Source organism: Pyrus communis, chromosome 11, assembly GCF_963583255.1.
Source record: "Pyrus communis chromosome 11, drPyrComm1.1, whole genome shotgun sequence".
NCBI classification, from domain to species: domain Eukaryota; kingdom Viridiplantae; phylum Streptophyta; class Magnoliopsida; order Rosales; family Rosaceae; genus Pyrus; species Pyrus communis.
In genome coordinates, this window is record NC_084813.1 from 23,017,704 (window position 1) to 23,083,723 (window position 66,020).

The 66,020-nt window shown below is 39.1% G+C and overlaps 12 protein-coding genes and 1 pseudogene across 17 annotated transcripts in view; 8 read left to right on the forward strand and 5 right to left on the reverse strand.

The window, feature by feature from the left end:
* The first annotated feature begins 337 nt into the window (after positions 1–337).
* Positions 338–1,740, forward strand: LOC137749228 (phenolic glucoside malonyltransferase 2-like; annotated as a pseudogene).
* A 1,120-nt stretch (positions 1,741–2,860) lies between these two features.
* LOC137749160 (phenolic glucoside malonyltransferase 1-like) lies at positions 2,861–4,553 on the forward strand. The gene has a single exon (XM_068489274.1). It carries the CDS (start codon positions 2,861–2,863, stop codon positions 4,421–4,423), a length of 1,563 nt encoding a protein of 520 aa, XP_068345375.1. The 3' UTR covers positions 4,424–4,553.
* A 1,272-nt stretch (positions 4,554–5,825) lies between these two features.
* On the forward strand, positions 5,826–10,159 carry LOC137707560 (nuclear transport factor 2-like). Of its 2 annotated transcripts, XM_068446456.1 has the most exons (9): positions 5,826–6,028; positions 6,941–7,127; positions 7,473–7,767; positions 7,861–8,093; positions 8,176–8,356; positions 8,522–8,643; positions 8,738–8,803; positions 9,194–9,257; positions 9,363–10,158. In XM_068446456.1, the coding sequence occupies exons 2-9, from the start codon at positions 6,942–6,944 to the stop codon at positions 9,602–9,604; spliced, it is 1,389 nt and encodes a 462-aa protein (XP_068302557.1). In that variant the 5' UTR covers positions 5,826–6,028; position 6,941; the 3' UTR covers positions 9,605–10,158. The 2 variants fall into 2 exon arrangements, with proteins under 2 accessions (XP_068302557.1, XP_068302556.1); XM_068446455.1 differs by lacking the exon at positions 5,826–6,028 and having other exon boundaries at positions 6,066–7,127; positions 9,363–10,159.
* A 170-nt stretch (positions 10,160–10,329) lies between these two features.
* Positions 10,330–13,621, reverse strand: LOC137707559 (receptor-like protein kinase FERONIA). The gene has a single exon (XM_068446453.1). It carries the CDS (start codon positions 13,322–13,324, stop codon positions 10,796–10,798), a length of 2,529 nt encoding a protein of 842 aa, XP_068302554.1. The 5' UTR covers positions 13,325–13,621; the 3' UTR covers positions 10,330–10,795.
* A 2,544-nt stretch (positions 13,622–16,165) lies between these two features.
* On the forward strand, positions 16,166–18,550 carry LOC137707561 (ninja-family protein AFP3-like). The gene is made up of 2 exons (XM_068446457.1): positions 16,166–17,305; positions 17,881–18,550. The coding sequence occupies exons 1-2, from the start codon at positions 16,645–16,647 to the stop codon at positions 18,285–18,287; spliced, it is 1,068 nt and encodes a 355-aa protein (XP_068302558.1). The 5' UTR covers positions 16,166–16,644; the 3' UTR covers positions 18,288–18,550.
* Positions 18,551–19,275: 725 nt separating this feature from the next.
* On the reverse strand, positions 19,276–21,247 carry LOC137707562 (LRR receptor-like serine/threonine-protein kinase RPK2). The gene is given in 3 exon segments (XM_068446458.1): positions 19,276–20,672; positions 20,675–20,936; positions 21,048–21,247. Coding segments are annotated over 2 exon segments (1,026 nt in total). The 5' UTR covers positions 20,880–20,936; positions 21,048–21,247; the 3' UTR covers positions 19,276–19,851.
* Positions 21,248–25,117: 3,870 nt separating this feature from the next.
* On the reverse strand, positions 25,118–29,567 carry LOC137707557 (LRR receptor-like serine/threonine-protein kinase RPK2). 4 transcript variants are annotated; one of them, XM_068446451.1, is made up of 3 exons: positions 29,228–29,567; positions 28,977–29,064; positions 25,118–28,873 (listed from the first exon to the last, which is right to left on the reverse strand). In XM_068446451.1, exon 3 carries the CDS (start codon positions 28,842–28,844, stop codon positions 25,413–25,415), a length of 3,432 nt encoding a protein of 1,143 aa, XP_068302552.1. In that variant the 5' UTR covers positions 28,845–28,873; positions 28,977–29,064; positions 29,228–29,567; the 3' UTR covers positions 25,118–25,412. The 4 variants fall into 4 exon arrangements, with proteins under 4 accessions (XP_068302552.1, XP_068302553.1, XP_068302550.1 ...); XM_068446452.1 differs by having other exon boundaries at positions 28,968–29,064; XM_068446449.1 differs by having other exon boundaries at positions 28,977–29,106.
* A 2,701-nt stretch (positions 29,568–32,268) lies between these two features.
* LOC137709239 (uncharacterized) lies at positions 32,269–33,553 on the reverse strand. The gene is made up of 2 exons (XM_068448334.1): positions 32,682–33,553; positions 32,269–32,461 (listed from the first exon to the last, which is right to left on the reverse strand). Exons 1-2 carry the CDS (start codon positions 33,551–33,553, stop codon positions 32,269–32,271), a joined length of 1,065 nt encoding a protein of 354 aa, XP_068304435.1.
* Positions 33,554–34,756: 1,203 nt separating this feature from the next.
* On the forward strand, positions 34,757–35,618 carry LOC137709240 (protein CHLORORESPIRATORY REDUCTION 7, chloroplastic-like). The gene is made up of 3 exons (XM_068448335.1): positions 34,757–34,827; positions 35,073–35,265; positions 35,370–35,618. Exons 1-3 carry the CDS (start codon positions 34,757–34,759, stop codon positions 35,616–35,618), a joined length of 513 nt encoding a protein of 170 aa, XP_068304436.1.
* A 300-nt stretch (positions 35,619–35,918) lies between these two features.
* On the reverse strand, positions 35,919–37,425 carry LOC137708757 (uncharacterized). Its single transcript, XM_068447911.1, has 4 exons — positions 37,043–37,425; positions 36,627–36,842; positions 36,356–36,471; positions 35,919–36,264 (listed from the first exon to the last, which is right to left on the reverse strand). The coding sequence occupies exons 2-4, from the start codon at positions 36,812–36,814 to the stop codon at positions 36,200–36,202; spliced, it is 369 nt and encodes a 122-aa protein (XP_068304012.1). The 5' UTR covers positions 36,815–36,842; positions 37,043–37,425; the 3' UTR covers positions 35,919–36,199.
* A 3,501-nt stretch (positions 37,426–40,926) lies between these two features.
* On the forward strand, positions 40,927–43,901 carry LOC137707717 (exocyst complex component EXO70E2-like). 2 transcript variants are annotated; one of them, XM_068446622.1, is made up of 3 exons: positions 40,927–41,196; positions 41,414–41,553; positions 41,638–43,901. In XM_068446622.1, exon 3 carries the CDS (start codon positions 41,708–41,710, stop codon positions 43,682–43,684), a length of 1,977 nt encoding a protein of 658 aa, XP_068302723.1. In that variant the 5' UTR covers positions 40,927–41,196; positions 41,414–41,553; positions 41,638–41,707; the 3' UTR covers positions 43,685–43,901. The 2 variants fall into 2 exon arrangements, with proteins under 2 accessions (XP_068302723.1, XP_068302722.1); XM_068446621.1 differs by having other exon boundaries at positions 41,414–43,901.
* A 4,205-nt stretch (positions 43,902–48,106) lies between these two features.
* On the forward strand, positions 48,107–52,153 carry LOC137708512 (alpha/beta hydrolase domain-containing protein VTE7-like). The gene is made up of 10 exons (XM_068447607.1): positions 48,107–49,012; positions 49,903–49,997; positions 50,077–50,174; positions 50,320–50,369; positions 50,580–50,675; positions 50,774–50,863; positions 50,950–51,042; positions 51,187–51,282; positions 51,386–51,451; positions 51,773–52,153. The coding sequence occupies exons 1-10, from the start codon at positions 48,797–48,799 to the stop codon at positions 51,899–51,901; spliced, it is 1,029 nt and encodes a 342-aa protein (XP_068303708.1). The 5' UTR covers positions 48,107–48,796; the 3' UTR covers positions 51,902–52,153.
* A 5,872-nt stretch (positions 52,154–58,025) lies between these two features.
* LOC137749186 (alpha/beta hydrolase domain-containing protein VTE7-like) overlaps positions 58,026–66,020 on the forward strand; it is an 8,619-nt gene continuing 624 nt past the window's right edge. The window contains exons 1-8 of the mRNA XM_068489303.1: positions 58,026–58,250; positions 64,688–64,782; positions 64,867–64,964; positions 65,097–65,146; positions 65,357–65,452; positions 65,553–65,642; positions 65,729–65,821; positions 65,952–66,020. The exon at positions 65,952–66,020 is cut by the window's right edge and continues 27 nt beyond it. Of these exons, the coding sequence (XP_068345404.1) occupies positions 58,026–58,250; positions 64,688–64,782; positions 64,867–64,964; positions 65,097–65,146; positions 65,357–65,452; positions 65,553–65,642; positions 65,729–65,821; positions 65,952–66,020 (816 nt within the window). The remainder of the gene's footprint in view (positions 58,251–64,687; positions 64,783–64,866; positions 64,965–65,096; positions 65,147–65,356; positions 65,453–65,552; positions 65,643–65,728; positions 65,822–65,951) is intronic.

Genomic DNA, 66,020 nt, shown 5'->3' on the forward strand with positions numbered 1-66,020 from the left:
CATTTTAACGAAAAAATACATTTTTACACTAAAAAGTCAATCCTGGTACTATTCACTTTACCTTTTATTTTGTCTTTATATTAAAACTCAAAGTTTTCAAGTCTTTTTCATTAGCTTTCCTTATGTAATATGAAAATTGTTATTAGTACTTCAAAATTTTCATTTTACGCTCCTGACAAGTGTATTTTTCTTTCTAATTATAGAAAATTTAGAGTACTAAATAAGATTATATGTATGCTAATAATAATTTCCTATAATATTTGTATAAGTTATTTGTTTCCATCTCCAACTAAGCATTAAAACATTGCCATTAAACTTGTTTCCGTCTCTCCCTCCAATGGCAGGGGCAGACCCAAACCTGTTGAAGGTAACTGAGGTTTTCAGTTTGCAGGGTAGCTCCAGAACAACAAGGCACACAAGAGTACTTCCTTCTTGATCTTACTTTCTCTGACTTATTCTGGCTAAGGTTTCCACCTTTTCAACGCATATTCTTCTATGAAATCCCTCCTTCCACCGACTTCGATCACATACTTCCCAAGCTCAAAGCATCCCTCTCTACCACCCTCCAACACTTTCTACCTCTAGCAGGAAACCTCACTTGGCCTCAAAATTCCCACAAACCTATTCTCAGCTACGTCCGAGGCGACACCGTTTCACTCACAATAGCCGAGTCTAATCATGCTGATCAGTTCCACCATCTTTCGAGTAATGATTTTGTTGAAGCCAAACAATACCAGATGCTTGTGCCCCGTTTGCCGATATCCGACAAAAAAGCTACGGCCATGGCATTGCAAATCACTCTATTTGCTAACCACGGCTTTTCTATGGGAACATCCATGCACCATGCGGTCCTCGACGGCAACACTTCAACCCTATTTGTAAAATCATGGGCTTACCTCTGTAGACATGGAGGATTAATCTCAACGTCTAATTCGTTACCGGATCAGCTAAAACCATTTTACGGCAGAATGGTCGTCGAGGATCAAGCCCGGCTTGGGTCGATTTACTCGAACCAATTTCTCAACATGGACCGACCCAACAATAGAAGCTTGATGACTAAAGTGCGTACAGATCCAGTTTCATCTGACCTAATTCGAGGCACGTTCCAAGTTACGCGCACAGATCTTGAAGCCCTAAGGCAAACGGTGACGGCCAAGAAGGAACAACAAGAACAATATCAATCGGTTCACTTGTCAAAGTTTTCTCTCACATGTGCCTACGCATGGGTTTGCTTAGTCAAGGTTGAGGAGATGAAAGCTGGCGTATCACTCTTCATCTTTAGCGTTGATTGTAGGTCCCGCCTTGACCCACCTCTACCAGCCAACTATTTTGGCAACTGCTTAACTGGCCGTAAAGCAGTTGCAGAGACAAATGGGCTACTGGGAGAAGATGGGTTGATTGTGGCAGTGAGTGCAATTAGTGAAGCGATAAAAAGTTTGGATGAGGGGGTCTTGAAGGGGGCAGAGAATCGGGTTTCAGGTTTGTACAGTGGCGTGCGTAGCAAAGATCGTACAAAATTTTCCGTTGCTGGCTCACATCGGTTTAAGATTTACGGCACTGATTTTGGATGGGGAAGGCCGAGGAAGACTGACGTCGTTTCGATAGACAGGACCGGAGCGATCTCTCTTGCAGATAGCAAGAATTGTGGCGGAGGTGTTGAGATAGGGTTGGTTTTGAAAAAACATCACATGGATGTTTTTGCTTCTCTGTTCGCCAAAGGTCTTGAGTCCTTATGATATTTAAAATATTTGTACAGTGATAGGGTACATCTGTCTAGGGTTCGTGTGGCGGTGGGTTTTCGACTTATTGTTTATCTCATATATGATAAGTGTAACATTATTCTTTATTTCATAGTCAATCCGTGAAAGGTTTTCACAAACTGAATCTGATAGAACCCTTGCTCTGCGTCTTACTCAATGTACCAGTAAAACAGTGTATTCATTACAATATTACTTTCTTAACAACAAACTTCCTTTCTTACAGCTTACCTAATACAGTAACCAAGCTCACTTGACCACTAAGAAACCGACTGACAACCTTATCTCTAACCATATCTAACCAGCCAACCTTATCACATCCCCAACAGGATCTTTTTGGTGAAGATTCTAGATATTCGTAAATCATGTATGTTTATCGTACATCATACGGTCAGTTTTTGTCTGTTATTATTTGTATTTAATTTTAAATAAAAATATTTAAAATAATTTATGACCGCACGATATACGCTGAACGAATATAATTCACGGATCCCCAAGATCCTCACAAAGAGGATCCGGATTCTCACATCCTAGTCCTCACAAACAAAACAACCAATTGATAGTGCTCAGTTAGTATCCCAGTCAGCATCCTATCAGGATAATCTGTGTATGGATTTATTTCGTTACAACAATTTTATAGTTTCTTTCCTTTTTGTTTTATTTCTCCTTTGCTTTTCTGCTTTGTTCTGTTTTAAATTTCTAAGTTTAAGATATAAATAGTTTTATATAATTTTATATTGCAACTTGTTAGATGCCCAACTTTATAAATGAAACATATGATGTAAAAGTCTGACTTTTGATTGAATTCTGGCTACATTACTATTCTTTTTCCTGATCGAATTCTGCTACATTACTATTCTTTTTCCTGGTCGAATTCTGGCTACATTGCTATTCTTTTTCCTGAATGGGTGCCCACATTTATAACTTTTTTTTCTTGAATCGGTGGCTAAATTGTTGATCTACTAACTACTAGATTACACTTGCCCCGTAATTCGATTATATATAGGGTTAGCAAGTCCTAATCTGAATTCTGATCATCATCTGATAACCATTTTTCATTAAAAGGTTCTTAAATTGATTTCAAATTCCAATTCAACAGTCCAATGACAGACCCAAATAACTCTCTGAAAGTTGTTGAAGTTTGTAGGGTAGCTCCACAACCAAAACCTGGCACATCAGACTCAGCAATCTCATCTGGAGGAGAGAATCTTACCTACAACAAAGATGGTCCCGTTTCAACGGTATTCCAAGTTAATCACGCACTGATGCCTTACGAGTTGTCTCTTCCGCTAACCTTCTTCGACCTCCTATGGATAAGGTTTCCGCCCTTCCATCGCCTTTTGTTCTATGAAATATTGCCATGCTCTTCACCTGCAGATGCTTTACTCTTTTTTCATTCAACAATTATTCCAAAACTCAAAACGTCGCTCTCTATCACCCTCCATCATTTTCTACCTCTAACCGGAAACATCACGTGGTCTGAAAACTCCCCCAAACCCACCCTCGATTACCTCCAAGGTGACACCCTTTCGCTCACGGTAGCCGAATCTGATGCCGATTTCCACCACCTCTCAAGCAATGACTTTAAAATCGAATCCAAAGAATACTATCCTCTTGTACCTCAACTGGCAGTATCTCATGTAAAAGCCGCCGTGATGGCGTTGCAAATCACCATCTTTCCCAACAGCGGCGGTTTTTCCATTGGCATATCGATGCACCATGCAGCTATTGACGGCAAGACTCTCTTCTTGTTTCTGAAATCATGGGCTCACATATGCAAACATGTTCATCAATCTGATGATATTTTGTTACCCAATCAATTCAAACCATATTATAATAGAAGCGTAATCCAACACCCGATCGGTCTTCAACTCGAGACAATCTACTTGAACCAGTTTCTAAACATGGACGGAAGACAAAACAATCGAAGCCTGATGGTTGCAGCCCACTATAAATCTCTAGCGGTACCGAATTCCTTTCGAGGCATCTTCGAATTCACAAGCGCGAACATACAAGCTTTACGGAAAAGGGTCACGACCAGAATGAAAGAGATCACCACCAAACAACAACAAGAACGTGATCCATCGGTTCATATATCAACTTTTTCGCTAACGTGCGCGTACACATGGGTTTGCTTAGTAAAAGCACAACAAGGGGAGGAAGAAGAAATAAAAGGGGACAAGATACCTTTGTTTATTAGCGTGGACTGCCGGTCACGCTTAGCCCCTCCTTTACCTGCAAACTTTTTCGGAAACATAGTCACGGCCTATCTAACAGTTGCAGAAAGAAAAGGACTTTTGGGAGATGACGGGTTGGTTATGGCGACAATTGCGATCAGTGAAGCCATTAAAGGTTTGGACAACGGGGTTTTGAATGGCGTGGAAGATTTGGTTTCACGATTGTACCTCTCTGATGAACAGAAGAGTACTGCTGATCCTCGCACAGTATTTACGACCGCTGGATCGCATCGGTTTGACGTGTATGGCACTGATTTTGGATGGGGAAGGCCGAGGAGTACCGAAGTGGTTCGTAAAAATAGTACCGGAGCGATCACTTTTTCAGATGGCAAGAACGGTGGTGGCGCTGTTGACATTGGGGTGGTTTTGGAAAAACATCATATGGAGGCATTTGCTTCTCTTTTTGCCAAAGGTCTTGAAACCCTTTGAAGTTTGAACCCTCATTTCATGTGTACTGGTCAACTGAAAAATTGTATGCTTCCTTTTCATGGTTAATATTGTGATGATGTTGTTCTTTGTAGCACGAACCTCTGTTTTTTGCTTTATGATTGTTTCGTATTTGGACGAATTGGTATAAATTTACTTAAATATGCCTAGTCTGCTTTGTTAATATTATGAGACTCTTTTACCTTCATATTTTCACAGATCAGCACCAACCGTGCAATGTAAAAGTCTGACTTTTGATCAAATTCTGGCTATGTTGCTTTTCTTTTTCTTTAATTTGTTGCCCACATATATGTTTTTTTTTTCTTGAATCGGTGGCTGAGTTATTAATCTACTAACTACTAGATCACAGTTGTCCAAGAAATTCCATTATATAAGGATTTAGCAAGTCCTCTGAATTCTGATCATCATCAGATAAACATTTCATTAATAAAGTTCTTAATATGATTTCAAATTCCACTTCAACAGTCCTATGATGTTTTTTGAAAAAATGGCACCGGAGCGATCACTTTTTCAGATGGCAAGAACGGTGGTGGCGCTGTTGACATTGGGTTGGTTTTGGAAAAACATCATATGGAGGCTTTTGCTTCTCTATTTGCCAAAGGTCTTGAAACCCTTTGAAGTTTGAAGCCTCATTTCATATGTACTAGTCAACCGAGAGATGGTGTTTGTTCTTTGGAGCAGGAGGAACCTCTGTTTTTCTTTTACGATTTGCGATAAATTTACTTAAATATATCTAGTTTGCCTTTGCTTAGTTTTCATTTAGTTGCTGGGTTCAACGCATTGCTTAACTAGCAACTAGCATTTTTCAGAATCTTACATACGTGTAGTAAATTAAGTTAACAAATCATCCAATTCTAAAACCAAAATTTAAAAACTTTCAAAATCCAAATTCCTACTAATAATAATTTTTTATTACAAATCATATTTTACAATAATTAAGAATTAGTATAAAAAAATGCCCTTTTACACCAATTGAGAATTAGTAAAAAAAAATATGCCCTAACCGCCTGACCTTGACTCTATTAATAGAAGATTTAGTAAACAAAAAAAATTAAGAATTATTATTGGCATTTTTTTTATAATATTATTATCAGAACTTAAAATTTAGCATCTCAAAAATAAAAAAGAAAAATTTAGTCATTTTGCATCTTTTCACTCTTTATCTTTTTTTCGTTTAATAATTTGGTGCACGAATTTGATACATTGAGCTTCACCCTTAAGACTCTTTTATTTTAAATGATACGTAGGATCGAAGAAATTTCTAATTGGACGACCAAAACCCTAATTTCTAAAAAGTAAAAATTAAAATGTTCGAAAAGTGTAAAAGGGTTCTACTTGAACCAATCTGGGCACTCCAAACCCAAAGTGTGAATTTGCGTCAGGGTTGGGTTGTTGGCTTCTACCAAAGACTCTTCCTTTTTATCGTGCGCTAACTGTTCGTCTGTCCCTCTCTCTCTCTCTCTCTCTCTCTCGCTCGCTCTCAGTCTGTCTCACTCGCTCACTCTTGTTTGGCGGAAGGTACCCTACCATCTCCACCGTCCCCAAATCTCTGTCTCTCCCAAACCAATATAACATTCCCACAAAAGGGTAACTTCTATTTGCTTTCATTTCTCTGATTATTCCATCTAACTTTACTTACTGTATGATTTTCTAGGTTGTATTTTGGATTTCATGAACTTCTGTTTTTTTCTGTTATTTGAATCGAATTTTTGCTCGGATTTTTACTAGTTTATGTGATCGAGCATTGCCCTAATTGGAGGATTAGTCGAGTTAATTTTGTGATTTTATGCTCGGTGGGTGTGAATGTTGGGCGGGTTATTGATTGATTTGCCAATTTCTCTGATTTTGTGAGATGGGTCTTGTTTATTTTGGGGTATGAGGTTGGTTTTAGGGTTTAGTTCTTGAGCCTTGCTGGGTTTGGATCCAGGTAATGTGGGTCTGCTGCTTCTGAGGATTTAGGTTTTATCAGTTTGTTCCCCCAAATGTTGGAATTTGCCTAAATTTTCAGTGCTCACTGAGCAGATATGCGGTTCTCGTTTTTATGGAAAATGGTTGTAATTTATGGTGATTCTAGAGCCTTTCTCAGAATGTGGTGATTTTGGCTCTCTCTGCGATTGGCTCTTCGGTTTTTTTTATAAGAAAGTTGTATTTTATATCGCTAGCTCCTTCGTGTTTTGTGTCCGTACAATGGAATAAAAAATGGTCCCTAAGTTCTTAGTTCCTACTATCTATTGGCAGTGATTACTTTACTTTTGGCATTTTCTTTTCTTTCTTTCTTTCTTTCTTCGAAAGAAGGATTAGTCTTAAGCACAGGTTCTTTAGTACCTTTGATACATTATAGGTGCCTATTTCTATGTTTAATTTATGGAATTTTCTGAAGGTTTCTTCATATCTCTTACTCACTACCCCTTGTGGTTTTGAATTAGTTATCGTAATGATTGGCTTAATGAGATATGAACAATTGTTTAGTGGTATTTTATTTCTGGATTTTTTGCGCAGAATGGCCTTGCAGAATGAAATTTCTCGACCCACTCCTAGTGCCCAACTTGTTGGAAATGCTTTCATTGAGCAGTATTACCATATTCTTCATAATAACCCGGGCCTGGTCCATCGGTTTTATCAGGAGTCAAGCGTACTAAGCCGGCCTGATTCCAATGGTGTGATGACATCAGTGACCACTATGCAAGTAAGTACCAATGGTCTATTACTTGGTTCTACCTTTTGTAAGGAACATTTGTTGAAAAATGTGCTAAAACCATCAAAGAGTACATTAATAAGCAAATGCATGTTGGCGCTTGATATAGGCAGTTCTTTTATGTTTGTTGATTTGGATACCGTATGGTCCGCCGAACTATTGAAGCACATTGATTGTTTACCTGATCATTTGCGCGTGGTCCCTTTAAGTTTGATCTGTTGCTTTTTTGGCCTTTTTTAAATACTCATTTGAATGGTCAATCCTGTATGACTCTGCCATGCTCTCAAATTCTCAAGGTCATCAGTCTTATTTTCTGTCAATGTTTTCTTCGAGCAGGGAATCAATGAGAAGATCCTTTCCTTAAATTACAACGAATATAAGGCTGAGATAAAGACTGCTGATGCTCAGAAGTCTTATGAAGACGGGGTGACTGTGTTAGTTACTGGGTGTTTAACAGGCAAGGATAACTTGAAAAGGAAATTCGCCCAATCATTTTTTCTTGCCCCTCAAGACAATGGGTTCTTTGTATTGAATGATGTCTTTAGATTTGTGGAAGATGGAGATCTTTTTGAAAACCATTCAGTTAATGAAGTTAATGATGCCACAACAATCCTCTCAAGCCAGGATCCAGGTAATCATATCTTACACTTTCTCTTCTTTTTTGTTACTCTAGTTTTGGTATTGCAGCAGGAGCTTGTTTACACCTCCTATTATTTGTTTGCAGAGCCAACTCATGTTCCTGATCCTCCTGCACCTGATCTGGAAACTACTCAAGTTGAAGAGAATCCAATTATTGTTGAGAAAACTTATGACACATCAGACCATGAGGGACAATATGCTACAGAATCTGACGTGGAACCCCCGTCTTATTCAAATGGGAACGATGTCACTGTGACAGTTGAGCTGGCTTCTACGACAGCCCAAGAGGATAGTTCGAAGAAGTCGTATGCATCAATTGTGAGTTAAGGGGAACAAATTTTTCCGTTTTAGGCAGAATTTTTCTTAAATAGTTACAAAAGTTAATCAAATTTTATTGTAGGTTAAAGTTCCTAAAGGGAGTCCAGGACCAAGTAAGGTTTATGTGCCTACTAATACTGTCGGAGTGACTTCTAAGAAAGCGGAAACTAATTTGCCTGGGCCAACTGCACCTGCTTCTGTGCCTGAAGCGTCAGCCCCAACTAGCACTAGCGCCTTAGAGAGTAGTGATACTAATGAGGAAGGTATGCTTGGTTTTTCTGACTTTTCCCCCTTTTTTCTCCTCTTTATATTTGCAAGTTTCCCTTTGAAAATCTTCATAAAACTAAAATATATTTTGTAAATTTGCATCTATCTAAATTTAATAGTTTTATCTTGTTTCTGTAATGAAACAATTGCATTTGTTATAGTTGAGGGCTATTCTATTTACATAAGGAATTTGCCCTTAAACGTGACGACTGATCAGCTTCAGGAAGAATTCAAGAAATTTGGACCAATAAAGCAAGGAGGCGTCCAAGTCCGAAATAAGAAAGTTAGTGTTTTTGCATCCCAAAAGTATCTCCCCCTCGGCTCTGGATTTTCTGATATATTTCTCACCCCTTGCATGTTATTTTGTGTGTGTGCAGCTCCAGGGCTACTGTTTTGGATTTGTTGAGTTCGAGTCTTCAAGTTCCATGAATAGTGCCATTCAGGTAGGTCATTTTTTATTAATTTGCGTTCTTTGAAATATGATTTTCTACAGAATCTGGATGCAGTATTATTAATTTCTATGATTCTAACTTTTGATTGCTCTCCCTCGTGAAAATCAAGTCAGACAGATTTGAACAGTATGAATAGGATATTCTTATTGGCCTTGTATTTTGGTACTCTGTTCAATCAAGTTTAGATGTTCTTTCACCGTAGCTGATGGGTAATACAATCTTTGCAGCGTGTTAGTTTAAGCTCTAAGTGCATGTAGTTTGAGTTGTCATAGTTTGATGTTTCCAGGAGTGCCTGTAGAACTTCATTCTTGTTTCGTTTATATTATTTCTGATGTTTGATTGGGTTTCTCGTGTATCTAATAAGAGAACCTAATGTTTTAGGCTTCACCAATCACTATTGGTGGCCGTCAAGCTGTCATCGAGATAAAGAGAACTACCACTCGAGGTAAGTGGACATACAATCTATGCTGTTATCCTTCACTAATTCAATAGAATGTGTCATCTGAAGATATTTGAAAAGCTCATGCAAGAAGAATGCTTGTGTTTCCAGTTGGTAGCAGTGAAAGAGGTAGATTTCCTCCTGCTGGAAGGGGTGGGTTCCGAAATGACAGCTTTAGAGGCCGTGGGAACTATGGCGGTGGCCGGAGCTTCGGCAGAAACGAATATATGAGAAGGGGCGAATTCTCAGGCCGAGGCAGGGGTGGCCCAGCCGGGCGCAGTGGATATGGTTATCAGGCACGAGGGAGGGGAGGACGCTCAAGTGAACCAAACCAGAATGCTGTTTCTGCATAAAAGCTAATACGTGCATCGTGATTTTTTTTTCGCGAATATTTTAACAAAATTGGTTTCGCGATTGGCGCAGTCAGAAGTGTTGATGGTAAGTAGTTTAATCATAATCTAATGAGAGAAAAGCTAAGACTCTGACATTGTGGTAAATGAGATTAAGAGGCATTTTGCTGTAGGTTTAGGATTATTTTTACCAGAAACTCGAGGTCATCCTCTAGTTTTACCACAAGCTTTTGAGATTATTGTGATGGGGTTTGCTTAGTTTTAGTGCTGCTTTTTTATTTATTTATTTTTCCAGTTTAGTTGTAGTGTAGTGGCTGTAACCAGAAGAAGAGTTAAATAGATGGGAATTTTTTTGGGTATGCTTTGAATTGTTCATGGATTCACCATTGATTGTTGGGTTTCAAGTTTTGGGTATTCTTCTTGTTGGAGAAATTGTTTACTGTGACGGCCAGACTGCGGTGTTATTAATTCACGTGCTATAATATAAGCGGATTAGCAGTATCCTGTGACAATGTGACCTAACATCTTGTTTAATAAACCTTGTCCCCAATGATTTTGATGTTTAATGGTTGCCCCAAGTTGCATTGGGTCTTAAATCAATGGGCAAGTGGAGAAACTTTTTGCACAACGTTCAATTTGTTACGTAGTGTCATTAATTTACGTGTTCTAACATAAGTGAATTTGTATTACCACACGAGTCTGTTCTTAAATTTGGATCGTAAAGTGATAGTATCTTAATTTGACATGCTATAACATGAGTATTTGACAACAATCTGGTAAATAAGCAAGATACGAGAAACGATAATCACACAATTTTACTTGTACTTACTACTCGATACTTCTAGTCGTTGAATTGAATACTTAGATAAAAAGAGAATGAGTGTTTTTATCCATCCTAACGGTTTTGTCAATGCTCACCATACACAAATTCATGTTTTTTTTCCCCTTCCAGATCTTGAGTGCATATTCACTGTTATCTGCAATGTTGTTACAAAGTCTGAAAGTCCAGATGAAGCATTTTGTTACAGTTTGTTAGTAGAAAGTGCTATTAGCTGTTCCAGAAGCAGAACAACGCAATGTGAGGCACTGCAAGTAATTCAGCATTCATTTGGGTACAAACACAATTGATAAGAAATAGTTACTGGCTTGCTAACACAACATATAATTGTAGCTAGATTACTCTAATGTTGCTCATCATCTCCCGTTCGGATTGTTGATTTCCGAGAAGATCGTCTCGGATATGCACTGAACGGATTCATTCGTAGCGCAACCTGGCACACTAGCCAAGGCATCCTCGTCGTTCTTTTCACCGCACTTCTGATGCAGTTGCAATGCAAACTCAAGCCCCCTCACAACATCGTTCATTGTCGGCCGCTCGATCCCATTATCATTGATGCAACTCATAGCAATTTCCACAAACTTGTTCAAACACTCGGTTTCAATCTTACCCTTCATGTTCGGATCAATAATTTGATCAAGTTCCCTGTCGCGATGGCAGCTCTTGGCCCATTCAGCCAAGTTCATTTGCCTTGTCTCCACTGCATGCACCACAGCTGGTCTTGAGCACAGTACTTCACACAACACTACACCGAATGAGTACACATCGGACTTCACCGTCAATTGTTGACGTCGGTAGTATTCCGGGTCTAGATAACCGAAACTGCCTTTCACGGCAGTGCTAATGTGGGTCTTGGACATGGTGGTCGTGCCCATTTTAGACAATCCAAAATCTGAAACCTTGGCCACCCATTTCTCATCCAATAAAATGTTTGTGCTCTTCACGTCACGGTGGATGATAGTGCCCTGCGCATCGCTGTGAAGGTAGCGCAACCCTCGTGCGGCGCCAATGCAAATTTGGAGCCGTTGTCCCCAGGAGAGAGGTGGGTTGTCGTTGTGGTAGAGATGGTCAGCGAGTGTCCCATGTGACATGTAATCGTACACCAAAATCATCTCATTTTTATCAGTACAATACCCAATGAGAGACACCAAATGGCGGTGTCTGAGTTGTGAGAGCAGTTCGATTTCCGTCTTGAACTCACAGGCTCCCTGCTTTGACTCGGGTTTCAGCCGTTTGATCGCAACGGGAGTGGCCCCGCCGTCGATATGCCCTTTGTACACGTGACCAAAGCCGCCAACACCAACTATGAAACCCTGGCTGAAGTTTTGGGTGGCGGCTTTGATCTCCGACAGTGAAAAGCAACGACACAAATGTGGTGGTAAAGATGACGACCCATCTGAGCCAGCGTCCTTGACTTTCTGCCACCGCCTAAAAACCAAGAACCCAAGAACAGAGAGTCCAAGTATGCTGGAAGCTACACCACTGACCGTGGCAAGCAAAGGAGTTCTTGACCTGGTGCTTGGTTTTGATGTCCCCTTTGTTGGGGCTATAGAAGGTGGGTCGGGGCTTTGTCTGGCTAGATTCTGATTTGTACTGAGTTTGAACATTTCTAGTCCGTTCAAGATTGCGTCGTTGTAATTAGTCAACCAATCCTCCTTGCTTGCTTCCAGTGCAAGAAAGAGATTGACTTTCTTGGGGATTGCAGGGTTCCCCAACATGAACACAACGTAGTCTCTGTACACTGGTCTTCCATTTCCACCGCTCCACATGATTATGTCTGCCGTTTGCTCAACGGATTGATTAGAGATGTAGATATGAAATAGCCTGTCTTGGGGCATCGTAACATCACCTTCAAACTCACAAAAATGAAGCCTAACCAAGTAAGCAAACATTGGATCCACAGGGAATTCCCATGTGAGATTGTAGCTCTTGTTTATGGTCTTGTTCATGCCCATTGAGCGGCCGGTTTGGTAAACTTCTTTCGGAGCAGAGTACTCTGGTATTCCAGAAAAGTTAAGCTGAACGCTACTGTTCTGTGGTAAAACACTAAGCTTCCTACTTAAATCGTCTAAGTAGTTGTACTCGTCTCCCAAACCATCCCAATTGCGGTACATACCAGTGTCCTGATCGGAATAGATCTGCCTTTTGTCACCGATATTGATTCGGTACACCATCTCCAGAGCAGTGTTGTTCTCGATGCGAATCGTGTTTTTGCTGCCTACATAAGCAACCCCAACTGGGCTCTGGGGTGAAGTGTAGTAAAGATATGGGGGCATGGAGATAATTTCAATCCCATTGATAAACGCGTAGGCATCTGGGCTTGCTTTGCTTGGAGTGAACGTGACATTCAAATTCTGTCCTGACTCAGCATGGAGGCAGAACTCTCTGTATATAGTATCCGAGCCAGAAGCATCAGCCGTGGCTGAAGCGTTGAAGTCGCGGAGAAGCGTAAAGCCTCCGGCTTTGACTGAGAAGAGAGCTTGGGATCGGTTGAAGTGGGGGGCGTATGAAGCTGGGTAGAAATACAAGCGGATGAACTTTGGGCCAGAAGAGAGTGGAAATGTGTAGGTAAATTCAAAGCGGGAAACCCTAGCTGTGCCGTAAGGCACTTGGCCGGAAGAAGAGGGAAAAGGTGCTTCTTTGAATATGGATTTGTTACCAGCTGCTCCGAATGAAAAAAAAGATGTGTCAATATCTCCTTCCCAATATCGGGAATCTTGGCCGAATTTGGTACCGGAATAGCCACATTGAAGGGTGATTTGTTCAGACGGATTGTAGATTGGCGGCGGGTCCCCAGCCATGCACATGGTTATCATGAGGAAAAAAAGGGGAAGGAGAAGAGGAGTGAGAGTTTTATTTGGGTGTTTGCTGATGGGGTTGTTCATGATGGTAAGAAAAACATAGAAAGGGTGAGGTGTTGCCTGTTTAACTCATTTTCTCACTGGAATTTGGAGTCTCTTGATGACTGCTATTAGCATTCTATGTCTGTGAATGATCACTTTAAATATCTTGCTTAGCTACAAGTCTACACAAAGTCTTTGTGCAGTGAAGAATGACTCGCTCGAAGTTTATCTTCTTGGCATAGTACGTGGTTCTCATCAATTCAATTAGAGGATGTGGTTGGAGAAATAAAACCACCCTTCTGGAGATAAATCTCTTATTATTTACTTGTGTGTTTATTGTCACATCATCATAAAATTCTTCAGATCAGCGTTGGCCTTTGATGTAGAAAAGAGCGACTTTTACGCTAACCAAAATTGTCATTAGCATCAGCTTTATGAGCAGCTCCTCCTCTGTAAGTAAAATCGGAGCTAGAATGATGTGTTGTGGTGTATGGCACTTGGCGGACGGAGGACGACAACATTGAAGGTGGTGCTTTGGATATGGGTGTGATGCCAACTGCTTGGTGTGCTTCTAAAGGAGAAAATGTTTGAGCAAGTATCTCCATTCCAATTTCGTTTATCATAGTGATCAAATAGGCTGCCGGAATAGCCACATTGTATGGTGATATCTTTCACCGGAATGTAGATCGTTGGCGAATCTCCTAAAAAAATTTGATCAGTTCTACCATAAAACCAATTGACAATATGGAAAATAGCGCAACTTATTTACAAGTCCATACATGGTGGACGTACAATAGGGGTGACAATGGTGTGCAAACACAAGCAAGGAAAGGTAAACAAGAAGAGTCAGCCAGGGTTTGGTCAAAGTCTTTGCATGGGAAAGACTTGCGCTGAAGCATCACTTGGGCAATTTCCATTCCTTTTCCTCTATCACATTGGATGGATGTATCTTCCTGTCATGATGCGTATACTTTTACTTAAAACTTGTGTTCTTGACTATGGGATAACAGACCCGACTTAAATATTTTGTTTGACTCCCAATAAACGACACAAGTAGCTTTGGCCGGGAGTAGTGAGGTTGAATATTCTGCAATTCAAATCGGGGCGAGACATCTGTGATGTGTGGAGCATGGAACTTTGCGGATAGAAGACGATGCCGAATGTGCTTCTTTGAATATGGATGTGATACTTGCTGCTAGAAATAGGAAGAGAGAGAATCTTACTCCTAACCGAGTACTTCAACCCTAGGAGCATAAGAATAGGAGTGATGGTCTATCAACCCAAAAACGACCTTTAAGTTTTTAGCAAGTCGTTGATGTCGAACCTCTACTACACGCTGAATTAAGCATGATCATTAAATCTGCACTCGAGATATTAGTGCTTCGCTCATTCTTTCTGCACACTTGAAAATTAAGCATCCTTAATGTGTAATAATTAGTTTGACACGACGCGTGCGTAGGACACGCGTAATGGACAAGTTCTCTTTGGACACCTTGTCTGCACCTGCAACTTGGCTTCACTGTCTCCATCCATTTCCCTCCGGACACGTTGCACTCTGACTGCATGTCAACACATGGGACTTCTCTAATTGCATAACATCCCCTACTGGAAAAAAAAAATAAGTGTGCAAGTTGGCCCTCTTGGAGGGGTCCACACCTGACTAGGTCACAGCCCTTTTTGCATGTCACTCTCACCTCCTCACCTCCTCCGTGGATTCTCCTGTCTTACTCCCCCTTAATATTACGTTTTCTTTATTAATTATTTATGTGTAATGTTAAAGAGATTAAATTTTTTTAAATTAAATTTGTAAATAAAATGATGTGGTTATGCATGATTAGATTATTAATTAAGTATCAATTAACATACCTATTTCACATTGGTGACATATTATTTATAAATTTAATTTAAAATTTTGACTCTAGCATTATTTATTACTTAATTAAGAAGTCATAGTTTAGAATTTTTTTCATTTGGTTGATACTTTCGGAAAATATCCCAAAAATAAATGAAAGATAGGAAAATGGCCTGTGAACTCTAAACTTCACCTTATATCAAAGAAACTTTTAAGTTTTATGCTAAAATCGAAAGATATTGTCGATATTTTTGATACATTTGTAAAATATTGAATAACCTCTTATATTTCATACAAAGCCAATGCTTTGACAATTCTTACAATTTTATTCTAAATCTCCATATTCTATTAAAAACAACCAATATTGATCTGATATCAATATTCAATATTTGATATTCGATAAATATGTGAATATTATGTCAATATTTTTACGAATTTACATATCCATATTTTTACCGATACTAATATTTCAAACAGGAATTGAAGCAAGGTAATACTAATCCAACAAATTATCAAAGAAATACGTTTTGTTGAACTCTAACTAGCATAAAGCGAGTAGCAATGATGACCCCACTCGCGGCGACAATATTCCTTCAAGGAAACGAAATGGCCCCGACCCGACTCCCCAGGCGCCATCCACGTGTTCCTCCCGCAGAGCGTACGTTTTCCCAGCTCTGGATTCCAGCTCGTTTATGCATAGATATAACGCATCGGATCGGGGAATTGCGGCTATCTACGAAGCCGGGATATTTCCGCGCTACGTGGCGCCCTCCTACGCCTCCGCGTCTCCGTAACGACACGTGTCATATCCCACCCTACTCTAGTAAAACCCAGTAGGCGACGCGAGTTCGGTGCGACACTCAGATCTGCGTTTCTGCAAGCCACGTGGTTGTCGGGGCTTTTCATGTCCGCCACGTGTCTCCAGTCCGCGACTCTCAGGGGCTTTTTCGGTATTCCGCATTTCTGTCTCCTCCTGAAAAAAGAGATTTATTTGTACTTTTTAATTTTTTCTGCGTTTAGTCTGTTTGTTTTCAATGAGCTTGAGAAACTGCGTCTGGCGCCGATGTTCTTCTGCCTCATGGTCGTCGTCCTCTGGTGCAACTGAGATGGGATTTCTCACCGTTTCCATGGAAAATTCGCGCCGCGAAAGTGCGGGAAAAAAATGTGGGAGTTTTGTTGCAGTGTTCGGTGGAAACATGGCTGGAATCATCGTTCAATGTAAACCATATGATGGATTAAAATTTACCCAATTTCTCAGATTTTGAATTTTTCTGCTGAATTTCTACTTCCCGATTCTGAAAAGTGCAAAAATTTCATCCGGGTAGCTCTGAATTGGACCAATTCGATTTGGGTTTCCGGCGGTTCTGCAATTTCTCATATTTTCAAAATTTTCTGGTGAAATTATACTTCTGGGTTTTGAAATCGTGCAAAAAAATTGATCTGGGTAGCTCTGATTGAATTCGATTAATTTGATTTGGGTTCCGGCGAGTTTCTGCAATTTTTATTTTCAATGGCGCAAACAGAGGAAGGCGGGAACAGAGCAACCCAGCAGGTGTTCCCAATGCAAGTGAGTACTTTTCCGAGAGATTTGTACGGAAAAATGGTTGCCAGGAACGATTTTCCGGGGAAATTAGGGGAGCCGACCGGCGAGGATTCCGAGGAGATTGAGCTGAGCCTCGGGCTGTCTCTGAACGGTCGGTTCGGGGTGGACCCCGCCAGAGCCAAAACGGTGGCTCTGAAACGCTCGTCGTCAATATCTGATTTCGGTTTCACCCCGGCAAGAGAAGAAGAAACGAAGTGTCGTCTATCCGCGCCGTTGCGCGCCGTGCCTCTGATGAGGACTTGTTCGCTTCCGACGGAGACAGAGGACGAGTGGAGGAAGCGGAAGGAGCTGCAGAGCTTGAGGAGAATGGAGGCAAAGAGGAAGAGGTCGGAGAAGCAGCTGAGGAACTTGAAGGTGCCGAGAGATCGGAGCCGAGAGAACGGCGGCGATGAGGAGAAGACGGGGGAGGTGGCGAATGGGGTTCATAGGAGAGAGCAGTTTGTGAAGGTTGTGGATGAGTTTAGAGCTATGGGGATGCCCAATTGTCCGCCACCACCGGCGACATCACAAGGAAGTGGCTCAACTGGGGTTTCGGAATCTGAGAGCCAAGCTGCTACTACATCTCAAGGTATTCTCATTTCAAAACTTCTTTTTCCTAGTAAAGCGATATTCTATTCTAAACTAATTTAAACTGCTCTAGCCAACTTAGCTACCCCAAGTCTGCATCGCTTCAATTTAATTACAATTGGTTTCAATCTTTTACGTGTTTTTCGTTGTAATTAGTTTGCTATGTGTCTGTGTGAATATTTTGTATCATCCAAAAGTCGGGAAATTGGAACCTTTTTACGTCGTTATATTAGATTAAATTTCAATGGTCTGGTTTCCGAACTTGGTGGATTAGGAGGAAGGGATCCAGAGAGGATCCCTTTCCCAGACTAAAGGCCTTTAGTAAGAACTTTGTCTCTTAAAGTGTCCACGAGGAATGATATGCCATTGATTTTGTGATATGAAGAAGAAGAACATTGGTAGACAAATGATCTTGTATTTATATCATATCAATATAATAGATTCGGTTGATGTTTGTCAACCAATTTCCTCTTCTTGCCGATACCTAGGAGCGCTTGAAAATTTATTTTTAGACTGGTTTGTCACAGCTCTTGTTCCCTTTTTTTTCACATTTTACATCTCGATATGCATATACAGGAGTGCACACCGAAGCAAGAAGCCATGTCGATTCTCAATCTTCGCCAAAGACGGAGGATGAACTGTTAGCCACCCCGAGAATGATATCCGCTCAAAGATCTGGCCAGTTCAATGGCGTCCAAATGGAAATCAACTGTAATAAACCCCCAGTTCCAGAAAATGGTGCCAATGAAATTGTGAGGAATGTGTTGGAGAACATGCCGTGTGTGTCTACGACAGGAGATGGCCCTGACCGGAAAAGAATAGAAGGGTTTCTTTACAGATACAAGAAGGGTGAGGAGGTGAGGATATTGTGCGTTTGCCATGGCAGTTTTCTCTCGCCTGCGGAGTTTGTGAAGCATGCCGGCGGTGGTGACGTGGCGCACCCGTTGAAGCATATAGTGGTCAACCCTAGTCCGTTTTTGTAGTTTCTAGCGCCCTTGTGGCCATGTCAAAACCTAGACGTGAGCACGAGGGAGAAAGTAGGGAAAGGTGCATCAATGTTGCTTTTACTCTTTGTTTGGTTTGTTTAAATTTGGTCTTTCAGTGGGTTTGTGGGCACTTGTATTGAACTCGGTACATGAAGCTTCTTGTTGGAAGGCTTTAACATTAAAACAAAGGGCTCCCAAGAGGCATTTTACCATGTCTAACGGTATATATTTTTATTTATAAGTGGAACGTTTTAAGTTCAATTCTCATAAATATTGAGTTCAAACTTTAATTATGTCCGGCTTTTTATGAGCTTGACCTTAATTCATTCTCGGTGCCCAAAAATTTCGACGAGCAGGATTGAAAAAGGATGTGCGAAAGTTACTTCCAAAATAGAGGGGTCCAAGGACGACTAGGAGTAACTTCTGCAAAGAATGTGTATCTTTGTTGTTTTTTGTGGGAATGATTTGACAAGGTGTTAGAACATAAATTATTATTAGGAGAGATTTTTTTTAAGTACCGGGTATTTAACCAACACTCAAGAAATCATAATATAAGTAGATAAATTATATATTTTCTGTCACATTATTTATTTTATGACACTTGAAGTACTCGCTTAAATAACAGATACTTAAAAAAATTTCTCCTCCAATAGAACGAGGTGATAAAAAAGCAAGGGATCTGGTTGTGTATGCAGTAAATAAAAGTACCCTTTTTTTTTTAAACAAACAATATTATCTATACTGAAATTGGGAAGCAGGTTAAACCTTATAATGAGATAGCAATAATATGATTCAAATTCGTATTTGGCTAGAACCGAACTTAAGACCTCTCACTTACAAGTAAAAAAAAATATGTTACCAATCATTACAGCTTCCTACCAACCAGGACCCTCCCATTTGTAGAAGTGACAAACAACGACGGCAAAAAGACCGAGAATTATTGCAATTCAAAGTGGCAGAATAATCAAGTACAGTAATACGCCTATAAAACAAGCAACAGAAGATCAGCACAGAAATTACTTTACTTTTTTTACGTTCTTTTGCTTTGACGCTATAAATATTACAGGACCACGGGTGCAGTGCAGAAGCAAATGCTCTTAATCTGAGGACATACAGATTACTAATATTAACCGATCCAAGCCTCGTTGGTCAGCTAACAAGACAGAGGGCTGAAGCTGCTTGCACCATGACTCAATTCGCCACTGTAGGCCTTGTCGAGAAAACTGCATCATGAGGACCTGCTTACCATAACACAGCTATAATGAATTCCTTAACACGGCCATGTCGAAGAAGCATATAGCCCATGGTACAATGTCGAACCTCCTTTGGTCCCTTGGGCCTAAGTAGCAATGTTGAATCTCTTTTAATGCCATGGCGAACGAAGCTGCCTCTCGTCTGTCTGGCTGGAAAACAAAGGCTGAAATGGTAGGATAAGAAATATCCAAAGCAATGTGCAGGGACATATAACAAATGGAGCTCCTCTTTCTACAGACTACTAATGTTAACCACTACAAACCTTGTAAAGCAGCTAGCAACATGGAGGCTGAAGTTGCTTAAGCCGTCATACAACTTGCCTCATTGTAGGCCTGGTTGAGAGAGAGTCAACCGTGCACACTACTGCCAAGTGCAGAACTTCTACTAAGTCATCATGGGGACCTGCATCCCATAACCCAGCGGTGAAGAATTCCTTTGCCCGGCCTTGCCGAAGAAGCATACATGACCACTGAACGATGTTGAATCCATTTCCATAAGAAGAGAAGGAGGGATCCAGTGCCTTCTTGTCAGAGAGTAACTCCAGTAGCACAATGCCATAACTATAAACATCAGCCTTATCTGAAACACGGCAAGTCATTGCATATTCCGGGGCAACATATCCAAACGTTCCAGCAACGCCGGTAGTAGCATGAGTCTCTGAAGTTCCCAGAAGTCTGGCCAAACCAAAGCCTGAGAGATACGCATTAAAATCATCATCCAACAAAATATTGCTCGGCTTGACGTCCCGATGAAGAACACGTGGTACGCACTGATCATGTAGGTAGGCAAGTGCACGGGCTATGTCCAAAGCAATCTTGTGAAGTACCCTCCAATCCACAGTCCTTGTAGACCTTTCCTGAATAAACTTTTCCAAATTACCACCCGCCAAATAGTTGTATATTAGAAACATCTCTGTATCACTGGCATGATAACCAAGCAAAGTGACAAGATTTGGATGGCGAAGCCTTCCAAGGATTTTAATTTCTGCATGAAACTGTTGAACTCCTTGGAACCTTCCATCTGATAGCCGTTTAATTGCCACCACGATTCCAGGTGATATCTCTGCCTTGTAAGTAGCTCCAAAACCTCCATTCCCAATGCAGTTGCTAGCATTGAAACCTCCAGCACAACATTCTCAAAGGTCAATGGAACCCCAATGTTTGTGAAAACTGTAACTTCCTTCCCGGTAGGCCCTTGAGTTCGATTCCATTTCCGTGTATATAAGAACAGAACAACAAGAGCAAGCAGCACTGAAACTATGGCCACTGCAGATGTAATGGATGCTATCTCAATTGGACTGAAACCATTCCCACTCTCCTGAGTTGGACCTCCCATTGGTGAAGCAGCAAAAGGTTGTGAATCGCCAACTCTTCCTTGAGAATCCGAAGCTGGCTGTGTCAGAGAAAACATGGTATGTCATCAGGTTATTATTCGCAGGCAGTGAACCTGATATGTTATTGAAAGACACATTCAAAGATGACAGTATGAAAGATGGAATCTGACCAGAAATATTATTCTTGTCGAGCAGAAGAACAGCAGATTCACAAGATCTTTCGGTATCTCACCAGCGAGACAGTTTGAAGAAAGTTCAAGCACTTCTAAAGAGGCAAGCAGCCCCAAACTAGACGGAATGACACCTATAAGGAGATTGCCAGATGAGCATAGATACGTCAGATCACTTATTTGGCCGAGACTGGCTGGGATTTTTTCACCCTGAAACATGTTCAAATCACAAAATCACATACAATTTCAGCATAAAGCTTGATATTAAGGAAATGACTTAGCACTATAACGATTCGAAAGCATTGAAATTTAACTCACAATTCTTACAATTTCAGCTATATTATGACTATAATTCGTCAGTAGCTCGAACCCTTGTTGCTCTTACACGAATGCTTCTTTCGGAGGCCATGGTGGCTGCAACAAATTAATAGGGCAATTGTCATTTCCCGCTACCAACTTTATGGACACAAAGATAACTGCTTTAACTAATGCTCTACTGAAAAGTCAAAAACCCAAAAACTATGAACTAAATCCCAATCGAAAAATTGGGTAAATTTAACATCACACTGTATGTACCTTCGCAGCAGAGGGAATAAAATCTTTTTGACTTTCCTTGAAATCTGCTTTTTCTTGCCCTGGAATTCAATCGAATCAGTGGAAGCTACCGGCGCGGTGTCGCTACTCGGATTTTGCTCAGAGACTGCGGATTCCTCTTGAAAATTGGGGAACTCATATCGATCCTGCCGCAGAGAAAAGGGTCCTTGGAACCCAAGAGATCAAAACCCGAAAAACCCTTTCCTTTCCTTGGACTAGCACAGAAAGAGTAAAAAGGGGTTTATGGCAATCCCAACCCTAATTTTGTTGGTCCCTGTTGAGAGAGGTTGAGAGAGGAGAGGAGGGGAGAGAGAAGAATAAGTCATTCAGCTGTGTTTCATTTGGGAAGAAACCGCCTTCTTCCCTTTTCTTTTTCTATTACATGTTTCTTCCTCCTCTACTTTGTTTTTTCCTTTTTTTTTTTTTTTTTTTCGAAGTGTTATTGACATTCAAAAAATTTCATTATACACTCCTTATAAGTGTATTTTTCTTTCCAAATATAGAAAGTTAGGAGTGTGGAATGAGAATTTTGAAATACTAATAACAATTTCCTTTTTTTTTTTAATAAATATTTTTGGGCATGTTTGACATTCTATTTGAATTCAACACTTTAAATTCAAAAACACTTTTTAAGTTTTTAGTCTTAGGGCTCATTTGAATGTGCATTAAAATAACTGAAGCCTCTTTTGGTGAAAATGTTTTTAAAACCAATCTTTAGTAAAAATGCAAGTAAATTCTGGAGAATCACTTAAAGTGTTTTCTGGAATCGTTTTCAGTACATCTAGACGAGCCCTTAGTACGACTGTATTTAAAAATTAAACTCAAACTATCTTAAAATATAGTCAATTCTCTAAAGGGAAAATAGATACTCTCCGGATCTCTTCCATCAAAACCCGCGGATCAAGTGATCCGGCTCTTGAAATTTGATTCAACGACGCTTGAAATCCGGACCCCTGAAAATTATAATAATTTTTGGCCATTGAATCAAATTTCAAGAGCTCGAATCACTTGATCTGCAAGCTTTAGAAAAAAAGTGATCCGGAGAGGATCTCTTTCCCTCTAAAAGTACCAAAACTGAGTTCTTAAACTTAAACTCCGCTCTCTTTTTTATTATCTCTCCTCGTTCTCTTTTTTTTTTTTTTTTTTTTTCTTCTTTCTCTCTCCTCCACTCCGCTTAGCTCTCTTCCTTTTCTTTCTTTTTTTTTCTTCTCTCTCTCCTCCTCTTCCTTCTCTTTATCTCCTTTGATCTTATCTCGTTTCTCTCTCATCTAATCCTCTATTTCTTTATTTTCTCCTCTTTCCTCTTTCTCCTTTCCTGCAACTCTCTCTCTCTTTGGATTTCTGTGTCCAGTTTTAGTTTTAAGATATAAAACCAATTTTAAATCTCATACCAAACAAGTTTTTGAGTCTTAAAAAATTTATTTTCAAGAGTTGTTAAGAGATATTCTTGAGAAGTGTTTTTGAGAAATGATGAATTTTTCTTTTTATAGGATATCAAATAGGTTTACATTTTCATGGTTTTGTTGTATTTTGTGGTTGTTGAATTTTTTTCACTTACCACATAAGTATTGATTGATTAGTTTGAAATACCGTTGCCAAACACATTTTAGTTGTAGTAAGATGATTCTCCTTGAGAAGGCTATTTGTGGTTAAGTGAGTGAGAAAGAGGAAGGAATAAGGTATGATTTGGCATTGAGGTGCTTAAAAGAAAAAAAAAGCTTGCTTATTTTCAAAGTTTTTATATTGAAGGTGTTTGGTAAACTCAAAAAAAAGGGATTATTTTGGAAGCTGGTGTGAGAATAAGCTGACATCATCAGAAAAGCTGAAGCAGCTAAATGCTGCTTTGGAAAATTAGCTTTTTTTCAAAGCATGTGGAGCTACAGTGCTCCCTTAATGAAACTTTCTAAAGTTCAATTACACCCTCAAACTAGAAACGGTACTCCTTTGCCGATCTCCACAAAACCCAGAAACCCACTAGAAACGGCTTTGCCGATCTGCACAAGAAATGGAAACACAGAAACCCACCAAATTACCACAGCCAAAACCGATAATCGCAAAAAAAAAAAGAAGCATAAAACTCATTTTTCCTCTGCTACTTCAAGAATCTGCAAACAAAAAGAACAACAACAATTCAATTACTCATTCTTCAAAGTTTACAACTTTGAATTTGTTTCAAATCAGAAAAAAAAAAAAAAAACGAGGAGGAGGTGGAAGGACTGGAGACAGCTGGAAGAAGAGGATTGAGTCGCTGCCTTCATTATCCATCTTCAATTTCTCCTTCTTCAAAGTTTACAACTTGGAGACAGCGAGAAGCAAAGCGAGGCTGGACTTGAGTCGTTGCCTTCATTATCCATCGTCCGCAGAGGATTGGAGTGGCAAAGCGAAGCGGTCTTGCTCCTATGGTAGTTGCTATGTCAGCTAGATGAAGGAGGAAAATAAAAAAGATGAAGAAGAAGCAAAGAAAAAAAAAATAAAGACAGAAAATTGGGGAGTGGGGGAGAGTTGGGAGACTTCTACGTAGATTATTAACAAATGAAGATGGATAAAAGAAAGAGAGACTTCTAGAGAGACTATTAATAAATAGAAAACATAGGTTATTAATAAATGAAGATAAATAAAAGAAAGATAGGGCTGGTTTATTATTTTACATTTAATAATATACTCATTTTATACTTTTTTTGGTCATTTCACAGAGTCACAGATGTTTTACATAAAAGTTTACCAAACATTATCATATTGCTTTTTTTTTTTTTTCCAAAAGCACTTTTACATAAAAAAGAGTTTACCAAACACTCTGTTACTTTATTTCATAGCTGCTTATTGTTATAGCACAGTAGAAATAATTTTTTTAAAAACATAACAATGCCAAACCAGTCCTAAGAAGAAAAATGATTCCTCAAGGCTGAATACCTCTGCACAAGTGGCTGAAGAAGAAGGAACCCACGTGGAATGTACTCCCAGAAGGGAGGAGTGGGGCCCACAAAACCTTTAGATGGGATGTTGGGGATATACTCTAGTGTTGACGAGGTCCAGACAGGCAAAGGAGGGAGGGCCAATGTGTGTGTACAAGAGAAAAATCCCAAAAGAACACGAATGGCTGGGGAAGCGCATGTGTTCCGTCCACCAAATAAAGATTCTGATCCCTTATTTTGTAGTTAAGATCGATTCTGCTTAGCAAGAGGCTTGTAACGCAAGTGATTGAGAATCAATATTCCGGCATTGGTGATCAGTGTATTAAAGACGATTGCATGCTCATGTATCTTATAAATGTCGCAAGCGAATGATCATGATACTGCAAGTGTCCATGTCTTTATGTTGCTTTTGAATTTCGTTTTTGTTCACAGAACTGAAGATATTGAAGCATGTGTGATTTGTTCCTCGATCCTCGGATAGGTCAATGACTGACCATTTCTGCGCATCATAAAACAGATATGAATAACTTGACGCTAAACAGTTTCTATAATTTCCAGAAAACATATCAACTCTATGTTTTATTGCACAAATGAAGCCGAATATACACGTATAAGACGAGGAAATGGAATATCCGCATTCTTCTGCAGATTCGTTGGCCAGGCCCCTACTTGGAGAAGCGACATTGAAAAAAATTGGGGGCACAACTATCATACAATGTACAAGTTGGATCACTAAGGTTTAGAAATCAACCTAGCACCAGTGTCACCAAAGCGCAGCAAATGCGCAGGCACATATGACAAATGGAGCTCCTCTTTCTACAGACTACTAATGTTAACCACTACAAACCTTGTAAAGCAGCTAGCAAGATGGAGGCTGAAGTTGCTTAAGCCGTCGTACAACTTGCCTCATTGTAGGCCTGGTTGAGAGAGAGTCAACCGTGCACACTACTGCCAAGTGCAGAACTTCTACTAAGTCATCATGGGGACCTGCATCCCATAACCCAGCGGTGAAGAACTCCTTTGCCCGGCCTTGCCGAAGAAGCATACATGACCACTGAACGATGTTGAATCCATTTCCATAAGAAGAGAAGGAGGGATCCAGTGCCTTCTTGTCAGAGAGTAACTCCAGTAGCACAACGCCATAACTATATACATCAGCCTTATCTGAAACACGGCAAGTCATTGCATATTCCGGGGCAACATATCCAAACGTTCCAGCAACGCCGGTAGTAGCATGAGTCTCTGAAGTTCCCAGAAGTCTGGCCAAACCAAAGTCTGAGAGATACGCATTAAAATCATCATCCAACAAAATATTGCTTGGCTTGACGTCCCGATGAAGGACACGTGGTACGCACTGATCATGTAGGTAGGCAAGTGCACGGGCTATGTCCAAAGCAATCTTGTGAAGTACCCTCCAATCCACAGCCCTTGTAGACCTTTCCTGAATAAACTTTTCCAAATTACCACCCGCCAAATAGTTATATATTAGAAACATCTCTGTATCACTGGCGTGATAACCAAGCAAAGTGACAAGATTTGGATGGCGAAGCCTTCCAAGGGTTTTAATTTCTGCATGAAACTGTTGAACTCCTTGGAACCTTCCAACTGAAAGCCGTTTAATTGCCACCACGATTCCAGGTGATATCTCTGCCTTGTAGGTAGCTCCAAAACCTCCATTCCCGATGCAGTTGCTAGCATTGAAACTTCCTGTGCCTCGCACAACATTCTCAAAGGTCAACGGAACCCCAATATTTGTGAAAACTGTAACTTCCTTCCGGGTAGACACTTGTGTTCCAGACTTTGGATTCCATTTCCGTGTGTACAAGAACAGAACAACAAGAGCAAGCAGCACTGAAACTATGGCCGATGCAGATGTAATGGATGCTATCTCAATCGGACTGAAACCGTTCCCACTCTTCAGAGCTGGACCTCCCACTGGTGAAGCAGCAAGAGGTTGTGAATCGCCAACTCTTCCTTGGGAATCCAAAGCTGGCTGTGTCTGAGACAACATGGGGCAAGATTGTAGATTTGGGTTTCCAATAGCAGCATTGCATTTCATCAGGTTATTATTTGCAGGCAGTGAACCTGATATGTTATTGAAAGACACATTGAAAGATGACAGTGTGGTCATATTTGCCAATCCAGATGGAATCTGACCAGAAATATTATTCTTGTCCAGCAGAAGAACAGTCAGGTTTCGCAGATTCACAAGATCTTTTGGTATCTCGCCAGTGAGATAGTTTGAAGATAGTTCAAGCACTTCTAAAGAGGAAAGCTGCCCCAAACTAGATGGAATGACACCTGTAAGGAGATTGCCTGATAAGGATAGATACGTCAGATCAGTTATCTGGCCAAGACTGGTTGGTATTTCACCCTTCAACATGTTCCAACTCAAATTAAGGGAGACAAGAGACAAATTCCCAATGGTAGGGGGAATAGGACCAATCATCTGATTCCGAGATGCATCTAAAACTTTAAGAGATTTGCACATAGTGCCAACTTCAGCAGGAATCTGACCTTCTAACTTGTTGTGGCTAACATTAACAATCAGCCACTCCAATCCCTCACACTTGCCAAATAAGTTACCTGGAAATTCTCCAGAAAGCTTGTTTTCTCCAGCAAAGAATGCATAAAAAGTTTGCTTCCCAAGTCTTTCAGGTGCAATAGGCAGTGTCTGCAAAGTGCCAGTAAAATTATTGTGCGCAAAGTTGTGTACTACTATGAGACCGTCATCCTCTCTGTGCATTTGCAATGGATTTCCAACTTGGGATTTAGAAGCAAAAAATGCTACATAGTGTGAGGACGGATCCTCATACTTGAAAGAAAAATCTCTCAAAGGAGAACCACAAGTTTTGTTGAAATATTCAGGTATTGAACCTGACAAGATGTTTCCGCTGATATCAAACATATCCATACAAGGAACATGAAGATCCTGGAAAAGCTCCCCACTAAGCGTGTTAGAGCTCACATCAAGAAATTGAAGGTTCCTGCAGCGACTAAGTCCGCTAGGAATTTCCCCAGTCAAAAAGTTCTGAGCCAAATTGATCATCTCTAAGTATTCACAACCACCCCAATTGCTTGGGAAAGTGCCCTCAATACTTGCCCTTGGTGCCCACAAGATCCTTAGCTTCGGAAGGGTTGTAATTTCTACAGGCATTGTACCTTGAAAGTAATTGAAGTCGTCACTCATAGCATTCAACTGCTCCAGCAAAGAGTCCACTACAGTATCATTGACTCGTGGAAGTGGATTAAACATAGATGACAGCACAAGGGCAGACAACTGAGAACAATTCCCCAGCTCGCGTGGTAATGAACTACTCAGGCTATTCCTTGACACATCCAACACTTCCAGAGCTTGAAGCCGTCCGAGTTCAGCTGGAATACCCTCTTCAAACATATTTGAATACAGCAACAACGTCCTCAACTGGCTGCAATTTCCCAAACTGCTTGGAATTTTATGAACCAAGAAATTACCCGCCAAATCAAGATGCTCAAGCTTCCCACACTTGGCTCCAATCTCGCTGGGAACATCTCCACTAAGTGAATTGTATGACAAGTACACCGCCTTTAACCTACCAATGAAACCTGGAATTGTCCCGTTTACGAGATTCCCAGCTAAATTCAAGATCTCTAGGCTCATATAATTTGACCACAAGGTCGGTATCTCACCTTCAATCCTATTAAACCCCAGATTAAGAACCCTCAAATTTGGATTAAGCCGAAAGGGCAGCGACCCAGTTATCGAGTTTCCCTCGAGATCAAGAACCTCCAAATTTTCCAAGCCCAAAACTTCACTAGGAATTTCACCCTCAAAACTATTGAAGGGGAGGGACAAAACCCTAAGCTCAGTGAGCTTACCAATTACAGACGGGAGCTTCCCAGCCAATCTTCCTCTGCTACCCTCACAGCTCCTCCTGATTCCAAATCCATAAAGCGGCAACTGAGCAAAATCTGAGCACGCAATAGTTTTCGATCTACCTTCGGTTTCTCCTCCATTCCCAGTAATGTTGAGTGAAACCACCCGAGAATTTGAGTTGCAGAAGACGCCAGGCCATGAGCAATGACCAGAATTGAGCCGACCATTCCAGCCAGAAAGCAAGCCCGACGGATCCAAGACAGAGTTTTTTAGTTCAAGAAGAACTGATGCGTCAGTATCAGCGAGAACAGCACAGTTCTGAGAAGTAAAGAACACCCACAAGAGCAAAACAAGCTTCAGAACAAACACTGGAGAAGTGGGTCTGCGAAAAACATGTCCTTTGATGACCGAAGAGGAAAACAGAGAAAAACCCATCTCTCAAAAACTCTCAGTTAAGCGGTTCACTGCAAAAATTACAAAATCACACACAATTTCAGCTTGAAATTAAGGAAATGACTCAACACTATAAAGATTCGAAAGCATTGAAATTTAACTCACAGTTCTTACAATTTCAGCTAGATTATGACTATAATTCGTCAGTAGCTCGACCGCTTCTTACTCTTACACGAATGCCGTCTTTTGGAGGCCATGGCGGCTGCAACAAATTAACAGGGCAATTTTCATTTCCCACTACCAACTGTACGGACACAAAACAACTGCTTTAACTAATGCTCTACTGAAACAGTCAAACCTCCCAAAACTATGAACTAAATCCAAACCGAAAAATTTTGGTAAATTTAACATCAGACTATATGTACCTCGCAGCAGTGGGAGTAAAATTCTTTGACCTTCCTTTGAAATCTGCTTTTTTTCTTGCCCTGGAATTCAAATCGAATCAGTGCAAGCTACCGGCGCGGTGCCGCTACTCGGATTTTGCTCAGAGACTGCGTGTTCCTCTTGAAAATTGGGGAATTCATGTCGATCCTGCCGCAGAGAAAAGGGTCTCCGGAACCCAAGAGATCAAAACCCCAAAAACCCTTTCCCTCCCTTGGACTTGCATAGAAAGAGTAAAAAGGGGTTTATGGAAACCTAACCCTAATTTTGTTGGTCCCTGACGAGAGAGAGAGAGAGAGATAGCGGAGGAGGAGAGAGAGAGAAGAGAAGAGAAGTCATTCAGCTGTGTTTCTTTTGGGAAGAAAACGCGTTCTTCTTTTTTTCTTTTTTTTTTTTTCTTTTCTTTTTTTTTTATCCGTTTCACGTGCCTTCCTCCGTTTTTTAATTTTAAAAAGGTAAATTCTTTACATTTTCACGGTATTGTCGTATTTGGTGGGTGTTGGGACCATGAGGGAATGGGGTCCACCGCCGGACAATAAATGCACTCGGAATGGTGGACTTACATCGGATACGTTACTGTGACGGTTTCGTCAATAGATAACGGAACGTTAGATGTTTCGTTTACGCAAAAACATATGAATAATGCTTTCGTCAACAGATAACGGAATGCTAGATGTTTCGTTTACGCAAAAGCATATCAATAATGTTTTCGTCAACAGATAACAGAATGTTAGATGTTTCGTTCATGCAAAAGCATATGATTAGTTTAATATACTACTACAGATATTCAGTTTAACTACAAGTGCATAATTCCTTAAAAAATACTCCTACAATTAAGTATTTTGTAAGTTTCTCTATTGAGTCTGGAAATAAACTTGCATGCTAGTGAGATGCTTAACGATATCACAAGTTTTCAAGTTGTTTGACTTAACATACAAATATCTTTTGATTAGTTTGAAATACCAGAACAAACGCATTTTATTGTAGCAAGGTGACCGTCCTTGAGGAGACTATATACATGTGGTTAAGTGAGTGAGAAAGGGGAAGGAAATGAAGAAAAAAAAAAACTCATCAAGGCTGATGAATACCTCTACACACGTGGCTGCACAAGATGGAAACCACGTGGGATGTCCTTCCAGAAGGGAGGAGTGGGGCCCACAAGACCTTTTGATAGGTTGTTGGGGGTCCTCCTTACTCCAGTGCGGATGAGGTCCAGATAGGCAAAGGAGGGGGTGGGGAGCCAATGTGTATGTACTGGATTCCACTGGGATTTTAGCTCATGGAGCCACGGCCGTCCATATCTATGATTTAATGTGATTTAATTTTTGGAAAGTTACAAGCTTGGAATGCGATTGATAGAGATATGGTATGTACTTACTACTTTTACCCAAAATAAGAGAAAAATCCCAACATGAAAGGGTAGAGAAGTGCATGTGTTCCCTTCACCACAAAGGTTGTGATCCCTTATTTCGTGGTTAAGATCGATTCTGCTTAGCACGAGACTTGTGAAGCAAGCGATTCAGATTTATTATTACGGCATTGAAGATTAGTGTTGCAAGTAATCTAATGATCATAAACTTCTTTTTTGTTCAAAGAAATGTGCATATGTGATTGGCTTCTCGATTCTAAACAAGATGGATACTGCTTATTTATTACAAAATAATTTAGATACTCAAACTTGATCAGATCGTATAGAGTTGTGGATGGTGGGCATAGGATTGATGCACGTATGTTCATAGGGAAAGGATCCTCTATGGATCCCTTCCATCCGGATCCTCCGGACCTTCAAGATTGCCTGCAAGCCTTAACTTGAGCATGGTCGCGAAGTCATTGAAGCTTCTTCTCCTTCCTTGTACAGCGCCGCGAAAAAATTGATAACGACTCTGATTCCAACGTTGCCGTCGTCAACACCAACGTCGCAGACCTCGATGTGGAAGATCTCATGGTCGTTGCTACCATCGCAACTTCTTCTCATTTCAATTGTGTCAAGGTTGTTTGATCGTTTTCCTGGCTATTTGATTTTTGATTGAACAGACAGATCTAGGATATCCGGATAAAAAGGATCCAAAGAGAATCTGAAGAGGATCCTATTCCATAAACATACTCTATTGAAGAAAAACATACTCTAATGAAGAAAGCAAACTAATTATATAAATTGAAGGCTTTTCTCAGCATCCAGACATAATGCTCTTTAGCTCTTTTGTCATGTAGCTAAAGTTCCTAAACAGAAAGTTCACACCCTGACCCCATAAGAAAAAGCCAATTTAATATGTTGAATTTTGAACATGTCGATTACACAATCCTGATGTAGGAGTGACGTTCTCTAACTTGCACACTAAACACCTAGTAGTAGTTGTATGTCACACACTTATTACTAAAGCTCGTATTATAATATAATAGTACGATATATTATGAGCCTGTATGAATTGCGGAGATCATCCTTACGGGGTATATGTCAATTTTAGTTATCTAACCAAGAAACTTGGTAATACTATTGTCTCCAAAGCAAGGTTTTTGTTCAAATGTTCACTATATTTGCCTATGTGCTTCAGTGAAATGTTTTAAGGACAAAAACTTAGTTGGCCCTTGAACCAAGCTTAAAATGATCATGTTATCTCTGTTAGTTATTGCGTGCACGACAAAAATTTCAAGAATTCAATTAAAATTTCACCAGATAGGCACTAAACCGAAGGAAAGTTAGACATGCTTTTTAAGCAGAATTATATAAATAGTAGTGTCAAGTGAAGAACCTATTGCTCTGTACATGATATAGATCTATATACAACATTTTTCAATCTACCATTAAACATCATATAGTGTAGATCTCTATGTACATCAACTCTCACTTGTTCATCGCTCTTCTGGTTTCTTCATTTTCCATGGCTTCTCTTCAACCCAAACCCTAGTTGGAGTCCCAAACCTAACCTAACTGGAACACCACCACTTACAAGCCTTGAGGTTCTTTGAAACTTGGCAAGGAAGCAACTTTGAAATCCAAAGCATCTACCTATGAAGGCTTTTTAGATCAACGGCAGGGGGTGCAGCAACAGAAGCACGAAAACCAACTGGTTGTTTGAGTTGTGGCGGCGTTTAGGGGTGTTTCGGGGGCTTCGGGCTCTACTTGTTTATGCATCTCCTGCTGTACGTGTGGTTCTGACTCTAGCTTTTCTGAGTCCATCTCTGCAGGGATATTTTTTTCAACCTCATGACCTGCCAACCTGAAAAACACCAACTGCTATCAGTTCAAGCGTACTGACAATTTATTGATACATATCGACAACATTGATACAAATCTGTCATTTAATAAAGCGTGGACGTCTTGGACTGAGAATGTCTGCGGTGCAAGAACCATATGCAATAATTTTCAAGTATTCTATTCCTGCTATGAACAAATACCGGATAATCCCAACTGCAAGGAATGATTTTAACAATGCTTACACTGGGAACTGGAATGACTTGGTGCTGTTATTGCTCCCATCAGACCGGTATGAAGCAGCAGAATTCCGGATTTCCTTAGGTTTTATGGCTTCTGTCTTTGCAGATTCATCTGGTCCTTCTGTTTCTTCTAATGATTCATTTTCGACATTTCCCCTCACGCTTTCAACCTTATACATCTCCACATTTGCACTCTCATTTTCCTCGATTTTTGCCTCCACGTTCGGAGCCTTGTTTTCAACCTTCTCTTTCTCCACATTGTGAATCTTAATTTCAATAGTTTCTGCCTCAGTAACTGTGGGAAGTGGAGTTGGAATGTAGAATAATTCATCATGCCTTGTCAGTTCACCGGATTTATAAAGCTCTCCGGATTTGTAAAGCTCTCCGGATTTATTCAGAAAAGCAAATTGATCTCTCGAGAAGCTGTTGTTCCCCACATGAAGACTAAATAATGATTCATTTGAAGCAACACTCCAATCCATGCCTGCTGCCGGTTTACTGGAAAAAATATTCGATGGGATTCGACTCGGGTCATATCCTGCAGGCCTTTGCATCATCTGAAACTGAGAGGATTGCGCGGATGATCCGCTTTGCATGCTCCAAGGCAGAATCGGAGAAGAATAACCCTCTGGTAATGACAGGGCCCCCTGAGACTCGTGGCGTGGTCGTGTCGTTGTTACGCAGGGGTTCTTACCATCTTCTTTATAATTGACAGATGATTCCAGCGATGAACGTGGAGATGATGATGATGAGGACGATGGTGATGATGACGAGGATGATGGGAAGCTTGAATTTCGGCGGTGATTAACCACATCGCTTTCAAAATGCACCCTTGGATGCTTACTACCACTTGCGCCCCTATATGCATCATCCATGACTATATAATTTGCAACAGTTAATTATCTTCAGAGAATCAAATCTCCTTTGCCTGTCTCTAATTGATATTTAACTGCATGATACGAACAATATGAACAATAATTAACTACTTATACACAATGTGACAACAGAAAGGAAAGAACACGTATCAACAATAATTGATATTTAACTGCATGGTATGAACAATATCAAATATGGTTAATTACTCGACTTCATGCAAACACGTTGAGAGCTAAATGCAACGTTTCAATAACATCACAAGCATACTTTCACATATGATAGCACTTTAAACATTGTAATCATATGCAGACGCAGGCTAGGCCAGTTGGCAGGGTAGTATACATACACTTTAAACATTGTAATCATATGTAGACGCAGGCTAGGCCAGTTGGCAGGATAGTATGTATTTCTTGTTTTACCAAGTTTTAAACCCTCTCCCCGTAAATTAGAGTAGATTATATAAGAAGAAAAATCATCACAATCATACATTTTTACAATCAGAGAGGCTGAATCTTTTAAAATTTCAAGAAAAACCCTAATCTTGGTTTGAACCATGCATAAAGGTTAATCACAAATCAAACCCTAAAGAGATTCATATCTTCGATTCTGGAAACTGGGTTTTGAGCAGCAAACTTACCACTAAATGGAATCTTCGAAAACCCGTTTCGATGTCGAACCCATAAATCAAATCAAACCCAGGAACTCTTTAACATAAAAGGTGGTACAATTTGGGGCTTGGGAACAAAAGGAGTTTGGGGTGAGAGTCAGAGAGAAATAAAGGAGCTAAAAAGGGGTGGGAGACAACCTCGGAGGGTTTCTTACTTTGTTATTGTGAAACAAAAGTAACCAACTGATCAGATGGAAGGTCTTCCGTCGCCATTTTTACTAACTGATTAACTGACTGGAACTCTTGTGAACCAAAATGCTAAATTAACGAACTAACCGGATCACGCGGGAAAGAAAAGAAGAGGGTCTAGAAGTTGGCCCATTTGTGGGGTAGGCCCATTTTGAAGCCCAAATGAAAATTGTCTGAGCCTCTGAGGGATGGGAGGGGTAGAATTGGAAATACAATGGAATATGAGGGTGACAAGTTTATACTACCAGAGGCTGAGTTTTAGCATGTTACCTGCAAGATCTTGTTTTGATTCACATGCTTTTGGATTTGGAATTGTAGTACCAAGAAGCTGAAATTTGCAGGAAAAATGGTTCCAGTGGAAGGAGTTTTGAAGAAACAGTTATTCCATGGTGGATTTCTGGCTTTTAACTGTAAGTTGTACTCTCTTTTATATCTTAGACTTTTTGAAACTAGATGTATATATATCGTAGAACAATTATGTCCTACCACCGACTGAGACAATCATGGTTACGTGAACGTGATAAAAGAGACATACACATAATTGTATACAACCGGTGACTCCCAATGACCGTACAATGTTTTATGAGTAAACTGCAGGCAATGATGATGTTGCTTACTTTAGTTATACAAAACAGTGTATTCTAACAGCACTATAATTGCAGGCAAAGAAGGTACAAAGAGCCGGATTCGAGCTCCCGTAATTCAATTAATGGCGGCACGAAAAATGATGAGTCTGAGTACATGAAGTACTTCATCAACAAACATAGCGTAGTCATGTTGGCTAGAGCCTATGTGCGGCCCTCTGCAAACCTAGACGTGGTCATGTTGGCTAGAGTGGATATCTCCCTTCTCATAGTTAAGATTCAATTAAAGTAGAATACCGCTTGAATCAACGAGAACAAGTTTTTACTTCAGCATGAAATCCTAGATTTAAAATTTGTGTTGCAATTTTTGGACAGGTTTGTGCAGTGAGGCGGAGAAGGATATACCATAACAGTGAAACTTATGTGTTACTGGAGCCAGGAGAGGATGAGAAGTTTGTTTCAGAGGATGAGCTGAGAGCCAAGTTAAAAGGTTGGCTGGAGAACTGGCCTGCCAAAAACCTTCCTCTTGACCTTGCGAGATTCGAAAGTATCGACGACGCCGTTTCTTATCTAGTGAGGTCTGTTTGTGAACTTGAACTGAAATTAGTAGTTAACAAAGCATAATCACAAATTGTAACAACTACACCCTTTTGGTTAATTTTATTTTGTAGTTCTCACGTCACCTAATAAAAATTGAACACGTGTTAGGCTCGAGAGACTAAAGAGACATGTTGAGATTATCCCACATTGTAACATCCTACTAGAAGAGCATATATGAGTTCTCACTTCACCTAATAAAAACTGAACACATGTTAGGCTCGAGAGACTAAAGAGACATGTTAGGAGTATCCCACATTGAAGATAGAAGTTTGACATAAAATGTATAAACGGTCTTCTGTCTAGACACACACACATCGTCAATTGGTTTTGAGTCGGAAACTCGAATTCTAACAGAAACAAGGCATGGTTTCAACCAGAACAAGGGCAAGTACAAAATCATTGACACAAGTTTTTGGTACAATCAAACATGAGTGAGTGAGCATGAGGAATTTAGGACACGTTGAAAAATCTCATTATTCATTCACCAGAAACACAACTGTTCCAAAATGCATCAAATTCCACCAAGTCTGAAACAGTGAAAGTTGAAACAAAAAAGAAAAAAAGCTGTTGGAAAAAAGTCCCAAAAGTGCTTCTCCTCATAGCCTTCAATTATTGCACCCAAACTTTACTTCTGAAGCTGGACCACATCCCACACCTGCAACTCCTGAATCTGCAGCAGTGACCCAAAAAAACCCAATCGAATTTCCTCCATCAAGATTTTTAATAAAGTTCATGCAGTGATATAATATGTATGTATGTACCTTGAGGAGGTTTGAGTAGATTTTTGCTAGGGGGCAAGAGGGCACCACCCTTTCTGTTTCTGGCAAGAAGGCCTTTTGTTACAGGGGACAATTTCATATCTGTTGGGCTTGTATACCTACAAAATTTAAGAAAATATATAAAACATAAATCATAAATCTTGTGTACAGGATGTCTAATAAGAACAGACCCGCATCAATATCGAGATATTATCGATAACATATATATGTGTGTTGCAATCTTATATGTCACTGTGAATGGAAGATTTAATACCTTTCTGGGAATTTAAATGCCTTGGGAACTTTAAGGCGGTCCGGCGTGGTGGTTTTGCGTAAATCGTTGCCGGAGTTTAGAGAATTTTCATCCTTGTGTTGGAGTGGAGGCGGTGGCGATTTGCACTCGGAAAATGTCTTCTCTGATTGAGTTGGGCTCGTAGGAGGCATTTCTGGTAGATTCTCCATAGTGTGATGCGTGAGAGAGAAGATTGAACTGAAAATTTTAATAAATTCAGGTGGAATTTAAATACTGAGGGGAAGTGTGCAAATTTGATGTGTGAGGTTACCGTTTGGGATAAGGAATATAAAAAATTTCAACGGTCGAATTTAGGGTTTGTCCGGATTAGGTTTTGGTGGAATTTGAGATTCAAAATAAAGTTAGTAGGAAATTGGGGATAATAATTGGTTACACACCGGGAAGGACCCAATATGCTGAACCTATAAACCTATAACCAAACACCCAACTTTAAGATTGCTCCCGTAACCAAACAATCAATATCTCTCCTCTCTCGTCCTCGGCGGCTCAGCGCATGCCGCAGATACGATTGATTCAAATCCAACCCGAATTTCTCAACCAATCTCTCTCCTCCGTCGAACTAAACCCTGCCCACTCGTACCCAACCTTCTCCTTCACCATGGCAGCACTTACGCACCTGCTCGCTCGTTGGTCGCGACTTGGCGCCGCTTCCTCTCCTTGCCGCCATGATTGCACGAGAAAAAAGACGGTCGATTTGGGGCGGGTTTGATGGAAGAGAGATGAAGGAGGAGGATGCGTGGATGTGGTCGACGGAACAAGAGTGGGTCGACGGAGGTGTTGGTTACAGAAATTGTGTGCGGGAAATAATATTAAATGGACAGGTGTCGAATTTTTATTGGTGATCTGTAAACAAGGGTACTGACTACCCAAGTGTTGTCCGGAAAGTAGTACTTCGGGTGGAGGCCCAACATCTTAAAGTCCAATTGAGAATATAACTGCAAGACAAATCAGCATGCATACCATATCAGAGCACAGGAAGAAAAAAAAATTTGCATTTTGAAAGTACAAAATGTTTTTTTCGAAATCGGATAGCTACACTTACCACATATATTTGTATAATTTATATCTAATAGAGATAGGATCTACAAATACATGTGAGTCTCATATCTTATAGAGAAATGGTACAAATATATAATGTGAAGGTGGGAGGGTGGACAGAGGCTCTTGAGCTTTTCAGATCATTTATTCAAGGGAGCCCTCTTCCAAAATCCTCATGAAAATTGAGAAAAAAAAGTTGCATTGACTATAGTCTGTGAATGATGATCGTGCTCTTGAAAAGTTGCATTAACTTCGGTATAATAACTTGACCCATTCTCAACGTGGGAATTGGTTTCCAATGTGACCCCACATCAAACCCAACACTCAGCAATGGATGATTAAGTTGAGACATATCAATACCAGTGATGGTGGACCATGTTGAACTTATATTCATTAGTTGCGTTATTCTTGGATGCATTCTTCCAAATGTTCTACATTATAAGTAGCCAACCTTATAATGTAGATAGTGCTATAATTTTAAGTAGCTATAGGTTTAATTAAATAGTTGGTTTTCTACTTAAAAACTTGTTTTCTTTCCAATTAGTCGTATGCTAATTGAATTCACAACCAACATTTCGTATGATATATTAAACGGGGGTTGTTAATTAGATGTTGTAAACTACTTTGTCCTTTTAATATATACTTTCGGTTGGAGCTTCATTTGGATTTCATATACTCTCGCTTTTTCTTTTTTTTTTTCTATGTCTATTTCTTCAATTTTTTAGAATGGGGAATAGCTGGTAGCTTTATCACGACAATTTATTTTTGGGAGGTTTAACAAAACACTCTCAGTACTGTTCACTTTTAACGAAAAATCATATTTTTACTTTTATCTGGTACTGTTCACTACACCTTTATTTATCATTTTTTATTAAAATTAAAAATTTTTTTTTTTTTTTAACTTTTCGTTAGCTTTCCTTTTATTTTTAAGGGGCTGAGAAGATTCAAAAAGATATTTCAGCTTTTCCTTACATGTGATTTATTAGCGTTAAAAATTGAACTTAAAACGTATCATGTAGGATATGAGCTTAGAATTCGTCTTGATATAGTATTTTAGAAACGTGTCTTTGGTGTGAAATTACAAATTCATGAATTTGGCGGTTGACTTGGACTTTTGAGAGTTTGGTTTTGGAAGCAAAACATTGTATAGAGGACAACAATGACTTCTTCTAGAAAACAACCTTTTGAATAAAAAAAAGATAAGAATAAGTTTTGAATAAGAAAAAGATAAGAAGATATTTTGTTTGACAAAAGGAAAATTACTACGACCACACACACACACATATATATGTATATGTATAAGTATATGTATATGTGTGCATATGTGTGTGTATATGTGTGTATATATACATATATATAATATAATATATATTTTGTGCAAGTGGAGAAATTGGAGACGATGACTATGGTGAAAAGGAAAGGTAGTGAAGGTGAGACAACGGCAGATTTCTCTGTAACATGGTCAATATATTGACAGTGAGGAGGAATCGGCTCTAACATTTTTCATTTCGAAAATGACTTCCAGGACAGGAATTCAAAAGTCATTATTATTTTAATTATTAGAAAAATGTCCTGAAAAAGAAAGTTATTAGAAAAATGAAATTACCAAGACCCATCTTTAATTGAAAAACAAATACCTTTTTTTGAGAAGGAAAATCGAATACCTTACGCAATAAAATTGAGTACCACCACAGTTTTAGTAATACGGAACTAGCATATGGGAACACATATAAACTATGTGAGAAATTTTTTTTTGTTTTGTTTTTGAAATAGAATGAGAGGGGAAGGGAGTGATAGAGAATATAGGAGTGGGAAGTTTTTATTTTATTTATTTATTTATTTATTTTATAATTAGAGATATGTTAGGATTACATGTATGTGAGGTTTCGAAAAAAAAAAAAAAAGTAAAATTTGGTTGTGTGAAATTACATTTATGCCCCATATTTTTTTATTCTGTTTTAATTATAGAGTTAAACTGATAATTTCATAAAGTTTTGATTGACAATAAGTGTTTTATTAATTAGTAGAGAGATATAGTTACAAAAAGTATTACAAGATAGCTTTCTTGAAAAATTTGTGAAACATTCATGCATGAAAAGTAAGCACACACGCACATGTTTAACATGCATTGTGTTTGATTTAAACAAATTAGTATTTTAATGAATTATTGAAATGTTACTGAAAATATAAACACTTTTTTAAAAACTATGTTAATATGTCTATATACACGATTTTATTTTGTTAATGTGCATACGCGAATTTAAACTAACAAAATAAATTTCACCAAATTTCGTTCGCAAAATAATGTCATTGTTTAACTGATTTACATATGTTTACTAGAAATCTAGTTATTAGTACTTACGAGTAACATATTAACATACACATTACTATTAACGAATCAATTAGTTAACAAATTTAAAAACTAAATTTGACAACTCTGGTATTATTTTTAAAGATTACTTTGGCATGAATATATACAAGAAAACTAGTGATTTAAAAAACAATAGTAAAGTATATAGAGGTTTTTGGTTTGTGCAAATATTCTTCAAGCACAAGAAGTTGGTGTTTGTGATTTATATCAAATAAATCGAAATATGTGATTTTATTAAATAATGTCCACCTGAGAAGTGTAGGCACCACCATGTTAACTGGTAAGACTAACATTGTACTGTATTTCTAATAATACGTCACATTACTACATTTTGAATAATTCGTCACATATTCAGTTTTTAAATACGTTGTTCATATAATATTATTTTTCATTAAATATAATATTGTTCGTTAAGCATCGCATGATGTTGGCTTCTAGCGTTTCGAATTCAAAATTCACTTATCTCTTCTCTACTAATTAATGAAATATTTTTTATCAACTAAAAGAGGGTGAAAAGACAAATGAGTCTTCTATTACAAAAAAAAATGTTAGGCAATAATGTAATTTCACAGATCTAAATTTTACTATTTTTTATTAAAACCTCATTTACAGATGATGTTAAAATACTTTCAATATTTAAAAAAAAATTAATTAAAAAAAACCATAAACAAAAACTTCTCACTCCCCCACGTTCTCTCTCCCCTCTTCTTCTTATTTTCTAAAAAAATGTAATTATTATAATAATTTCGAACTGTTTCTAACATTAATAATAAACTGCAAAAAAAGATAGCATCGTAGTCTGTATACTAGTCAGAGGACGAACCGAGAATGTCAAAGCATCCAAAGCCCAGTTGGCGTTATTGAAAACAACAGACCGTAAAATTCAAAAGACAATTCGAGAAAGGTTACGCAAAAGTAGAGGCCAATAATTCATATCCGAGAATGTTGGCTTCTTTGCGTCTTCCTAGATAAACTGTCCGTACAGTTCGTCTGAATGCTTTTGCTGGCTGCTACATCGTTTTGCTTCAACCATTTTTGAAGCACAATTTTGGGGTCTTTCGTTTTTGTACGTATTGCAAATCTGCAACCTGCAAAAAGTTCGAATCCTGCAAAGAGAAAGAGGTAAGATTTCTTTTTTCTTTTTTTTTTTTTTTTTTTTTTCTACTGTTAATTGCTATTTTGGGTTCAACTTTGGCGTCGCTTTTTCTGCATCTTATTGTTTATGGTGATTGCCATTTGCCACTGATGACCAACTTTTTGAAAAGACTGATCTTTTTTGCTGATTCGACGACAAAAAGATTTCCCCTTTTTCTAATTTGACGAGTCCTTTTGATTGCAGGACTTTTCTTATCCTCAATCGCCTTTTGGGTTCCCACTTAATTTTGGAGAGTGGTGTTTGTTGGGTATTTGCCAATTTTCAACATAGACTACTTCGGTGGATGCAAAAAGCTTTGATTCTGCAGTTGTTCCACCAAAAGGGTATCTTTTACTTTTCTGTTTTTATTGGAAAAATTGGAGGGTTTTTGGTTCAATTGCTGAAGTTGTTTCTTGTACCTTGGTAAGGAGTCCTTGATCCGAAAACCGAAAAGATTTGAGTTGGATTTGTTGGTTCATTTTTGGGTGTGTTTATTGTATGTTGAGGGGGGATTGTAAATCTATGGACCCGGAAATGGACGGAGAATGCGATTTGATTGCTGCGGCGAAGAACATAGTGAGGGCATTGGGGTCGAAGAAGAACCTTACAGATGGTGAGAGGGAGATTTTGGCTAATCTTGGCACCCAATTGTCCAGCATGATGGGACTCAGTGAGAGAAATGATGAGAATGAGGATGAGAAGATCAGTGAGGTCGAAGATCGCCTTAATTCGATTCAGGAGAGGATCATGAGTTGGGAGGCTGATCAGTCTATGATATGGGATTCGAGCCCGAATGAGTCTCTGGAGTATATGAAGGCTGTGGAGGAGGCTCGGAGATTGATCGAAAGATTGGAAAGATCGTGTTTGGATAAACATGATGAAGAATGTGAGGTGTTACATAGAGCTCACGATGTTCTTCAAACGGCAATGGCTAGGCTGGAGGAAGAGTTCAAGTACATGCTTGTTCAGAACAGGCAACCCTTTGAACCTGAGCACATGTCTTTTCGTTCGAGTGAGGATGATATTGCGGATGGAAGCTCGATAATCTCTTTTGGGGATGATTCGATTGAGGACTCACTTCAAAGGGATAGTGTCAGCAGAGCGTCGGAGGAAGTCATCATTGATTTGGTTCATCCGGATATAGTTCCTGAGCTCAGAGGCATTGCAAATTTGATGTTCAATTGCAATTATGATCAGGAGTGCACGCAAGCTTATACCATCATCCGAAAGGAGGCATTGGATGAGTGCCTCTCCATTCTCGAAATCCAGAAGCTGAGCATTGAGGATGTGCTGAAGATGGAGTGGGGCTCCCTGAATTCCAAAATCAGAAGATGGGTCTGGGGTATGAAGATCTTCGTGCGAGTTTATCTAGCCAGCGAGAGATCGCTCAGCGATCAGATTTTTGGGGAGCTTGGAGCGATTTATTTGGATTGTTTTGTTGAGGCATCAAAGACTTCAATGCTGCAGCTTCTGAATTTTGGTGAAGCCATGTCTATTGGCCCCCACCAACCGGAAAAGTTGTTCCGCATTCTTGACATGTATGAGGTGCTTGCAGATGTTCTTCCCGACATAGATGCTTTATACGCAGACGAGGCTGGTTCTTCTGTAAGAATTGAGTGTCATGAGGTTCTGATGAAATTGGGTGAGTCTGTGAAGGCAACATTTAGTAAATTCGAGAGCGCCATTGCATCAAACCCCTCGACTAACCCTGTTGCTGGAGGAGGAATACATCCTCTCACCAAATATGTGATGAATTACTTGAGGATTCTCACAGACTATGGAGAGACCCTTAATTATCTCTTCGAGGACAGTGCTGATGCTGATTCCATTTCGCTGTCGCCTGACACTAGTCCTACCTCAGACGAGGAGAACAAACCCACTGATTCTCCAGGCAGAATTTTCCCAATGGTTCGCTACTTCCGATCACTTACTTCAACTCTGGAAGGCAACCTTGACGAAAAGTCCAGGTTATATAAGGATCCTTCCTTGCAACACATATTTTTGATGAACAATCTACGGTACATGGCTCAGAAGGTTAAGGGGGATGAACTGAGGCCCATATTCGGAGACGGCTGGCTTAGGAAGTGCAACGGGAAAGTTCAACAGCAAGCATTGAACTACCAGAGATCTAGTTGGAGTTCCATCCTTAATTTGCTCAAAGAGGAGGGCATTCAGAGTCCCGGTTCAAATTCTATCTCAAAAACCCTCAAGGAAAGGCTCCGCAGCTTTTATCTTGCGTTCGAAGAGATCTACAAGAGCCAAACAACATGGTTCATTCCGGATCCTCAGCTTCGAGAAGATGTGCAAATTTCAGCATCCCTGAATGTAATCCAAGCTTATAGGACATTCGTGGGAAGACATTCGAACGACATAAGTGACAAGCTCATCAAGTACAGTGCGGATGATATGCAGAATTACCTCTTGGATCTCTTCGAGGGATCCCCGAAATCATTACAAAATTCCAGCAGGAGGTGATACAGCAGAGGAAGGCTTTTCATTTCATGCTCATATATGTTTTGATTGTTACAACAGGCCAGGATTCCCCCATGAAAATTGAAAAGGGATTCTTTCCCTCGGTAGTTTTTGTGTTTGTAACGTTTGTAATGTGATGAATTCAGTTCACTTTTCTGACATCTGCATTGGATATCCTAACTGATATAAGATTGAATGAAGCAAGTTTTCGCGTGTATCATTTGTAATGTGATGAATTCGGTTTACTTTTCTGACCTCTGCATTGGATGTCCTAAATGATATAAGATTGAACGAAGCAGATTTTCGTATGCAACTTTATGTGTTTTTGCTGAATCTTTTTCTAAGTCTGTCAATATTGGGTGGTGATTCTGTCATAAAGTCCTATGCTTTAGCTGTTGAAGCGAACTCAAGACTACGATACCATGTGAGTAGATTTGGCCCCAGTAGTCCATAACAAGTCAAAGTTTCATCTCTTGTAACTGGTGATTCATCAAAAGGTCACATGACGCTTGAGACAGACAAACGGTAAATCTTTGGTTTCACAAAAAATTCTTCAGAAAGGCCAATGTATTTGAAGTTGGGGAGCTCCTTTGCATGTAACCGGAGATATACACTATTGTCTCTGTCTCACTCGCCACATGAGCAAGCGTTTCACTTACAAAAAAAATAAGGGAAGTCACGTGAGGAGCAAGAGATTCATACGTGGATATATTCCCGGCTGCATCCGCGTTTTCCTCTCGAAGTTGATGTCCAAGTCGCAGTAAGATTGTTCAGCATTTCATTTTTTCTGGTCCAGTCCAGGTTAACAGAATTTTCCAGTTCACATTTGACAAGGACTCTCAAGGACCGGACTGCTAACTTTTATTACCTGTAGGTCCCTGGAAAAGTTTGCTTTTATTAGGAAATGCCATCAATGTCCTATAATGTAATGGTAGGTCCCTAGTGGTGGTTGGAGATACAAATCTAGAGGGAGTCAGATTCTCTACACTCTCACTTCCCATGTCCTTCCGTGCTCTTTTATTTTGTGTGGTCATGATTAAGCCACGTCAATATTTTATATTATTTTTTATAGAGATAATAAGATAAAAAAGAATAATAATATAAAATGTTGACGTGATTTAACCGTAACCACACAAGGCATGCGTAGCGGATAGTGGGAGGGCAGAGAATCTGCCTCCGATGGAGAGCTGCCATGTCTGATTTTTGTGGCTGAGAAGAAGCCCTAAGGGCTGAGTCATGCCTCCCTAGAACCCCGTTCAAATTACAAATACAAGTGACATTGAACGAGTATTTTGCACCACTGCAGCATGACCTAGTAAAAATTTACTGTTTTCTGTTTTCTCACTTCTTGAACTTCATTTATTTTCCAACTACTTGATTTCTGTTTTCTTACTTCTTCAACTTCATTTATTTTCCAACTACTTGATTTAGTCGTTCCTTTATTTGTCTCTTTCCATGCATTAGTTCTTGTGTCCGCCAACAGTATTTAACACATGACTGGTCGTAGATGCCCATCATATGAGAGGGACTGGACCGTTGTATCAATGGTTATATTGATGACATGTGAGCCGGGTCGGGGCAAAGCTGAATCTCCAAATAAATTTTTACATAAACCTTCACTTTTCTCGCACAGAAAAAAACTAACAGCTAAATAACCGAAAAAAGTGAAGGTTGATGTGAAAAAAATAGAAGGTTAGTTGTGTATTGCGTCTTGATTTTGCCTGTATAAGTTTATCTTACATTGTTGATCCTAAGCCCGAATAAAAGAGGAGGAAGAGTGCGTCAGGTAGTCCACAAACGACTCCCTATAATATTGTTGTTTTTGCGTACCGCGTCTTGGAAGGGTACAGGAGGAAAAGGATAGAAAAAGGTCGTTGTAAATATTATGTTCCATTTGCAAGTATTGAGCTAGACTTGCTCCACGGATTCCATGAGCAAGAACAGACCAATAGTTGCCCCACCAGCGTCGACAGCCAATTTTCAACCATCAACACCAATGCGACTTTTATGCCAATGCAACTGGAAATATCAGTAGTAGCTCAAAATTTGCATTTCAAACTAAACTAAAACTAAACTAAACTAAACTAAACTAAAATTGACATATCAAGTCTGTACAAGATTCAACTTGTGACAAAAATATATATTTTTCATGCCCCTCCACTTATTTATGACACACCACAGTCCACCTAGACGCAGTCATCATAAATGGTTCGTGCGACAGTGCCGAAGGCGGGTTCAGGATAATCCATTCAATCTTTTTCTTTTCTTTCTCTTTTTCTGAATTTTCCTCTTCCCATGGAACTCCCCCTCTTTACTGTTAGACGAAGTCCTCACTCAGTTAGAGTCAACACCAGTTCAAGTGTTTGAGTTGTCTTCTAATTCTTATCTTCAAATAGTTCGTTAAGTTTATGACATTTTCATATATTTTGTAGCTGCTTAACTGTCTTATCTATGTATATTTGAATTTCAAATATTCCTTGTAAATGGGGTTTTCAAACCCTGAATGTAATCTCTAATGTATTATAAATACAAGCAACCCAACATTATTTGGGTATGCACATTGGTGGGAAACTTGGCGTTCTGTTGTAGCTTTTCCAGCCTTCCATAACTTTGTACATGGTACAAGAGCCTTCTAATTCCAACGACAAGATCCAAATTTTTTTCTCTGCCCATCACCTTTGACAATGACCGACAACAACGCTTCCAACACCAACAATAACCCCCCCACCCATCAGCAATCAATCCTCTTTAGTAAGAAGATGTAAAGTCCTCTGATCGACCCTTATATGATCACTGCCTATGCACAGGTCAGAACTCGAACTTCTCAACGTAGAGTATCCGTTTGAAAAATTTCTCGTCCGACACCCCTTACAATATAGCAAGATTCTATATTTAGTCGATCATCTAATCCATGTTAATGTCATGCGATTGAGTTGGTTGCCTTATACGAGTTGCTGCTCTCGCACACGTAGCATATATAGTATGAAGACTTAGCCCCTAGTGGTGGTTGGAGATATAAATGGAGGGATTTGGATCCTCACTGGAGGCCAAGATGAAGATCATCCTGATCAACATATGTGGACCATTAGATTTTTATCCAACGACTACAAACAGGAAGTTCTTTTAAACTTATAATAATTATAGCCGTAGGAGGAAAATCTAACGGCCCACGTGTGTTGGTCAAGAGGGCCCTCTTCTTGGGCTCCGGAGAGGATCCAAATCCTAAATGGAGAGCTGCCATGTCTGATTTTTGTGGCTGAGAAGAAGCCCTAAGGGCTGAGTCATGCCTCCTAAGAACCCCGTTCAAATGACAAATACAAGTGACATTGAACGAGTATTTTGCACCACTGCAGCATGACCTAGTAAAAATTTAATGTTTTCTGTTTTCTCACTTCTTCAACTTCATTTATTTTCCAACTACTTGATTTCTGTTTTCTCACTTCTTCAACCTCATTTATTTTCCAACTACTTGATTTAGTCGTTCCTTTATTTGTCTCTTTCCATGGAGAAATTCTTTGTGTCTGCCAGCTGTATTTAACACATAATCGGTAGTAGAACCTGCGTGAGACCAGTTGTGCCCATCATATGAGAGGGACTGGACCGTTGTATCAATGATTATATTGATGACCTGTGAGCCTGGTCGGGGCAAAGCTGAATCTCCAAAGAAATTTTTACAAAAACCTTCACTTTTCTCGCACAGCAAAAACTAACAGCTGAATAACCGAAAAAGTGAAGGTTTAGGTGAAAAAATACAAGGTTATTTGTGTACTGCGTCTTAACTTCACATGTATACGTTTATCTTACACTGCTGGTCCTAAACCCGGATAAAAGAGGAGGAAGAGTGTCAGGTAGTCGACAAGCGACTCCCAATAATATTGTTGTTTTTGCGTACCGCGTCTTGGAAGGGTACAGGAGGAAAAGGATAGAAAAAGGTGGTTGTAAATATTATGTTCCATTAGCAAGTATTGAGCTATAGTTGCTCCACGGATTCCATGAGCAAGAACAGACCAATAGTTGCTCAACCAGCGTCGACGGCCAATTTTCAACCATCAACACCAATTCAACACCAGTTCAAGTGTTTGAGTTGTCTTCTAATTCTTATCTTCAAACAGTTGGTTAAGTTTATGACTTTTTCATATATTTTGTAGCTGCTTAACTGTCTTATCTGTGTATATTTGAATTTCAAACATTCCTTGTAAATGGGGTTTTCAAACCCTGAATGTAATCTCTAATGTATTATAAATACAAGCAACCCAACATTATTTGGGTATGCACATTGGTGGGAAACTTGGCGTTCTGTTGTAGCTTTTCCAGCCTTCCATAACTTTGTACATGGTACAAGAGCCTTTTAATTCCAACGACAAGATCCAAATTTTTTTCTCTGCCCATCACCTTTGACAATGACCGACAACAACGCTTCCAACACCAACAATAACCCCCCCACCCATCAGCAATCAATCCTCTTTACACCAGTAAGAAGATGTAAAGTCCTCTGATCGACCCTTATATGATCACTGCCTATGCACAGGTCAGAACTCGAACTTCTCAACGTAGAGTATCCGTTTGAAAAATTTCTCGTCCGACACCCCTTACAATATAGCAAGATTCTATATTTAGTTGATCATCTAATCCATGTTAATGTCATGCGATTGAATTGGTTGCCTTATACGAGTTGCTGCTCTCGCACACGTAGCATATATAGTATGAAGACTTAGCCCATCTCAAAATTTGACATCTGGCGCCCCTTGTCTACCTAAATTCACTTTTATCATCGAGTTTGTCGGAGGTTTGCACGTAAGGTAAATTTAGACGAGTTCACCACCAAGTGCGTAAAGGATGAGACGTAACTGTTAATGTGTTTCATGTAAGTTGCTCTTCTTAAATTGATACAAGCCATTCAACGAAACTACGGCTGTAAAAGTTGACAAATTTCTGAGCACCTTACTGTGATGTCACGCCCTAAGCAATCCAAGTAGAAATCCCCTCTCCTTTCTGTTTTGTTTTGTTTTGTTTTTCCATTTAGCAGCCACACTCTCTATCTAGTTTTTCACTTCCAGAACCAGCTGCACAATCCGCACGGCGTTCTGCTGCTGCCAGATCAACGGAAGAATCAGAATGATGCCGCTAACGTGGTGTTCTGCGCCACCGTCGGAAGCGGTGGTGGGTACGTTAATGGCAAAGAAAGATGGAAGCTTTAGGAGTGTGGTGATCAATGTGAGGGGTGCAGGCACAAAGAATGGGTTCCCATCGTTTCTTCCAAAGGAGGTTGAGAAAATTAAGGACCCATATGCCAGAAAGTTGGCTCAGAGGATGGAGAGGCTCCCTGTGTCGGTAACCCACTAATCTCGTTCTCATTTTTGTTAATCTGACTAATTTCGTTTCTTTACGAAGACAATAGTTAAACTACTCTAATTTACTAATTTAGAACTGGAGGGAGTTTGATGAGCTCGTAAACTGGTCTAATCCACATACAAGTTATAACACATGTATGCTTAATACCACTAATTATGATGTTATTTTTTTTGAATTACTTGGGCTTATTCTGAAGATGATTTCCGCATTCTATTATTATTATTATTATTATTTTGTTTTGTGTACTTCTTAAGAAGTTTTACGAAGAAAATAAATGTGCAGAAATCAATCTTCTATAGATTAAAGGAATTCTCTATTCTTGCCATTTTCATCATCTTATGATTCTCTGACTCAAAAGATGGGAAGTACCTGAGCTTGCAGCCAAAACTGGGAAGTGGTTGAATAAGTGCATTTTTGTTTTTACTTGATTATTTGACATGATTCAACAAAAGAAATAAGTACTTTTTGCCTTTTGTGGGATGGTGAACAGTGAACTCACCCAACTTTTGAGTGATTGATACAAGGTCATAATAGTCATTTCATATGGTGGGAATATTCTTTGCATGAAACTATGGTTTGTGAATACAAAATAATCAAGCTAAAGGTACTAATTTTTCCAAGTTTTTGTTTAATAAAACTTTAGTTGCGATTAGTGGCGGAACTAGGATTTTCAGTATGTGATTGAGTTGAAATATTCATTGAAACTGTACGTGGCACGTGGCATGTGATGAACTGATGATTCTCAATTTTCTCGTCCATTTTGAAGTTACTCATTGACTCTGAATAATTTCTCATTTCTCTCTTTAACGTAGGGGTATTACCCCTGCTAACATAGTGTGACTAATGGGGCAAGCCGGTTGTGATTGCAGATTGGGTTGTCGGAAAGTTATATCATGAGTAGTTGTGTAAGGCCTCCAAAACAAAGTGAGATCAATCCGGTGGTTCTCCTCCATTGCTTTGACAGGTTTGTAATGCTTGCAAATTGCAGATTGACCCGTCACAAGGTGATTTCGTGCTGAACATGTTTCGTTTGTATCTTTTAGTTCTTGTTTAGAATGGAGGTGCGCGTACCCCCTGCTTGAAGAGGCCGGGTTGGAGGCTTGGGCTGTTGATGTTCTTGGGTGGGGCTTCTCTGATTTAGGTTCGTTTACCTGCCTTTTTCTCATTGTTTTTTTTTTGTTTTTTTTTTTTCCGATTGGATATGATTATATACTTACAGTCTTTTTCTTGCAACAAGTGCTTAATGTTCATCTGTTTAATCATTTTTTATCTGTTATCTGTACTAGAAAGGTGTCCACCATGCAGCGCGGCATCCAAGCGGCATCACCTCTATCAGGTATATATGCAGTGTGATTTTCTTTTCTTTATTCTTTTGTTGCTCCAATGAATATTGTTTCGGTCTATCTGCAATGGTTTTGATATTTTGTTATGTTAATTACTTTAAGTCGAAAATGATCTACATTTTTCATCATCTGTTGAGAAAATTCGAATCTAATCTTATTGTTTGAGCTTGGAGATATAACTGGATTTCACATTCGAATTATAGTTTTGGAAGTCCTACATCAGAAGACCGATGGTATTAGTTGGACCAAGCCTCGGTGGTTCTGTTGCAATTGACTTTGCATACCACTATCCAGTAGCTGTGAGTGTATCATATTGAACTCCTTGGCTCTAGATGCATTGTTTCAGAAATTTTATAGTGTGCATTTGATAAATTTAATTCTTGTTTTCTATTTTCAGGTTGAAAAGCTGGTTTTAATCAATGCAAGCGTCTACGCAGAAGGCACCGGAGACATGGCAAAGTTACCTAAAGCTGTGGCCTACGCTGGGGTTGGTGTCCCCTTATAGGGGTATTTCAACCCTATGTGAATTCTCTTAGCTTGCTTGCCTAATGTTCTGATCTTTTTATTCACCAGGTTTCTTTATTGAAGAGCACCCCTCTACGCTTCTACGCAAATATGCTGGCCTTCAACGACATTTCATTAGCTACAACCTTTGATTGGACTAATGTAACATAATCTTTTTGTTAATATACTCAAGTTCCAACTGAAATAGGCATCTAGTATATTGTCGAAATTTTTATCTTGGCATCTTTGTCTTAGATTTTTGAAGTATGTGTAATGGAAAGCTAACAGAGATCATGCCATATTTAGGTCGGACGCTTACACTGTTTGATGCCTTGGTGGAAAGATGCAACGGTTAGTTTTATGACTAGCGGGGGCTATAATGTCGTTTCCCAAATAAAACAGGTAAACTCTCGCCATCTTAATGAGTACGGTATATAAGTGGTATGCAGAATTCCGCAAGTCGGGAGGCAATAGTAAGCTTGTATTCTGAAATCTTAATTTACAGGTGAAGCAGAAAGTACTAGTGATTTGCAGCGAGCAAGACAATATTATCAGCTACAAACAAATATTGGTGAGTTTTGAGCTCCTACCTGCTACTTAACTTTTCCTATCGTACTTAAACCAAGCATGTTTCGCAATCATTTTAAGATGGAGGACTTAATTTATTCTCCTAATCTTAAAAAGCGCACGAGAGATTGCAAACCCTACTTCAAAATCGTTGCAAATACTCAATAGGCCTGTTTGAAGCATTTTGGAAAACTTGAGACGAAATGTAATGTGCGACCACTGACATTGCCGGTTGCTATAAAGTAGAAACCAGAACACATGCTAAGATGTCAACATATATATGCATTACTTAATGAGTCTTCTTCTTGTTGTAATCAAAATGCAGAGGCTGCGTTGTGAGCTTCCGTCTGCAATCATGCGGCTAATACCAGATAGCGGTCATCTCCCTCACGTTGATAATCCCGCCTCCGTTGCAAAACTAATCGCAGGGTTTGCTCGGAACGGTCGTTGCTGAAAGAATCCCACCTCTGGTCCTCTGTGGCAGAATTATAGGACTTACTCCCTGCTAAGAGGCCCGTTCTTCTTCTTAGCAATACTAAGTTTTTCTTTAAACACTTCTTTTTATAGTTGTAAGCTAATGGAAGACTTAGCACAAAACCGAGTGTAATGGCGTTATATAGTTTATACAACCGATTTCACTTAATGGGATCAAAAAATAATTACGATTAAATATTATTAATAAGAGATTGAACAGCTAGCCAAGAAATGTTATGAATATTAGAGACAAAAAAAAATTAATATTAAATAGTTCAGTATACAAGTCTTGTATTCGAATTTCCCTTAACTAATATCACTTCTATTGAAAAATACAAAAAATATTGGTTTGCATCTTTCACTCAGTAAAATATCAACAGACTTATAGATACTTGCAATCTTATTTTTCCTTCACACTTCTAACATAATATGAAAGAAAAATTACAATGTTTGTTCTGTGGTGCATATGATTGAGTGATCCAAAAAATTAATAGTTAGATCTTGCATATATGAATCTAATAGAACAATAAATTTTTGTAACAGTTAGATCTTGCATAAAACTTATACTATTGAATAATACACGCTATTGTAGCCAAACCTAGATATCATTCGGTAAACCTACTTTATATAGATCGGGAAAATCATACGGTTTTTTTAAATCATGTGCTATGGCTCAAATTCATAGTCAAATTTATTTCTACTTCCGAATAATTCAGGTTTCATTTAGAACATTAGTGTGTTTTAAGCTTTAAATGTTTGCTCGCATTATACTTTAAATTAATTTAAACAACAAGAGAAGATTCGAGCATGGTGCATATTTTAAAGAACTAAATAATTATTGGTTCAAAAATCGACTAAATATTGGAAAAATAATTTTCTCTCTTAACCAAAACGGTGCGTTGCGAACGGCTCTTGTTACTTTCAGTTACTAAACCCTAGTTTCCTTCCCTCGCTTTTGTCTTAAACCCAGCTGCTAGCCTGCTACCACCCCTCTCTCTCTCTCTCTCTCTCTCTCTCTCTCCACCTCCTCCTCTTTCTCTCTCTACAATCTCTTCCGCCAGAAGCAAAGCCATGGACGCCGACGGAAATTCCGAAGAGCCGTCGCTGTTGGTCCTCCTCCGCTTCAAAACGGACCTCGGCCAGCCCTACAAAGTTCCAGAAACCTCCATATCCATCCCCGCCAGTCTCACCCGCTTCGCCCTCTCCACCGTCGTCAACAACCTCATTACATCAGGTAGCCTCTCATGTGCTTACACGTGTTTTCCCCTCCGCCGTTGATTCTCTAAAAAAAGGATTTTACTTTTTGGTGTTCCGAAGCTTTGATTGGTGATTGTGATCAGGAAACCCTGATTGGGAATCGGAGGCTTTCGATTTCCTTATCAAGAATGAGCTGGTTCGGATGTCGCTTGAAAAGTTCCTTCTTGGCAAGAACGTTTCCGCAGTGTGTATCTCCAATTTTTCGGATTCAATTTGCAATTTGTTGTGTGAATTGTGTGCATAAGTTTTCTGATAAAATGCTGTATGTTATGCAATTGCAAGCAACGTGAAATAGAAAGCAATGCTGAGAGAATGGATAAAAGTGCACTGAGAGAATGGTAGTAATAAATGACGGGATTGGAACAGCGGAAGGCAACCTGACGAAAAGTCCAGGTTATACAAAGATCCAGGCAGAATTTTCCCAATGGTTCGCCACTTCCGATCACTTACTTCAACTCTGGAAGGCAACCTTGACGAAAAGTCAAGGTTATGTAAGGATCCTTCCTTGAAACACGTATTTTTGATGAACAATCTACGGTACATGGCTCAGAAGGTTAAGGGGGATGAACTGAGGCCCATTTTCGGAGACGGCTGGCTTAGGAAGTGCAACGGGAAAGTTCAACAGCAAGTATTAGTTGGAGTTCCATCCTTAATTTGCTCAAAGAGGTGGGCATTCAGAATCCCGGTTCAAATTCCATCTCAAAAACCCTCAAGGAAAGGCTCCGCAGCTTTCATCTTGTGTTCGAAGAGATCTACAAGAGCCAAACAACATGGTTCATTCCGGATCCTCAGCTTCGAGAAGATGCGCAAATCTCAGCATCACTGAATGTAATCCAAGCTTATAGGACATTCGTGGGAAGACATTCAAACGACATAAGTGGCAAGCTCATCAAGTACAGTGCGGACGACTTGCAGAATTACCTCTTGGATCTCTTCGAGGGATCCCCTAAATCATTACAAAATTCCAGCAGGAGGTGGCAGCATAATAAGTGGTATTGTGACTATTGTCATGTTATGATTTAAAGCAGAGGAAGGCTTTTCATTTCATGCTGATATATATTTTGATTGTTACAACAGGCCAGGATTCCCCCATGAAAATTGAAATGGGATTCTTTCCCGCGGTAGTTTTCGTGTGTATAACGTTTGTAATGTGATGAATTCGGTTTGCTTTTCTGACCCCTGCATTGGACATCCTAAGTTCTAACTGATATAAGACTGAATGAAGTAAGTTTTCGCGTGTGTATCGTTTGTAATGTGCTGAATTCGGTTTACTTTTCTGACCTCTGCATTGGATGTCCTAACTGATATAAGATTGAGCGAAGCAGATTTTCGTATGCGACTTTATGTGCTTTTGCTGAATCTGTTTCTCTTCAAGTTTGTCAAAATTGGGTGGTGATTCTGTCATAAAGTCCTCTGCTTCAGCCGTTGCTGCAAACTCAAGACTATGATACCATGTGAGTAGATTTGGCCCCAGTAGTCCATACCAAGTCAAAGTTTCATCTCTTGTAACTGGTGATTCATCATAAGGTCACGTGACGCTTGAGACAAACATACGGTAAATCACTGGTTGCACAAAAAATTCTTCAGAAAGGCTTGAAAGGCCAATGTATTTGAAGTTGGGGAGCTCCTTTGTATGCAACCAGAGATATACACAATTGTCTCTGTCTCACTCGTCACATGAGCAAGCGATTCACTCACAAACAAAATAAAGGAAGTCACATGACGAGCAAAAGATAGATACGTGGATATATTCCCGGCTGCATCCGCGTTTTCCTCTCGAAGTCCGCGTTTTCCTCTCGAAGTCGATGTCGAAGTCGCAGTAAGATTGTTCAGCAAGACTTGTCAAAATGGAGTCCCAAAGTACATTGCATTTCATTTTTTCTGGTCCAGTCCAGGCTAACAGAATTCTCCAGTTCACATTTGACAAGGACTCAAGGACCGGACTGCTAACTTTTATTACCTGTATGTCCCTGGAAAAGTACGCTTTTGTTAGGAAATGCCATCAATGTCCTGTAATGTAATTGTTGGTCCCTAGTGGTGGTTGGAGATATAAATGGAGAGCTACTATGTCTGATTTTTGTGGCTGAGAAGCAGCCCTAAGGGCTGAGTCATGCCTCCCAAGAACCCCGTTCAAATTACAAATACAAGTGACATTGAACGAGTATTTTGCACCATTGCGGCATGACCTAGTAAAATCTACCGTTTTCTGTTTTCTTCACTTCTTCAACTTCATTTATTTTCCAACTACTTGATCTAGTCCTTCCTTTATTTGTCTCTTTCCGTGGAGAAGTTCTTGTGTACACTAACACTACCTGTATCTAACACATGACCGGGTAGTAGAACCCGAGTGAGACCAGTTGTGCTCATCATGTGAGAGGGATTGGACCGTTGTATCAAATGGTTATATTGGTGACCTGTGAGCTTGGTCGGGGAAAAGCTAAATCTCAAAAGAAATTTTTACATGAACATTCACTTTTCTTGCACGGCAAAAACCAACAGCTAAATAACCGAAAAAGTGAATGTTTATGTGAAAAAATACATTCACTTTTCTCGCACGGCAAAAACCAATAGCTAAATAACCGAAAAAAGTGAATGTTTATGTGAAAAAATACAAGGTTAGTTGTGTACTGTGTCTTAACTTACCCTGTATAAATTTATCTTATACCGCTGGTCCTAAGTCCGGATAAAAGAGGAAGAAGAGTGCGTTAGGTAGTCGACAAGCGACTCCCTATAATATTGTTGTTTTTGCGCACTGCGTCTTGGAAGGGTACAGGAGGAAAACGATAGAAAAAGGTAGTCGTAAATATTTTGTTCCATTAGCAAGTGTTGAGCTAGACTTGCTCCACGGATTCCATGTGCAAGAACAGACCAATAGTTGTTCCACCAGCGTCGGCAGCCAATTTTCAACCATCAACACCAATGCGACTTTTATGCCAATGCAACTGGAAATATCAGTAGTAGCTCAAAATTTGCATTTCAAGCTAAACTAAAACTAAACTAGAATTTAGGTTAGCTCTAACTGAATGAGGGTCAAAGGGTCATGTTTAGCCTTATAACACTGTAAGAAATTATATTTTAATAAATAATGGCAAACCATATTTTATACCATCTCCAATCGAGAGGCCAAAGAAACATAGACCAAATATAACCCCCTCAATAATTTATTATTTTAATTGAATTAATATGGTTAATTAAATTAAACTACCATATTAAAATAAAATTTTCTGACATATTTTGATTGTCACTTGCCACAATAACAAAGAAAGCGTGGTATTGTTGCACCTGCCACAAAGTCAAGCTTGACATTTTGCTGCTAGAGGACTGGGCTGGAGGAGTGGCTGGAAATGGCCAGCATGTTGGCCTGACTTGGGGATTTTGGCCCGGTGGGGTCCGCAAGCTCTTTGGCCTAGCCTTCGGTTGGAGACGATTTTCGTGTCATTCCGAGCTATTTTTAGCCCTATGATCCTTTGGTCGGGTTGGTTGGAAATGGCCTAACATATCAAGTATGTACAAGATTCAACTTCGTTACAGTGACAAAAATATATTTTTTTCGTACCCCTCCACTTATTTTATGGCACACCACAATCCACCTAGACCCAATCATCATAAATGATTTGTGCGACAGCGGCGAAGACGGGTTCGGGATAATCCCTTCAATCTTCTTCTATTCTTTCTCTTTTTCTGAATTTTCCTCTTCCCATGGAACTCCCCCTCTTTACACCATTGAAGAAGATGTCAAGTCCTCTGATCAACCCTTCTATGATCACTGCCCATGCACAAGTCAGAACTTGAACTTTTCTCAACGTAAAGTATCCGTTTGAATACCAGTGACTTGGAAAAATTTCTCGTCCGACACCCCTTCCAATATAGCAAGATTCTCTATATTTAGTTTCATCTAATCCATGTTAATCTCATGCGATTGAGTTAGTTGCCTTATACGAGTTGCTGCTCTCGCACACAAGAACAAAGACAAACCCATGCTTAGGAAATACGGGGTATATACCATCCCTTTTTTGAGAGAAAAATAGCTTATATAGTATGAAGACTTAGCCCATCTCAAAATTTGATACGTGACACCCCTTGTCTACCTAAATTCACTCTTATCATCCAGTTGTCTAGGAGGTTTGCACGTAACAATTTAGACGAGTTCACCATCAAGTGTGTAAATCAAGATGAGATGTGTGATGAAATTAGAGGTCCAAGGTTACATAACCATCAAGTGCGTAAATTAGGATGAGACGTGTGATGAAATTGGATTTCCAATATAAAAGCAATTGACAATATGAGGAGTAACTGAAGATCATATGAGCCCATAGCAAGACATGTCCCTCACTGAGATGGGATAAACTTTTCCTCACATCATCAAATCTCAACACGCCCCCGCACGCGTAGCCGATTTTCAAGCCTACACGTTGACAACTAGATGACGCATAAGCATCATACGAGGAACAACCTACTCTGATACCATGACGAAATTGGAGTTCAATATAAAACTTAACAATATAAAAAATGACCCAATACTATATGAGCCCATAACAAAGCATGTCCCTCAAACTTTTACTCACATGAAATCTCAACAACTTAACTTTTAATGTGTTTCATGTAAGTTAACTACGGCCGTAAAAGTTGACAAATTTCTGAAGAAGTTGACAAATTTCTGAGCACGTTACTGTGCTGTCACGTCCTAAGCAAACCAAGTAGAAATCCCCTCTCCTTTCTGTTTTGTTTTGTTTTTCCATTTGGCAGCACACACTCTCTCTCTAGTTTTTCACTTCCAGTGGAAAGCAAAGACCAGCTGCACAAACCGCACGGCGTTCTGCTGCTGCCAGATCAACGGAATAATCAGAATGATGCCGCTAATGTGGTGCTGTGCGCCAACGTCACCACCGCCGGAAGCGGTGGTGGGTACGTTAATGGCAAAGAAAGATGGAAGCTTTAGGAGTGTGGTGATCAATGTGAGGGGTGCAGGCACAAATAATGGGTTCCCATCGTTTCTTCCAAAGGAGGTTGAGAAAATTAAGGACCCATATGCCAGAAAGTTGGCTCAGAGGATGGAGAGGCTCCCTGTGTCGGTAACCCACTAATCTCGTTCTCATTTTTGTTAATCTAACTAATTTCGTTTCCTTACGAAAATGATAGTTTAAACTATTCTACTTTACTAATTTAGAGCTAAAGGGAGTTTGATGAGCTCGTAAACTGGTCTAATTCACATATAAGTTATAACACATGTATGCTTAGTGCCACTAATTATGATGTACATTTTTTCATGAAGTACTTGGGCTTATTTTGAAGATGATTTCCGATAGACCTGGCAATTTCTTACACGACCTGTTAACATGACGTGGACACGAAAATAACAGATTTCAGATCAACACGATAACTAATCGGGTCATTATCGGATTACACGATAATAACCCGTTAATAACGGGTCCTTAATAGGTTTACACAAGAATAACATGTGGTTAACCTGTTTCGACACGATAAGAAAAAAAATTATTTTGATGATTTTAATTTTTTAAACTACTAAAAAAACTTACTATAAAATACAATAGACATAATAAATAGGTATATTGTTTATTAATTATTATTCTATATAAATTTTAAAATTTAAGTTTTATTTATTTATTTTTATAGGTATTATAGGCACAGATTGAGATTGAAAATCATAAAACACATTAAATATAAAAATATCAAGTAATTTAAAAATACCAAACACATTAAAAAAAAATTATAATTATTAATTTACATATGCGAAAAATATGAAAAAAAATATGCAAATGCTTGTAGTCGCATCCTTTAGGCTTTGAGGATGGGTATATGATCGTTTGAATTTTTAAAACCATACAAACTCTCATGAATAGTATTTTTAAGGGAGTTCAAAAAAACAAAATTCATAATCATTAATGTATAAGTTTGAAAGATGTGAAAACATAATAACGTTTATAATTGCATCCTTAACGCTGAGACGATGGTTACATGGTCGTCTAGATTTTTAAAACCTCCAAATCTCATGAACAGTGTTTTTTATTTGAGTGCAAAATTAATAATAATTATTGTAGAAGTGTGAAAAATGTAATCACTAGTAATGAAAAGCGTTACAACTTTCATGAAGGGATCAACTCTAAAATTTAGTATGTATATACAACTCTGAAATTTAGTATGTATATACTAATTTAGTATTATGTTTTACATTTTTTTTTTTGGTCAAATTATGTTTTTTATTTTCATTTTCATTTTTATTGATTTAAAATATATTTTTCTTAACGGGATAAGGATCGGGTCATATTACCTGATAATATTAACGGGTTGATTTCAGGTCGGTTCGTATTACCCATTTACTTTAACGGGTATTACACGATACGACCTGTTAAGCTATTAGGTATGACACGAACACGAGAAACACGACATGAATGACAGGTCTAATTTTTGCATGCTATTATTATTTTTCTTTTTGTGTACTTCTTAAGTAGTTTTAAGAAGAAAATGAATGTGCGGAAATCAATTTTCTACCGATTAAAGGGATTCTCTGTTCTTACCATTTTCATCATCTTCTTCGAGAACGTCCGACTCAAAAGCTGGGAATGCTTGAGCTTGCAGCAAAAACTGGGAAGTCGTTGAATAAGTGCATTTTTGTTTTTACTTGATTATTTGACATGATTCAACGAAAGGAATAAGTACTTTTTGCCTTTTGTGGGATGGTGAACAGTGAACTCCCTCAACTTTGGAATGATCGATACAAGGTCAAAAAATTCATTTCATATGGTGGGAATATTCTTTGCATAAAACTATGGTTTGTGAGTACAAAATAATCAAGCTAAATGTACTGTTATAAATAGGCAAAAGTTAAAAAGATAACATTTGCTAGGAACAGGTTCAAAGCGGATGCAAAATATCACACTTTAACTTTAGTATCTATAACACAAAGGATGACAGATAAAGAGAGGGAGGGAGAGATACTGATATTATTTCTTTGGTTCTTTCTTTCGCATTGTGCATTTTGATAACACACCGAATGCTCTATTTATAGAGCAACTCCCGTAATAACAATCATACAAATACAATGATCGTCTTCATTTAATTGAGAGCATACCTTGTGGTTTGTTAATTGTTTTAGGCAACTTAAGTTCTTCTGGAAGCTTTATGTATATGTCAGTATCTAATCCTCCATATAGATGACATCCATAAGTCGCATGTCAATTTTTTCTGAAACTACTAAACTTATTAAGTAACAAAATGTAATTGCGTCCATTACAGGAAAGTATGTCTCCTCATAATCAATTCCAGGTCTTTGTGAAAAACCTTGTGCAATGAGTCGTGCTTTATATCTTGCAATCTCGTTTTTCTGATTGCGCTTTCTTGTGAATACCCATTTGTAACCCACGAGATTTACATCAAGCGAAGTTTGGACTACTGGTCCAAAAACACTTCGCATTCCTAAGGAATTTAATTCTACCTGAATTGCATCTACTTAGGCCTATCTTGTCTCTGTTTGCATTCATCAACAGAACAGGCTCAATATCATCACTTAATATGATTTCAGTGGCTACTGTGAATGCGAACATATTGTCGATGATTATTTCATTACGATCCCACAATTCATTAGTACATGTATAATTTATAGAGATTTCCTTGCTTTCATGTACCTCTATCTCTTCAGGGACATGTGTCTCATCAAGGAAATTTTCTTTTTCTGAAAGTATAGAATCATGAATTGTGGATTTATTATTCATTTTCTCTTCCTGAATGATTTCATTCGGATTCAGCAGTGCCCTCGTCTTTCTCTTTCAAGAGGCTAAATCTTTTGAACCTGAGGGTCTACCACGCTTCAGGCATGCACCAGATGAATCATTCATTGCCACTTTATTTTGTCCAATGGGGACATCAATTCTAGCAGTGCATTTTCAGCTGGTATATGTGATTTTGTCACTTTCATAGCATCATTAAATCCATCTGACATTTGATTAGTAATACTTTGAAGATGAACGATCCTTTTCACTTCATTTTCACATTGAGTGTTACGTGGATCAAAATGAGACAAGGTGGGTACAACCCATGTCAGCTCATGCCGTTCTTTTGGAATGGTCTTTTCTCTTCCTAATGACGGAAAGACTGTCTCATCAAAGTGACAATCAGCAAAACGAGCTGTAAACATATCACTTGTTAAGGGTTCCAAATATCTAATGATAGATGGTGAATCAAAACTCATATAAATTCCTAGTCTGCGCTGAGGTCCCATTTTAGTGCATTGTGGTGGTGCAATAGGCACATAAACAACACAACCAAAAACTCGTAAATGTGAAATGTTTGGTTGATGCCCAAACACGAGTTGTACTAAGGAGTATTGGTGGTTGGCTATAGGTCTCAATCGAACCAATGATGCAGCAAGTAAGATGGCATGTCCCCATGCATAAACTTGCAATTTTGTTTTCATGAGCAGAGTACAAGCTATTAATTGAATCCGTTTGATAAATGCTTTTGCTATACCATTTTGGGTATGGATATGAGGAATATGGTGTTCAACATCAATGCCCAATGTCATGCAGTAATCATCAAAGGTTTGAAACGTAAATTCATCAGCGTTATCAAGTCGGATTAACTTAATGGTGTGATTTGGGAATTGTGCTCGCAACTTAATTATATGAGCAAGAAGTCTCGCAAAAGCTACATTTCAAGTAAACAAGAGACAAACATGTGACCATTGGGTAAATGCATCAACCAAAACCATAAAATATCGAAATGGTCCACAAGATGGTTAAATATGCCCACAAATATCCCCTTGAATTCTTTGCAAAAATAATGGGGATTCAACATCAACCTTTAGTTGTGATGGTCTAATCACCAACTTCCCTTGATAACAAGCCTTGCAAGGATTATCATTTGAGTTAGCAATGTGTCTGCTTAATAATCGATGTCCATTCGAGTTGGTAATGATCCTACGCATCATGGTGGATTTTGGATGACCTAGACGGTCATGTCAAAGCATGTATACCTTTGAATAAATGAACTTCTGGTTCATGACAATATGTGATTCAATTGTCTTTATGTATGTATAATACAATTCACTCGACAAACCACGCAACTTCTCCAATATACACTTCTGGGTATCATTGGAGGTAATGCATAGATACTCACATTTTTTTGCACTTTTCGTTTCAATGTGGTATCCATTTAAACGTATGTCTTTAAAACTCAACAAATTTTGAGCAGATCGAGTAGCATATAACGCATTCTGTATGAACAATATTGTTCCATTTGGTAACATATCTGGGTTTTTCCTGAGTCTTCAATTACATCTGATTGGTCTGATATTGTTGTTACCCTTACTTTTGTAAGCATCAAGCTTGAGAAATACTTTCAATCTCAAAGTATTGTATGCGTGGTTGCGCTGTCTACAAGACAAATATCTCTGCTATTTCTCTTGTTTTGAGAATAACCATAGTTTTTATCCATGCTTTCTGAGTAAAAGGGATCACGGTTAAAAACAATTTATTCATAATAAAAGAAAATTCAAATGCCACTTTTATTGAATTGAAATACGAGTTTTAAACTCCAAGTTTAGAATAATAAAAGTACATCAAACATAAATGATTCAATCGGACCAATACACTTCATTCCCTCTTTCCATAATGAAGTCCAAGACATCTAAGTGGATTGTGTTCAACTGCCCTGATAAGTCGAACACTGGATCAGGTATATCCATTGGTCTAGCATGGTCGAGGAAATTGGCCTCGACACTCTTCTCCTTGAGGGATGCTTGATATAGATCCATCAGATGTTTCGAGGTACGACAAGTACGAGCCCAGTGCCTATTGCCACCACACCTATGATAGGCTCCTTCAGAGTTTCTTGGAACATTGTTCATATAAGCTTTGCCTTTGTGACGATTTACATTTTTGAAGCTTGGGCCTAAATTATGCCTTGGAACCTGAATGTGAAACTGGACATCATGATTCTTACATTTCCCGTTCCACCAGCCTCGTTTGTGGCCACGTCCTCTTTTATGATTATTGCCACCAGAGGATGTGGCGTTCATCTCGATGAAAGCAGCATTCACTTCTGGGAATGGTGCAGATCCAGTAGGTTGAGACTGATTATTTTTCATTAGGAGCTCATTGTTTTGTTCAGCTACCAGGAGCATAGATATCAGCTGGTTGTATTCAGTGAAGCCTTGCTCTCTATACTGCTGCTTCATGAGCATGTTTGAGGCATGAAAGGTTCTGAAAGTCTTTTCCAGCATATCTTCCTCAGTGATGGTTTCCCCACAGAGCTTTATCTGGGAGCTAATTCTGAACATCGTAAAATTGTACTCAGCCACTGATTTGAAATCATGGATCCTTAGGTGAGTCCACTCATAACGAGCCATTGGAAGAATCACCATTTTCTGAAGATTGTATCTGTTTCTCAATGCCTTCCAGACAGCTAATGGATCTTCAACCGTTAGGTACTTGCTCTTTAGTCCTTCATCAAGATGTCGACGGATAAAAATCATGGTCATCGCCCAATCTTGAGAGGATGCATTGTTTTCCTCCCTAATGGTTTCTCTAAGATTCCCTACCTCCAAATGGATCTTAGTGTCCACTACCTAGGTACGGTAGTTCTTTCCAATAATATCCAGGGCAACAAAATTAAGTTTTACCAAGTTTGCCATTTTCTTTTATTTTCTAAAAGAAAAATAGGATGTGTAAGAACTTGCAATAATATGTATTCCTAGAGGAATATAATGTTAGAACTTTTGGTTCTTACAAATTTTTCATTTTTGATCTTCCGGCCAAAATGATAAGCGCTCGAAACTTCAGGCTCGAGATTTACATGATTATTGAGGAGGGCAATTGTACTACACCATTCTCGTTGAAGTAAGCATAGGATGAACAATTATTCCACACTACTCAAACATTAGGAAAATTTAAATATGCAGAGTAGGGTGGACGATTATACCGCACCACATAAAATTGCAATAAAATTAAATCTGCAGCTCAATATAGGCAATTGTACCACACCGTCTTTGATTGCAGTAAAATTAACATAAATAATCACTAGGTTAGTAATCAGGAACTACACCAAACAAGAAATCAAAGATATAAGTAAATGTCAAATTGAGAACGACAAGCAGGCATAATGCTAGCCGTTCTTCGCGAGGGCACATCATGCAGATGAGGCAGAGGAAGAAGAAGAATAGGAAAATCCTTGGATGAAGCATTTTTTTTTCTCTTCAATGAAGGGAAATGAGAACTAGTTAAGGTTAGATAGTTGTGCTGATAACGTGTTATAAATAGGGAAAAGTTAGAAAGATAACCTTTGCTAGGAATAGTATGTAGTTGAGTTGACATATTCATTGAAACTGTATGTGGCACATGGCACGTAGCATGTGATGAACTGATATTCTCAATTTTCTCATCCACTTTGAAGTTAATCATTGACTCTGAATAATTTCTCATATCTCTCTTTAATGTAGGGTTATTACCCCTGCTAACATAGTGTAACTAATGGGGCAAGCCGGTTGCGATTGCAGATTGCATCGTCGGAAAGTTGTATCATGAGTAGTTGTGTAAGGCCTCTAAAACAATGTGAGATCAATCCGGTGGTTCTCCTCCATTGCTTTGACAGGTTTGTAATGCTTGCAAATTGCCGATTGACCCGTTACAAGGTGATTTCGTGCTGAACATGTTTCATCATGTTTGTATCTTTTAGTTCTTGTTTAGAATGGAGGTGCGCGTACCCCTTGCTTGAAGAGGCCAATTTGGAGGCTTGGGCCGTTGATGTCCTTGGGTGGGGCTTCTCTGATTTAGGTTCGTTTACCTGCCTTTTCCTCATTGTTTTTTTTTACTGGATGGATATGATTATATACTTCCAGTCTCTTTATTGCAACAAGTGCTTAATGTTCATCGGTTTAATCATTTTTTATCTGTTATCTATACTAGAAGGGTGTCCACCATGCAGCGCAGCATCCAAGCGGCATCACCTCTATCAGGTATATATGCAATGTGATTTTCTTTTCTTTATTCTTTTGTTGCTCAAGTGAATATTGTTTCGGTCTATCTGCAATGGTTTTGATATTTTGTTATGTTAATTACTTTAAGTCGAAAATGGTATACATTTTTCATCATCTGTTGAGAAAATTCGAATCTAATCTTATTGTTTGAGTTTGGAGATATAACTGGATTTCACATTCGAATTATAGTTTTGGAAGTCCTACATTAGAAGACCGATGGTATTAGTTGGACCAAGCCTCGGTGGATCTGTTGCAATTGACTTTGCATACCACCATCCAGTAGCTGTGAGCGTCTATCATATTGAGCTCCTTAGCTCCAGATGCGTTGTTTTAGAAATTATTTAGTGTGCATTTGATAAATTTAATTCTTGTTTTCTATTTTCAGGTTGAAAAGCTGGTTTTAATCAATGCAAGCGTCTACGCAGAAGGCACCGGAGACATGGCAAAGTTACCTAAAGTTGTGGCCTACGCTGGGGTTGGTGTCCCATAACAGGGGTATTTCAACCCTATGTGAATTCTCTTAGCTTGCTTGCCTAATGTTCTGATCTTTTTATTCACCAGGTTTCTTTATTGAAGAGCACCCCTCTACGCTTCTACGCAAGTATGCTGGCCTTCAACAACATTTCATTAGCTACAACCTTTGATTGGACTAATGTAAGATAATCCTTCTGTTAATATACTCAAGTTCCAACTGAAACAGGCATCTAGTATATTGTCAAAATTTTTATCTTGGATTTTTGAAGTATGTGTAATGGAAAGCTAACAGAGATCGTGCCATATTTAGGTCGGACGTTTACACTGTTTGCTGCCTTGGTGGAAAGATGCAACAGTCAGTTTTATGACTAGCGGAGGC

Bases quoted from the DNA above. Each gene is read 5' to 3' on its own strand.
- LOC137708757 (XM_068447911.1), bottom strand. From the start codon at position 36,814: ATGGAGAATCTACCAGAAATGCCTCCTACGAGCCCAACTCAATCAGAG. The intron at 36,472-36,626 runs GTATTAAATCTT...TAAATTTTGTAG, and splicing joins GCATTTAAATTCCCAGAAAG to GTATACAAGCCCAACAGATA. The intron at 36,265-36,355 runs GTACATACATAC...TCACTGCTGCAG, and splicing joins TCTACTCAAACCTCCTCAAG to ATTCAGGAGTTGCAGGTGTG.
- LOC137749160 (XM_068489274.1), top strand. From the start codon at position 2,861: ATGACAGACCCAAATAACTCTCTGAAAGTTGTTGAAGTTTGTAGGGTA.
- LOC137708512 (XM_068447607.1), top strand. From the start codon at position 48,797: ATGATGCCGCTAACGTGGTGTTCTGCGCCACCGTCGGAAGCGGTGGTG. The intron at 50,370-50,579 runs GTATATATGCAG...TTCGAATTATAG, and splicing joins AGCGGCATCACCTCTATCAG to TTTTGGAAGTCCTACATCAG. The intron at 51,452-51,772 runs GTGAGTTTTGAG...ATCAAAATGCAG, and splicing joins TCAGCTACAAACAAATATTG to AGGCTGCGTTGTGAGCTTCC.
- LOC137709240 (XM_068448335.1), top strand. From the start codon at position 34,757: ATGGTTCCAGTGGAAGGAGTTTTGAAGAAACAGTTATTCCATGGTGGA. The intron at 34,828-35,072 runs GTACTCTCTTTT...CTATAATTGCAG, and splicing joins CTGGCTTTTAACTGTAAGTT to GCAAAGAAGGTACAAAGAGC. The intron at 35,266-35,369 runs GTTAAGATTCAA...ATTTTTGGACAG, and splicing joins TGGATATCTCCCTTCTCATA to GTTTGTGCAGTGAGGCGGAG.
- LOC137709239 (XM_068448334.1), bottom strand. From the start codon at position 33,553: ATGGATGATGCATATAGGGGCGCAAGTGGTAGTAAGCATCCAAGGGTG. The intron at 32,462-32,681 runs GTAAGCATTGTT...GGTGTTTTTCAG, and splicing joins AAGTCATTCCAGTTCCCAGT to GTTGGCAGGTCATGAGGTTG.
- LOC137707560 (XM_068446455.1), top strand. From the start codon at position 6,795: ATGTTTAATTTATGGAATTTTCTGAAGGTTTCTTCATATCTCTTACTC. The intron at 7,128-7,472 runs GTAAGTACCAAT...TTCTTCGAGCAG, and splicing joins CATCAGTGACCACTATGCAA to GGAATCAATGAGAAGATCCT. The intron at 7,768-7,860 runs GTAATCATATCT...ATTTGTTTGCAG, and splicing joins CCTCTCAAGCCAGGATCCAG to AGCCAACTCATGTTCCTGAT.
- LOC137707561 (XM_068446457.1), top strand. From the start codon at position 16,645: ATGGCGCAAACAGAGGAAGGCGGGAACAGAGCAACCCAGCAGGTGTTC. The intron at 17,306-17,880 runs GTATTCTCATTT...ATGCATATACAG, and splicing joins AGCTGCTACTACATCTCAAG to GAGTGCACACCGAAGCAAGA.
- LOC137707557 (XM_068446451.1), bottom strand. From the start codon at position 28,844: ATGGGTTTTTCTCTGTTTTCCTCTTCGGTCATCAAAGGACATGTTTTT.
- LOC137707717 (XM_068446621.1), top strand. From the start codon at position 41,708: ATGTTGAGGGGGGATTGTAAATCTATGGACCCGGAAATGGACGGAGAA.
- LOC137707559 (XM_068446453.1), bottom strand. From the start codon at position 13,324: ATGAACAACCCCATCAGCAAACACCCAAATAAAACTCTCACTCCTCTT.